Source organism: Lactuca saligna, chromosome 9, assembly GCF_052625555.1.
Source record: "Lactuca saligna cultivar CGN05327 chromosome 9, ASM5262555v1, whole genome shotgun sequence".
Lineage (NCBI taxonomy): Eukaryota > Viridiplantae > Streptophyta > Magnoliopsida > Asterales > Asteraceae > Lactuca > Lactuca saligna.
The window spans coordinates 32,734,252-32,806,340 of record NC_136425.1 but is presented as its reverse complement, the minus strand read 5'-3'; the positions used below and the strand labels follow the sequence as shown (position 1 = coordinate 32,806,340).

At 37.4% G+C, this 72,089-nt stretch overlaps 2 protein-coding genes across 2 annotated transcripts; one reads left to right on the top strand and one right to left on the bottom strand.

The window, feature by feature from the left end:
- Positions 1-53,534: 53,534 nt before the first annotated feature.
- Positions 53,535-55,211, top strand: MFL1 (Mitochondrial substrate carrier family protein). The gene is made up of 2 exons (XM_078975914.1): positions 53,535-54,858; positions 54,994-55,211. The coding sequence occupies exon 1, from the start codon at positions 53,662-53,664 to the stop codon at positions 54,841-54,843; it is 1,182 nt and encodes a 393-aa protein (XP_078832040.1). The 5' UTR covers positions 53,535-53,661; the 3' UTR covers positions 54,844-54,858; positions 54,994-55,211.
- A 102-nt stretch (positions 55,212-55,313) lies between these two features.
- LOC145018844 (S-adenosyl-L-methionine-dependent methyltransferases superfamily protein) lies at positions 55,314-56,725 on the bottom strand. Its single transcript, XM_078976704.1, has 2 exons — positions 56,322-56,725; positions 55,314-56,147 (listed from the first exon to the last, which is right to left on the bottom strand). The coding sequence occupies exons 1-2, from the start codon at positions 56,657-56,659 to the stop codon at positions 55,490-55,492; spliced, it is 996 nt and encodes a 331-aa protein (XP_078832830.1). The 5' UTR covers positions 56,660-56,725; the 3' UTR covers positions 55,314-55,489.
- Positions 56,726-72,089: the final 15,364 nt, after the last annotated feature.

The following is a 72,089-nucleotide window of genomic DNA, read 5'->3' as shown; positions in this document are numbered from 1 at the left end:
ACCCGATAAAAAAAAACATTAATATGAATTTTCTCTCAAAAGTTTTCTATCTATAAAATATTTAACTATAATATATCTTCTTATTAGTTGTTTATAATTTTCAAATCGCAACTAAATAATTTGTTTTTGTTTCTTGTGTAAAGTTGGGTAATATTATACTTATATGTCATTTTAAAATGTTTCGGTTTTTGAAAACCGAATAAAAAAACCGATCCAACCGAATTGTAATTGGATCGGATCGGATTTGAATTTAGTTTGGACTATTCGGATCCATGTTTTAAAAACCGAAATCAATTTGGATCCACCTGATTGGATCGGATCAAACTGATCCATCCAAACGAACACCCCTACACTCAATACATGAAAGTAGATCTAACATAATACATACAGAGTCTTCAACATGGTTGGACCGCCTCACCGGTCCTTCAGCCTATCTGGACCACTTTCAGAACCTTCAGCATGTCTAGACCACCTCTCCGGGCCTTCAGCCTATTTGGACCATTCTCTGGGCCTTTGGCTTGATTAGTACCCCCCCCCCCCCCGGTTGGGCTTCAGTCTATCCAGGCCGCCCTAAGTCTGTTGAGCCAAATCCTTGCACCCATCTTGGTGCCCTTTCCATAAATAACCAGCTCTCCTTCATTTGGGGTTCGAACTTCTTATCTAATTCGCAGACTATAATCCCGACCTCCACGTAAGTCGAACCAAACTCCAATGCTACCTTTTTCACCAATCCTGAAAGTACCACCCTTATCGAGACTGAACAGATTCCACCAATACGCACCTAACTCCCAATCCTGAAAGTACCACCCTTAGTGAAAGGGATGTGAAGTTTTTTTTTTTGAAAGAGTGGGTTGTGAAGTTTTATGAACAATTTGAATGTAAAACTAGAACAGAAACCCAAAAGACAACACAAGGTGTTATGAGGAAAGCCTTTGATCTTTGAATATCTCTAGTATGAAACATCGGGAGGTGACAATCGTCACTCTCATTTGAGCTTTTAAATATATCAAATGAGTACAACGGAGTTTAGTTGATGAAAATACATAAGTGTCGCTCTATGTATGTGTCATTTAGTGTCTAACTCACGAACTTTGCATAATGTCACTATGAGTTTTGCTTCGCAAACCCTACCACTATAAAGCTTTAGATTTTAATCAATTTATACGTTAAAGAGAATGTTTGATTTTTTTTTTCTTTTTGAAGGGACGATCACAGTTAGCATATGGACTACTTATGTCATCTAATATTAACTAGTGTAGGTGCCCATGCTTTGCATGGGTTGGATGTGAATTGCATAGCAAAAACATACAATGCAATTTTAATAAAAAAAAATGAAAACTATTATCAGCAGGGCAGTGTATCACCATCCATGACAACAGACACAAATCCAATAGGATCAACAGGAAAAAAAATATGGTCCCTTAAAAATGATATATTTTAATTTTAATCAACATTTGCATAAAAAACACTTGAGATTGTTGGAACAAATACATCACTTGAGAACATATGTAGAAGTCAATCATCATCTCATATTCTGATTCAATAAACTTTGACTTCCTGTCCATTGGCATTATTCCCTCCTGAAATTGACTATCAGTCAATAAATAATTCAAATTATATTAGCAAATTCAAACATCTTGATTGAGCCAAATAAATAGCAGCATCCTTATCAATATCAAGTTTAAGTAAAAAGAAAGTAAGATGTTGTGATTGTTAGATTTCCAAATTCCAGTGTTTTAAAAAAAATTAAATGAAAGTAGGCTGCTGTAATTGCTTGTTTTTTAAAGTACGTTTCTTTAAAAAGAACAATAATAAAGATAGATCTTGTAAGCGGTAGATTTTGAAATTATAGAGTTTTAAAATGGCATAAAGTCAAAGTGGGATGATGTGTGAATATATGTGAATTAGAGACAATATTCATTAAATGTGGATTTTGGACATAAAAGAGCATATCAAGTTGAGAAAATCGATAGTTATAATGTAAATTCGAGCGCAGACAACATAGTTACATTGTCAATCTGATATACCATTTTTTGCAGGTTCTCCTTATTTTCTATTTTTTATTTTATTTTTGTGCAATTTGCAGTTGTGATTCCATTTTCTATGGCTTTGGTCTAACCAAGTAAACTAACTATTTTTCCCTTTACCAGTATCTTTTTTCCTCTCAAGTATGTTTATACTGGCATTATATTGAGTGCTGAAATATACTCCAATGTCTCTCGAATGTACAACTGATATACTTGACTACAAAAAAGTTACTTATGTACCTTTCTAGAACTTCCATGTGCAATAGAGAATTGAGTTTGATCCTTGACTACAGACCTCAACAATATTTTTGAGAAAATTACGTATAAATGTGGTTTATAAGGTCAAAATAACCAAAAAGAGATTGTATCTTATTTGATATGTATGATATGTTACCTGTAGTTAAGGGTTCCATCTTTGTTGTAATGATGAGCACCAACTAACTTCTTCCCAACATTTGCTAAAAGTGAAGAAGGTGATTACTTTAGTGTAAACATTATGTATAAATCCATTTGAAATGGAGAATTTGGGGAAAGAAGTTAACATCTCCCAAGTTTAACCCAATTAGTAAATCATGCCTTTCTTTGGCTTTGGAACCAAATGCATGACAAGTAGGATTTGAGTTACCAAAGGTGATTGATTTATTGGATCCTGGGACATGTTATGCATGTTAATTTGATCCTTAACTTTGAAGAAACAAAAATAAAAAATCAAGATTACCTTTTCTTATTCGGCTGCCATTGCCACTGCTTCCTAAGAACTATGATGTCACATATCTAACTCCACTGCTTGCAACACTATATCTTGAGTTAGGCTGTAAAGCAATGTTTGTTGCTGCTTCAACTGGTTGGTCTTTGATGTGTGCTAAGGTTATCTAAACAAAGCGAAAAAAATATGTTTATCCACTTATCTAATTGATGTTCATGGTGATAGATTAGAAATCAAATTAAGGTAAGCTAGGGTTTGTGTTATTACTATCAATTATCAAACATTTATATCTAATTTTGATTTCAACATCAGCTTATATGAATGACAATTCACAGATAAGTAATAGTCTATATCATCTGAATTGAGAGAAGTCACAAGTGCATTTGAAGGAGAATTGATTACCTGAGTGATGGACTTGGCGAGGGCGTAGGGAAAGAGAGAAGAAGGATGAGTTTTGTCTTGATGAAGCTTGTAACGGCCTTTGGGGGGTTTTGAAGAAATTTTTGAGACCGAGAGATTGGGCGGCCGTGTTAGAAGAAGAAGAAGTAGATGGTTGAGAGGCGTCATTGGTGGTCGTGGCTAGGGCGATGGTGGTAGCCTTCAAGTTTCCCTAATTTAATGACCAACCAATTTGCCCAGTTGGGCCATGAGGTGGAGGAGCTGGAAAAGTTCATGAAGAGTTACTATAATGAAGAGTGCAAGATTCGACGAAAATTTTCAAACCATCCAACAATTGATTAACCATAAATCTTTAAACCATCGATTTCTCTCCGGTACCAGTATTCGAACCGACAAGTCAGCCGACCCCAAAGCAGTCTTCCTAAAAACCCTACCACCCACCAGTCGACCAGCACTCCAAAAATCATTATGTGAGCCAACGATGTTGACGAATCGACAGACGAGAGTGGAACCGGTGAAGCATGGGCGAGCGACATACGATTTTTAGGAATCCCTCAGCAAGATAGACGATGCCAAATAAAGGAAACCGGAGACGGTGATTTAGGACCGAACGTGCCGGTGCAGACGAGCGATTAAAGGTTTTGAGTGATCGTTGGAGTGATTAAGCGGTGGAGATCACCGACTATAAAGAATGAAGAAGAAGATGTATCTGAAGCGGATAAAAGAAGGAACGGTAGGTAGGAGGGGATTAAACTAATCATGGTTGACAAACTAATCCGATGAACAGTATCCAGGGTTTGGTACTGTTCATAAGAATGTTGTGATTTAATTATATATATAATTAATGACATAAATGGAGTTAATAGGTAAAAAAAACAATATTGCCCTCATGTAAGGTGCACACTTGATGTGATAACGTCCTTTATTATATGGAACATGAAAAAAGGACGATCCATGCCACTTTTTGAAACCACAAGGGCAATTACGAATCGTTTCTAAAACATAGCGTCATCTTGCCATTTTTCGTACCATATAGATTATTTTTGAAATTTTTTCTAAAAGTATAAATTTATAAAAGAGTGGATATAGGAATTTGAGAGGTTTAAATCTAGTCTAACATATAATTTTGCAAAAACCACGCGACATCCCACATGACTTTCTGGTCTACCTGCACCTCATGTTAGGATATGTGACATGGATTGACGATATGACGTCGGATGCAACAAAAACATGCATGCCATGTTATGTCAATTATCAAACAGGATCATCTTTATGGCTTAGTCGTGACTTGGACCGTGTGATATGTCCAATATGACATGTAAGTTGTGTGGACCTCTTAATTTTGAGGTTTTTATGTTGAAACTCATCCATTTTGGCCATTAGTGATATATATATATATATATATATATATATATATATATATATATATATATATATATATATATATATATATATATATATATATATATATATATATATATATATATATATATATATATATACACCTTAGGGCTTAGATGACGTCAGGACATTATTAGGAGACTTTTTAATATCACAATAAAAATAAGAGAAAGAGACAAATTTAAATAAATATATTAAGTTTGTATAAAAAAATTAGACAAAAACTAAGAATTTAAACAAAATAACCTATTTTTCGTAGCTTTTCCTGCATAATGGGTCGGATTGGTGACAAACTAGTTGGATTTGTTACGAAATGGGTCGAATGGTTCAAGTACTTAAACACCCCCATGGCCCCATATATATATATATTTGAGCTTCTAAATCTTAACTAAAATCCTCTAAAGAAATAGAGCAAATTTATCCATAAATCAAACTAAAAGTTACATCAAACTAAAAATGACACATGTTACCTTTTTTATTGAAAATTTTGGAAGATAAATAAAAGGATAGGTAGATTTTAGGACCTAACTAAGTATAAGGAAAATAGATTTTAGGACCTATCTAATCTTTTTATCTTTTTTTTTTTTTTAATTTTTTTTTTTAATTTCTATAGAAATTTTTTAAGGGCCTACCTTAAAAAAATAATTTAAGATCTACCTTAACTATAAAATATTTGAATTTATATAGAAAAATTATTGAATTAGGTGATTTTCTAGTCTAGACTCGCCGCTCATAATGACAAATGTTATTTTCTCGATATATTATAAGTTTTCCATAGTACTTTATCATATTTTGGTATTACTTTATCAGATTTTTAAGTACTTTATCATGTTTTCGTAGTATCTATTAGATTTTTCGTAATACTTTATCGGTTTTTCATATGATTTTATTTATCCTGCAAACAAAAATTTAATTTCTCATTATGATAACATTTCTCAATAAAACATAAAATTTATAAATGTGTATAATTCCCATGCATCCTTTCATTAAACAAAGAATATACAAAATAAGATGGTCGAATACATGAAGCCACATACAATATAACTATAGGGCATACAAATACAAATGGATACATAACTAAATAACCCGCTAACAGCCTCCCCCCCCCCCCCCCCCCCCATCTGCAGTTCGATCGGGAGTGGATGCACGAACGTTCAAACTGGATCGAAAATCTAGAAAAAACGTTGAAGGCAGGCTTTTGGTGAATATATCAACATATTGAGAGGCTAAATTCACAAAAAGAACTCGAACTTGCCCGACAACAACTTTGTCACGAACAAAGTGAAGATCGATTTCAACATGTTTGATCTGTTGATGTTGAACATGATTAGAAGACATATAGACCGCACTAATATTATCACAATAAAGCAGCATTGCACGATACAGAGAGTAGTGTAGTTCGCGAAGTAGGTTACGCCACCAAGCGGTCTCAGCGACGGCATCGGCTACGCCATGGTATTTAGCCTCGACACTTGATTTGGAAACAATATGTTGTCTTTTGGAAGACCAAGACAGAAGATTATGCCCCAAAAAACACGGTATCCTAACGTGGAACGTTGTGTAACAGGACAACCAACTCAATTTGCATCGCAATACGCTATTAGATCGTAATTAGGGGAGACAAAAATCTGAATTCCATGATCCAATGTACCATGAATATATCGTAGAACCCACTTAAGAGTCGTGAAGGGTAGCTCCCGCGGATCATGCATGTACAAGCATATCTGTTGTACAACATATGTGATGTTCGTATGGGTAAATGTAAGGTAATGTAGAACCCTAGCAAGACTACGATATAATGTAGGATCAACAACAGGATGACCAGAACCGTCCAACTTTGCAGACAGATTAGCTATGGTCGTGGTTGGATTGCAATTGAGCATAGACGCACACTCAAGAATCTCATGAGAATACTTTTATTGAGATAATAACATGTCGTTGGAAGATCTGTTGATAGAGATGCCCAAAAAATAGTGAAATTCGCCAAGTTCTGACATAGAAAACTCTAAATTGAGAACTGATTTGATATGAGATAGAAGCTAAGGTGATGGCCCTGTAAGAATTATATCATCCACATATAGGATCAAGTATGATATGTGACAGCCTTTCCTATATATAAATAATGATGAATCACACCTTCTATTCACAAAACCATTCCACGAAATAAACACAGTAAAACACTGGAACCAGGCACGAGGTGCTTGTTTAAGACTATATACTGAACGATGTAAGAGATACACATGACCGTGGCTTATATGGATCACGCAAACCAAGAGGTTGTTGCACATAAACCTTATTGTGTAGGTGATCATGAAGAAAAACATTCTTCACGTCAAGACGTCTAATGGCCCACTTATGTGTGACAGCTATGTTGAGGACCGTGTGTATAGTAGCAGGCTTGACGATTGGACTAAAAGTTTTGTCACAATCGATTCCAGGTCTCTGATTGCGCTCATTTACAACAAAACGAGCTTTATAACGAGATAAGGTATCATCGGCATTGAGCTTTTTTTGAAGAGCCAAATGCAATTTACCACATTAGCTCCATAAGTGCATGGTACAAGAACCCAAGTCTGGTTGGAGATAAGTGTCGAATATTCTTCTTGCATTGATTTAAGCCGGTTAGGATCTTGAAATTCCTGTAAATAATTACAGGGAATCAGAGAGGAAGACTTAATACGAAGATTAAGTTTTTAAATAGGTTTCGAGATACCATGTTTAGCACGAGTAATCATAGGATGATGAGAAGAAAGATGAGACGGAGTTTCAGGAAGATGAGAGTTTGTTTTGGAGGATGCGGGATTTAAGCATTAGCTTTGGTGGATGGTTGGTCAACAACTGAGGGTGGTGGAGTTGAGGCCAAGAGAGGTTGGTCAACAACGGGGAGAAAGGAAGTGTCATGAGAATCTGAGGTGTGAGAGGTGACATTTCCGATAATAATATTATCATGTGAAAGATAGGCAATAGAATTTTGGAGTGTAATAGGAGTGATATTATCAAGAAAGGAATAACCAAGAAACACACATGGTGTAGATCTTGGAGAAAGTTTATGAGGAGTAACTATGTGAGGATAATGTAAGCGCCTAAAGACCCTACAGTAAGTATAGGTGGGTTGTTGTTGGTAAAGTTTGTGAAAGGGAATACCATTGATTATAGTGGAGGAATAAAGGATATTTAACAGGAGAACAACCATATGAAGAGCTTCAACCTAATAGTCAGGTGGAATGCGAGCATGAAATAAAAGAGTACCAACAACATCGTTGTAACATTCGTAGTTTAGGGGTATCTTCCTTTTATACCCTATTTGTAAAATTCTTTTCATTTTAGTCCTTAGCCAAGTATGATGGGCATACTCTATGACTACGGTGAGCGTACTGGCTCGAACATTGGATGTGGAGGCACCTACGTACGTGGGAGTACGTTGGGCGTACACTATGCAAGGGTAAACCCTAATTTAAATTTACAAATTGTGCCATATTTAAGCAAATTATGTTGCCTTGGGTGCATCTTATGTTCAATCTCCACTCCTCAAAACCCTAAGATTGAAACCCTAATTGCCATTTGTGAAATTTGAGTTTGGAAGTGAGTTTTTGTGGTGTTTTTAGTGATTTGAAGGAAGAAGAACACTTAGAGGTTGCTTTAGTGTGGCTTGATCTTGTAGATCTAGATTTCTCTCATCATTTCCAACTTCATTGAGGTATAAAGATTTGAAATTGCTCCTTGTTTGCATAGATTTAGTCTTTGTGAAGCTTTGGTCATATGTTGAGATCTAGTGGATTCCTTCCACTCCAAAAGTTAGGAGTTGCTTCTCTTTATGTTTCTGAGGTCCTTAGTCCATAAAGTTATCATCTTGATGGTTGTGGATCAACGATGCATGTGTTTAGATCATTATGGTGAAAGTAGAGTGCTAAAAGTGAGATTTGAGTCCTTTTAAGACATGCAAAGGCTCCAAGTTCACGACTTTATAGATTAAGACGTTCTTTTGGATTTCGATATGAAATTCGGATGTTGGAAGGCAAGTATTAATCACATAACGAAAAAGTTCTTAATAGGCGCATATGATGGGCGTACTCAAGAGTACGTTGAGCGTACGTGCCCGTTCCCAAGACATGCATGCAACCTAGTACGTTGGGTGTACATATGGTACACGCAACGAATCAGGACTGGATTGGGCTTTTGTGACTTTGGGTTATTTTTAGACCAGGGGAGTTTGTGCCCTGATGGGCCATCAGCCCTTCTGATATTAAGCCATTGATGGGCTTTGGGACCTCTTGTGTTTGGGCCCATAAATGGTTTTGGTAAACTTTTAGAGCTTTGGGCCATATTAGGCTTTTTGGTTCTATTGGATTGGGCCTCATATTTTAAGCTAAGGAAGCGGTAAATGGTCTTTTACCCTGAGTTTTGGACAATTGGACTAGGATCCCAATTATGGGTTGTAACCCACTTATTGATTTGATATTATTTAATGGTGTTAGCACGGGGATTTTTTTTGGATTAACAGTCCGAGTATTTATCTAAAATATTCAACAGTTTGATGTGAGTTTCCTCACTGTGCTTTGCGGGTCGAAGGCACCAATGTCGGACCATTGTTTATTATGATTAGGATGCTAGTTGTCTGTGTGACTTTTACATGTATGATATTTGATATGTATAGTGGGTAGGGCCCGATGTCAGGTGGGGCCTGATGAGTATATTGTATGTTATTTATCTTTATGATTCTTGCATGTGTTTATGTGTTTATATTTATACAAGACGGGGCCCGATGTCAGGCGTGGCATGATGAATTTGATGAGGTGGGGCCCATATCATATTCTGACATATTTGTTCCGAGCGGGGCCCGTTATATGTTTGATATGTTTGGTTGTGGTATTTTGGGGAACTCACTAAGCTTCATGCTTATGGTTTTCAGTTTATGTTTTAGGTACTTATGGATCCAAGGGAAGAGCCTGGGTGATCGCATTGCACACAACACATTGTTCTGCATTTTATTTGACTCTGATGTATTTGGATGTTTTGGATATACTTTGATTATATTATGGTTTTATGAACATATTTTGAAATATGGTTTTATTATTCTAAAATTTAAAATTTTTGGCCTTGATTTTTGGGGCGTTACGAGTTGGTATCAGAGCCTTGGTTTGAGGGATTCGGGCATATTCTCGAGTGTGTCTGAACTCAAACTAAGGGTTTGGTATATTTTATTCAAAAGGAAATGTTTTATAAAATACTTTTTTGTAAAAAAAAGGCATGCAGTGCATGCAATCGAATGAGATCAAGTAAGTTTTCCCAAAATACCCATACATGTTTTATGATATTCTTTGATTTGTGAATTTGTGAACTGCATGCTAGTATAGGGCTAAGGATCTTCTCGGGATTTGCATGATAGAATTCTAGGAGAGTGTAACATCCCAATCTCCAGGTATGAATTTAAAAGCCTATATATGTGTTTTCAGGGAAACTCGACGAGTTGGAAGGCTCCAACTCGTCGTGTAGAGTTTAATGGTTGCGCATTTTTCAGGGTTTACTCGATGAGCGGGAAGGCCCCAAATCGATGAGTTGGCAGTTGTTTCTGAAACCCTAATTTTCAGGGTTTTGCACCCTATATAAAGGACTTATGACTCATTTGTTTCCTCCCTCATCGTCTCCTCAATCCAAAGAAAACCCTAATCACGCCTCTCTCCCCATTTTGGTGCATTTCTTGAATAGGCTTGAAGTGATAAGTGCATAACTGAAGGAAGAGGCTGTAGATCCGACATTTTCACTGTAGAAGCAACCATTTAGAGGTAAAAAGTCTTTACCTTGATCTCGTGTTTCTTAGATCTCCTCTTATGGAATTTTAGTGCCTTTTTAGCCCATTTTGGAACTATTTTTGGAGTTGGGCATGATTTTATGTTGTGGCTTCAGATCTAGACACCTCTAGGCCTCCTTGGGCCTAAAGATTTAAGCTTTATCCATCCTCCATGCCCTAAACCCCCTTATTAAGCTTCATATGAGTGTTTTAACCCCTTTGATGTCATGCATGGACGTAAATTTAGCAACTTTACGTGGTATCTTAACCCTAGGACACTATCTCTGTAGTTTGGGGCTTTGGGTTCGACTAGAAAGGGCTGAATACAAAAAAGTTGAAGGAACTTGATGATTTGCTTAGCCAACTCAACGAGTTGAGTCAGGCCAATTTCTGGATCCTGAATAAACTTGGCAAATTGATGAGATGACTCGACGAGTTAGTTGGAGTTTTTCCCGGTTTATCTGGGTTCTGAAGGAACTCGACGAGTTACTAGCTACACTCGACGAGTTGGGTCTACATGGACTGTTGACCTTGATTGTTGACTTTGACTTTGACCAAGTTTGACTTCTAGGGGTATTTTAGTAAATTGGGTCTTGATGGAATTGGTCATGTGGTGGTTGTAGGTGTTTGAGTTTGGAGCCGTGATTCGAGAGCTTGATCTTTTTAGTTCAGTTTGACATTGTGAGGTGAGTTCTCCTCACTATGTTAACAGGGTCGAAGGCACCAATGTCGGCCCTTTTTGGATTGTTATCCTGGTTATCGCATGATGCTATGTTTAGTGATCTTCTAGATCTGTATCCTAATATAGGATGATACTATGATTAGTGATGTGTTAGATATGTATGACTGTTTATACATACTAGCTAGTTTGATATCTATATGTTGATTATGTGTGTGCGGGTGGGTTTAGGAGGTCTTGATTTGTGCTCTAGGCCAAGAGACCCCAGGGCGGCCTGGATAGAGTGAAGGCCCAATGGGGTGTACCAGTCATGCCGAAGGCCCAGAGAACAGTCCAGATAGGCTAAAGCTGAAGGTTCTGAGAGTAGTCCAGATAGACTAAAGGCCCGGTGATGGCGGTGCAGGTATACTGAAGACTCTGTATGCATACTTTTTATTATGATATTGTTTTGGTTTGTATGGTGTGGTATTTTTGGGGAACTCACTAAGCTTCGGGATTATAGTTTTGGATTTTGTTTCAGGTACTCCGGATGATCTCGAGAAGGCGAAGGCTTGATCGTGCACCTCCTCGCACTTTATGATTTTGATTTATGGGATTCTCTGATATGAAACTATTTTGAAAACATTTTGTAATAAGTAATGGATTTTGGATGTTTGAAAAGTTTTAAATTTTTATGAATTTTATGGGTGTTACAGAGATATGCCTTTGTATACCTATGATATGATCTTTTAAACTTGCATGCTAGTAATGATCGGTCGGTGATAGGATGGTCTGTTTAGGTTATGCTTGTTTTGATTACTCAATGCTTGAATGTTGCTTACTTTGTGCTCTTAGGAGCTCCTATTAAGTAGACCCCAAATTACCATGTTATTATTTAATATTGTGAGTTCTTAGAATAGTTTGCTAGTAATAGGCTAGGGATCTTTAGGAATTACATGATAGAATTGCCTGATTAGATGATGCCTGATAGCCTAGAACCTTTACTTTTATGAAATTGTCATCATTACTGTAGTTTCTTGGATTATGTATCATAGTTGTACATAATTAAGATCTTATAGCCTGAGAATGTTTGGTTTAGCCTTATTTCCTGTTCTTGTTTGATGAATGGCTTAGGATAGGATCATATATTTGAATGTCTATAACGTCCAGCGTTATGTATGGCTAGCATACAAGAGTGTTGCAGGGTTGGTGGAAGTTTCATAGATGGGTGATGCGGGGTCAGTCGGTTAGTTGCGAGATATTTAGCCTTCCTCTATGAGTGAGGATTGAGTACCCGCCTATGTTTATGTATGTTGCTAGGGTGTTGTGATGATCCTTGAGAAAAATATGGGTAGGTGTGGAAGGTAGTATACACTCGTACTACTAAAAGCACAAGACCTATACGCGTAGCAAGGAAGTCACAACCCCTTGGGTTTTGTTGGGAGTTGGTGTTGGAATAGTGTCTAAGGCTATAACTATATTCGGTGGTGCATGGTCCTTTTGGGTTGCCTTCACCATAGCAACTTGAAGGATGATTTGTTAAGAGAGAGAGTAAATATTATAAGGAATAATATTTAGCTATTTGATTAATATAAGTCATAGATTAATTGGTATTAATTTGGTGACTTAAAGAGATTAATTAAATAAGAGGGTATAAACTGTCAATTGTTTGATAGTTAGACTTTAGACTATAAATCCATTAGGATGGACTTTGGACGGTTTCTAAGAGCTTTAGGATAGCTCAAAATAGTCCATAAGGATATCTATGGAATGGATTTGGATAGCCTTAAGTGAAGATTATCCAATTAGGGTTTAGGGTGAAACCCTTAAGGAGTCTAAAGGTATAAATAGGCCCTTGGGGTGTGGAATTCGGGGACAAGCTTTTAGAACCTAAAGAAAGGAACCTCTGGCCGAATTTCATCCCCTCTCCTCTCTCCTAAATCATCTTGCTTGCTATTGGTGTTTGTGAACCATCAGAGGAGTGACAATTGTGACTCTAGAAGCTCCAAGACAAGAAGATCAACAAGGAACTCAAAGGTATGATTCTAGATCTGTATTAATGTTATTGTTTAACCTAATTAGCCATTAGAAGTCTTGGATTCAAAAGCATGTTTGATAGAAAGCCTAGATCCAAGCAATAGGGTTTTGCATGCGCACATAGGAAAGTTCTTATGGCTAAAACCCAACAGTGGTATCAGAGCCTAGATTGGTTTTCTACAAATTGTTGCTTGTATAACTGAAACAAACCTGCAAAATTCGATTTTTTGGTTTTTGAGTCACTGACTCGTCGAGTTCCAAAGTGGACTCGGCGAGTAGGCCTGACTCGGCGAGTCCATTTGTGTACTCGGCGAGTCCAAGCGTCAGGAAAGGCCAGATTCGGGATTTCTTTGTGTTTATCTTATCCAAACTTACCATAAACTAATTAGATCAATATGAATCCGTTTTTTTGATAAATATAAGTGTTATATTGATCTAGTTAAAGGTAATTGTCAACTAATTAAATATTTAGTTTCTTTATATGATAATTAATTAATTGTTTTAATTATTTTTTGGTAATTATCTTCAAAGAAATCAAAGATAAATCAAATAAAGATAATTAAGATATTAATTGTTAATTAAAATTATTTGTTATTTGATCCTCCATGTTTTTAAATGTTTAAAACCTACCCTATAGTTTTGAAATTTAAATTTGTGATTAAAAGCTTTAATTTAGACAACTTAAATTTCAAACCCTAGATTTTGAAAAGTTTAAAATACAACCCTATACTTATATGACATTATTAGAATACTATATATATATATGTATAACTAAATGCTAGTCTTACCGCTAGTAGGCCTCATTCACGAAGCCGATCTATAAGGTGGGTATAAGGTTGCGGCCTATAAAATGGCGCTTAATGGGTGTACACTCACACCCACCGCTTGCTTGATTGGTGGAGGGTCGTTAGCCGAACGGGTAGGATAGGGCAACCTCATCCTCTCATTAAAAGTATAATAAGAAATACGAAGTAACTAATTTTTTAAAATTTCCCAATCTTAGTTACTTTAGGAAAAGTGAATTGATGCAATTCCATGAAATTACACTTTGCACCTTGTTAAGATGTTAGTGGAGCGTGTGTGGTTTACCGACACACTAATTGGTTCTAAGCGAAGGTGGCGGAGGGTGATTCCTTGTTTATCATAGTTCGGTGGAGCGTGTGTGGTTTACCGGCACATCGAATAGGTGATCGTAACAATGAAGGCACCATGTAAATTTGCATGGTAATTCACACCCGCTTTGTGATCCTCGGTATCCCAGTCACAAACAAGAGGGGCATATCGAGATTTAAACATGCCATTGAATAGTTCAATGAATCTCATCCGAACCTAGGAATTCTCAAAAACACTTAGGACTAAAAGTTTAAGTTTTGTGATGGAGAATTAGTGAATCGTCATTCACTTACCTTCAATTTATTTGCATGTTGGATTACGGCATCCCTTTTCTAGTATGTAAATGTTATTGTTGGATCCTAGCCCTAATTTTTCTTATTGGGTGATAATTAGGGATTCTTGTTCTAATCTATCTTTGTCCTTTCTATAGATGTCAAATGCAAACAACGCTGCTGCTAGTTCTTTCACGTTGATGAGCCTTTGCCAAAAGGTCACCTTCGGCGAATGGATAAGATACATTCGCACCATTGCTCGCTATGAGGATAAAGAGTATGTCCTCGACGAGAAGCTCGAGAAAATCAACCCCGAAATTGCTACTCCCGCTGAAATCACCGCCTTTGAAACCCATGAGCGAGATGCGACGAAAGTACATTGCATCATGATCGCCACCATGAACTCCGAGTTCCAAAAGTCCTACGAGGACATGTATCCATACGAGATGCATCAAGACTTGCTGGAGAGGTACCACCAAAACGCGAGACAAGAGCGTTACGAGATCTTCACCAACATGATTTCCGCCAAGATGGGTCATGGAGAATCTCTTACCGTGCACTTGCAAAAGATGCAAAGTTATGTCGACCGCCTTCGCAAGTTAAATGTTGACTTCGGCGAAGACTTGGCGATCGACATGGTGCTTCACTCTTTGCCTCCGATGTACAATCAATTTAGGATGACCTACCACATGAACAAAGAGGAGGTCACTCTAAGTAAGCTCCAAGGTCTCTTGAGAGTTGCTGAGAGCAATTTCAAGGACAAGTCTGTTGCACCAACTCCCAATCCGTCTGCTGCTCCTGTCTTGGCAATTGGTCAAGGGAAGGGAAAGAAGAGGAAAGCTTCTTCAAATAACTATCGAAAGGTGAAAGCCCGAGATGGTTCCTCTTCTAGTGGGACAAAAGTTGATCCCTCTAAGCCCTGCTCTAACCCGAAGGAGGCAGAGTGCCACCACTGCCACAAGATAGGACATTGGAAGCGAAGCTGCCCGGACTACCTGCAAGCCATCAAGGAAGGAAAGATCAAGCCATCTTTCGCAGGTATATATGCAATAAAATCTAACGATTCTAATCATGCTATTTCTTGGGTTCTTGACACCGGTTGTGGTTATCACATTTGTTCTAATGTGCAGGGACTAAAAGGAAGTAGAGATGTGGAGCAAGGAAGGATCAATCTAATCATGGGAAACAGAAGATCGTCGCCTGTGACCAAGATTGGAGTGTATTCTTTGGTGCTTAAGAATAGTTTAGTTTTAAATTTGAACAATTGTTGCTATTCGCCAGAAATGGCTAGAAACATCATTTCATTTCATGGTTTGTATAGACAAGGTTTTAGATTTTCTTTTAATAATGAGAATGGTTCTATTTTGGCTTATCTAAATGGTGTCTTTTACTTTGAAGCTATACCATGTAATGGAATATATGAAACTGTTATGATTGTTGATAACTTAGGAAATGATGTTTTGAATATTGATTCTTCCACTAGTATGGATAAAGCATCCTTGTGGCATTGTCGTCTTGGACATGTCAACAAGAAACGCATAGCCCAACTCCAAAAGGATGGAGTGTTGGAGTCATTCGACCTTAGGGAAGATGACACTTGCGAGTCTTGTTTACTTGGAAAGATGACTAAGTCACCCTTCACGAGCACTTGTGAAAGGGGTGAGGGACTATTAGACCTAATACATACCGATGTATGTGGACCTTTTAGATCAACCACGAAGGATGGGAACCGCTTCTATGTGACCTTTACCGATGATTATAGTAGATATGGGTATATCTACTTAATCAAGCAAAAGTCAGAAACCTTTGAAAAGTTCAAAGAGTTCAAAAATGAAGTGGAGAATCAATTGGGCAGGAAAATCAAGATGCTTCGATCCGATCGAGGAGGAGAGTACCTGAGTCTTGAATTCCACGATTATCTCAAGGAGTGTGGAATAGTTTCGCAATTGACGCTTCCTAGGACACCGCAATTGAATGGTGTGGCAGAAAGGCGTAATCGAACCTTATTGGATATGGTTCGCTCTATGATGAGTCGTGCTTCACTACCTATCTTCTTTTGGGGGTATGCCTTAGAGACTGCCGCCCATATCCTTAACCGAGTCCCTACCAAGAAGGTTGCCAAAACACCTCATGAGATGTGGACGGGGAAAGTTCCCTCGTTGGCACATATCAAGGTTTGGGGTTGCGAGGCTTTCGTAAGACGAGATACTCACGACAAGCTTGAACCTCGAAGTGAGCGATGTATTTTCATCGGCTACCCGCAAACTTCCTTTGGATATCTCTTCTATAGACCGAAAGATAATGTTATCTTTGTTGCGAGGAGAGGAGTTTTCCGAGAGCGAGAACTCATAAGCCAAGGAGACAGTGGGAGGCGAATCGAACTTGAAGAGATTCAAGAATCGATAGATGAAGGAACCTCTACCGCTGGCGTTCAACCCGAGGAGGAAACTCCGGTCGAACCGATTGACGAATCCTTACCTCTTAGACGTTCCGATAGATTTAGAGTTCAACCCCAGTTTTATGGTTTTCATATTACTACCGAAGGGGACACGTATATTAGTGATGGTACACTAATAAATCTTGATGAACCTAATAGCTATAAGGAAGCCATGGCAGGCCCGGAGTCTGCGAAATGGAAAGAGGCGATGGATAGCGAGATCCAATCCATGTACGATAACCAAGTTTGGAATTTGGTTGATTACGTGCCCGAACGTAAGACCGTAGGGTGCAAGTGGATCTTCAAGAAGAAGACCGACGTGGATGGGAATGTACACACATACAAAGCGCGATTGGTTGCGAAGGGCTTTACTCAAACTCCCGGAGTTGACTATGATGAGACCTTCTCGCCAGTTGTGAAGATTAAATCTATTAGAGTGATGCTAGCGATTGCCGCATTTCATGATTATGAGATTTGGCAAATGGATGTCAAGACCGCTTTCCTTAACGGAAAGTTGGCTGAGGATGTTTACATGGCTCAGCCAGAGGGGTTTGTGGATCCGAAGCATCCGAATAGAGTGTGTAAGCTTGAGAAGTCCATTTATGGACTTAAGCAAGCGTCTCGCAGATGGAATCTTTGCTTCGATGAGAAAGTCAAAGAGTTTGGATTTGTACGAAGCGAAGACGAATCTTGTGTGTATGTCAAAGCCAGTGGGAGTGTAGTAAGCTTCCTCGTTCTATATGTCGATGACATATTACTCATAGGAAACGACATCCCGACTCTGCAGGAGGTTAAGTCCTGGCTCGGGAAGTGCTTCGCTATGAAGGACCTCGGAGAGGCTTCTTACATATTGGGAATAAGGATAGTAAGAGAAAGAAGTAAGAGACTAATTGGACTTAGTCAGAATACTTACTTGGAGAAGGTACTAAAACGTTTTAGTATGGAAAACTCAAAGAAGGGAGAACTACCGATACAAGGAAATGCCAAGTTGAGTAAGACTCAAAGTCCGAGTACCGAAGCCGAGATAGCGGAAATGAGCCGAGTACCATACGCTTCCGCAGTTGGCTCAATCATGTACGCTATGACTTGTACTCGCCCTGATGTAGCCTTCGCTTTGAGCATGGTTAGCAGATATCAAGGGAACCCTGGCAAAGCACATTGGATTGCGGTGAAGAACATCCTTAAGTACCTTCGGAGAACGAAAGAATGGTTCTTAGTCCTTGGAGGGAGTGATGACTTGAAGGTGCGAGGGTATAGTGACGCCAGCTTTCAAACCGACAGGGACAACTACCGTTCGCAGTCGGGCTGGGTCTTTACCCTAAATGGAGGAGCAGTGACATGGAAAAGTTCCAAGCAGGAAACCGTAGCTGATTCAACGTGCGAATCAGAGTACATCGCAGCGAGCGAAGCGTCGAAGGAGGCTATGGCTGAAGAACTTCATCGGTGATCTTGGAGTTGTACCGGCCATAAAGGAGCCCATGGAGATTTTCTGTGATAACGAAGGTGCGGTTGCCTTGACCAAGGAACCAAGGGATCATGGTAGATCTCGACATATCGACAGAAAATATCACTTCATTAGACATCGTGTAGAAGAAGGACAACTCGTAGTGAAGAGGATATCATCAGAAGATAACCCAGCAGATCCGCTTACGAAGGGACTGAGTAGGGTTAAGCACTTACAGCATGCTAGGAGTATTGGGCTGAAGGATGATATTAGCATAGATTAGATTGTATTAGAAACGTATAATAGATAAATGTAATTAACATTTGATGATTAAATAAAGAAGTTTTATTTATGAGTAAAGTTACTATCACATGTTAGTTGTTTAACTATTGTTTCACTTTGCATGTTTTGACTTCCAGAATAATTGAGTTTATTAGGAATAATCGAATTATTCAAATGGTCCACAATCGTTCATATGTTGGGAGTAGATATGAATGAAGATTGTCGTGAATTGGTGTGTAGAGTGTCTAAATGGTGTTAGACATAGCAAGAGTTGCTGCAACGTTCATGAGTGCTTACGAACTGGTTTTGAGCATTGGAATAAACCCGCGCTTGCTGGAATCACTTTATGGAATACGATATAAAAGGTGATCGCAAGACGATAATATCATATGGTCTTAAAACCTAGATATATGGTTTATTATTTGCTGATTGATTGTGCATTGATAATGCGAAAACGCATCAGTAACTTGATGTTATAAAACGCATTGTTGTGTATAGTTGGTTAATGAATAAGTAAATGCATATAAGTCGAAGTTTATCTGTAAATTTTATCCTAAGAGGGTAGAAGAGATATCTTGGCCACTCGATGATTTGATTTGACTTATGTGCCGGGCCCGATCAGAACTGAATTGATGTGTTCGATTAAGTTCTATGTCAAATAAATCGAAGATCGAGAAATCTAAATGCTAGACTAACCATTCCATAGGATTGTCAGCATGATATCTAACAGAGGACTGTACGATCCCTTATCTAAAGGACAAGATTGATTAGATCAGAGTTGACAGCGTCTTTGAGAGCTACGATTGCAAACCGTATTATACTTGTATAGTTACTAGACTTATCCAAGTGGGAGACTGTTGGAATAGTGTCTAAGGCTATAACTATATTCGGTGGTGCATGGTCCTTTTGGGTTGCCTTCACCATAGCAACTTGAAGGATGATTTGTTAAGAGAGAGAGTAAATATTATAAGGAATAATATTTAGCTATTTGATTAATATAAGTCATAGATTAATTGGTATTAATTTGGTGACTTAAAGAGATTAATTAAATAAGAGGGTATAAACTGTCAATTGTTTGATAGTTAGACTTTAGACTATAAATCCATTAGGATGGACTTTGGACGGTTTCTAAGAACTTTAGGATAGCTCAAAATAGTCCATAAGGATATCTATGGAATGGATTTGGATAGCCTTAAGTGAAGATTATCCAATTAGGGTTTAGGGTGAAACCCTTAAGGAGTCTAAAGGTATAAATAGGCCCTTGGGGTGTGGAATTCGGGGACAAGCTTTTAGAACCTAAAGAAAGGAACCTCTGGCCGAATTCCATCCCCTCTCCTCTCTCCTAAATCATCTTGCTTGCTATTGGTATTTGTGAACCACAGAGGAGTGACAATTGTGACTCTAGAAGCTCCAAGACAAGAAGATCAACAAGGAACTCAAAGGTATGATTCTAGATCTGTATTAATGTTATTGTTTAACCTAATTAGCCATTAGAAGTCTTGGATTCAAAAGCATGTTTGATAGAAAGCCTAGATCCAAGCAATAGGGTTTTGCATGCGCACATAGGAAAGTTCTTATGGCTAAAACCCAACAGTTGGTTCCCCGATTGTTTATGCAGATTATATGATATCTCCCTGATGTATTTTTTTTAGGATGGTGGTTATGAGGCATTTTGAGATCAGATCCGGGTCAGGATCAAGAGTTGGCGGTCAGGGCGGGCCAAGAGTGTCGGGGACCATTGGTCAGATGAGACTAGATGAGTTGGATGCCCGGATTCGGGAGATCCTGCACGATGAGGTTTCTGCTCCTTTCCCGGCAGAGTTGTTGTAGATGTTCGGGTCTATTAAGACCACTATAATGGAGTATTTTGATGAGCGGTATGCAACCATTGCTGAGATGGTTGCCGTTGTAGCTACCATAGCCATACCAGTTGCAGGCGATAGGGCTGGTCGGGCCTTTCAGTATCTGGACTTCGATAACACGAAGCCCCCAACTTTTGATGGGATTCAGGACCCGATCATGGCCATGAGGTGGATATCTGAAGTTGAGGGATCCTTTTCACATGCTCATGTCCTACTGAACAGAAGGTCAGGTGTTCTCTGAACCTGCTGAGGTCTGGAGCAAAGGACTGGTGAAGATTGATGACGGGGTCGTATTCTGATGAGCAAAGAGTTGCGGTTACTTTGGATCAGTTCATGGAGATGTTCTGCACTCAATACAGTTCACGAGTTTAGTGAGTCGGCTGGCACAAGATTTTTTGGATTTGAGACAGGGATTAGAGTCAGTGACGTAGATCACTTGTATGTTAACTGAGAGGGTGATGTTTTGCTCAGAGTTTGCTACCGAGTAGGCTCAAATGACTCATTATCTAAGCATGCTCAAGACTGACATCAAACAGTTTTTTGCAACCCAGCACTGTGATACGTTGCTGGAGTTGCAGGAGGCTGCTAGGCGGCATGAGCTTAAGATTAAGCTATAGTTGAGAGAGCAGAGGCAGACCCCGGTGCACTCTTAGCCTGTGCCGAAGCGATCAAAGACCGCTGATTCTAGGTCTGGAGGCCAGCGCAACAGCACTTGTGGGAAGTACAGGAAGGGTCATTCTAGAGTTTGTCAATCTAGTGGTGTGTGGTACAAGTGCGGCAAGGAGGGGAACTTTGAGAGGGATTGCCACCAGTTAGCCCCAGTTCAGGATATGAGGATTTGTTACCACTGCAATTAGGTTGGTCACGTAAAGACCTACTGTCCATTACTCGCTGTTAGGTTGGCCTAGGATCCAACATCGGCTACACCAAGGATTATTGTTGTGAGTCAGGGTAGAGTAGAGCCCCCGAGGGCTCAGGGACACGCCTTCCAGCTCACAGCCGAGGAGGCCAGGGGAGCACCAGACGTGGTGGTTGGTATGTTTCTATTCTTTACCTTGTAGATTATATTTATTTTATGCTCATATATGTTGTACCTATGTTCGGTATGTTCTTAGTAAACTCTTTACACGCTCTGGTATTGTTTTACTCGAGGGCGAGTCGGTCCTTTGTCTCGCGGACTTTTTGCAGGGAGCTCGGTTTACCCTTATGAGAGCTAGAGTGTCCATTGCGAGTCTCCATCACCAACGAGGACGAGATTTCAACTTCATCAGTGTATTAGAGGTCGCGTTCTAGAGCTATTCAAGGTGCCTTTCCTGATTGAATTGATTCCGATTCCCATGGGGGATGTTTGCGTTATATTAGGTATGGACTGGTTGATTCGTTTTGGTGTCATGATCGATTGTGAGGGTCAGTGTGTAGTAGTTCAAACCCCAAGAGGGAGAGAGCTAGTTATCTATGGTAAGGGCACAAGGTTGGGTTCAGGGTTTTGCTTAGCTGCCAGGGCTCGGTAGTATATTCATCATGTGCGTGCGGGTTATTTGGATTATGTGGTAGATACTCGGGAAAGGGATCAGGTCTCGGTTTCTGATGTTCCCATAGTTAAAGATTTCCCTGATGTGTTCCCGGAGAAGTTACCCAGAGTGCCTCCTGAGAGGCAGGTCGAGTTCAAGATCAACCTTGTTCCAGGTGCGACCCCTATTTCCAAGGCACCGTACTGATTGGCACCACTAGAGATACATGAGCCGTCATCTCAGCTGCAGGAACTGCTAAGCAAGCAGTTCATTCGTCCGACCAGTTCTCCGGGGGAGCGTTGATTCTCTTTGTCAAGAATAAGGATGGTTCACACCGGATGTGCATTGATTACCGGGAGTTGAACAAATTAATGGTGAAGAACCGTTATCCACTTCCACATATTGATGATCTCTTTAATCAGCTACATAGAGCATGATGGTTCCCCAAGATAGACTTGCGGTCCGGGTACCATCAAGTCAGGATGAGGGAGGCGGACGTAGAGAAGACCGCGTTCCGAACTCGTTACCGATATTACAAGTTCGTGGTGATGCCGTTTGGACTCACCCACGTGGCGGCAGTATTCATGGATCTGATGAATCGGGTATGCAGGTCGATGGTGCATCGCTCAGTCATCATTTTCATAGATGAAATCTTGTATATTCCAAGACTAGAGAGCAGCATGAGGAGCATCTCCATGAGCTATTGGGGGTCTTGAGGCGAGAACGGTTGTATGCTAAGTTCTTGAAATGCATGCTTTAGCTGCGAGAGGTTCAATTCCTTGGGCATCTCATTAACTAGGTGGGTATTTTGGCCGATCTAGCCAAGATCAAGGCGGTCATGTAGCGAGAGTTTCTGAAATCTCCCTCGGATATCAGGAGCTTCTTGGGATTGGCAGGGTACTATTGGAGATTCATACAAGATTTCTCCAAGATTGCAGTACCCCTCACTCATCTGATGAGCAAGGGGGTGGATTTACAGTGGGGACCCTAAGTAGCAGACTGCATTCGAGACTCTGCAACAGCTACTCTGCGAGGCGCCATTTTTGACACTCCCTGAGGGAGTTGAGGATTTTGTGGTGTTTTGTGATGCATCGATCACTGGATTAGGGGCAATCCTCATGCAGATAGGACGAGTGATAACCTACACTTCACAGCAGCTGAAACCACATGAGACAAGATATCCCACACACGATCTTGAGTTGGGAACGGTGGTTTTCGCCCTCAAGATCTAGAGAAATTACCTATATAGGGTCTGATGTACCATTTACAAGAACCACAAGAGCTTGAGACACATTATTGATCAGTCGAACCTGAACATGAGGTCACACAGGTAGATGGCGTAGTTAAGGATAATGACTGCATGATTATTTACCATCAGGGTAAAGCAAACATTGTGGCAGACGTGTTGAGTCGCAAGTCGGCTATATCTTCAGTTCCAGTGACATGTATGAGGACATCGGTGGATTCTCCACTATTGACTTTGATCAAGGAAGCTCAAGCTGAGGGTATACGCCATGAGAACCAGAAGCTTGAGAGGATTATAGGAGAGATCACCCGTTTTGTATAGGAAATTCATGGGTTATTGACCCGTTGCGGTCGGGTGTGGGTTCCGATGTCTGGTGGACTCAGACAGTTTGTATTGGAGGAGGCTCATATGTCTGACTTCTCTATTCACCCGGGGGCCACCAAGATGTACCGAGATCTGAGATGAGTTACGGGTGGACGTCTATGAAGAGGGAGATCCCATGGTACGTCGATAGATGCTTGACCTGCAGGATGGTCAAGGCCGATCATCAGAGGTCGCATGGAAAAATGCAGTCTCTAGAGGTTCCCATGTGGAAATGGGAACAGATTACAATGGACTTCATCGCCAAATTACCGAGAATGGAAAAGGTTTTCGATGCTATTTGGGTCATCGTGGATCGACTGACCAAGACTACCCATTTTCTGCCCATTCGGGAGAGCTCATCGGCTGAGAAGCTAGACGATGTGTATATTCGCGAGATTGTTGCTCTGCATGGGGTTCCGGTCTCTATCATTTCAGACTGTGATGTTCGGTTCACCTCCCGTTTCTAGCAAAAGTTCCACGAAGAACTGGGCACACGGCTGCATTTCAGTACAACTTATCATCCGCAGACTGACAGCCAGAGTGAGCGGACCATACAGACCCTAGAGGATATGTTACGGGATTGAGTTATTGACTTTGGTGGGAGCTGGGACTCCTACATACCCCTTGTAGAGTTCTGCTACAACAACAACTTTCATTCCAGTATTAGTGCTCCACCATTTGAGTTGTTGTATGGACAGAGATGTCGTACCCCAGTCTATTGAGGCGAGGTTGGTCATAGGGTGATGGGATGGAGCGAGGTGGTCTTGCAGACTACCAAGAAGATTCAACAGATCAGGTAGCGATTACAGACTGCTCAAAGTTGGCAGAAGAGTTACGCCGACCGGCGCCGATCCGAGTTGAAGTTTCAACTTGGCGACATGGTGTTACTAAAGGTCTCACCTTGTAAGGGTGTGATCCGCTTCAGGAAGAGGGGAAAGTTTGGTCCCCGATACATTAGGTTGTTTTGGATTATTTCCAAGGTTAGAAAGGTGGTGTACACATTGGATCTACTGGAGGAGCTTAGTCAGATCCATAGCACATTCCACGTTTTGCAGTTACGAAAGTGCATTTTGTATAAGGGAGCGGTTGTGTCACTAGATGACATTCTGATGGATGAGTGCCTTCATTACGTTTAGAAGTCGGTGGTTGTCGTAGAGAGGAAGATAAAAGTCATGTACAACAAGGAGATACCTTTGGTAAAGGTATAGTGGCAACATCGTAGAGGATCCGAGTGGATTTGGGAGCTGGAGGCAGAGATGTGGGAGCATTATTCGGAGTTGTTCACCGCAGTAGGCTTCGAGGATGAAGCCTAGTTCAAGTGGGGGAGAGTTGTAACATCCCAATCTCTAGGTGTGAGTTTAAAAGCTTATATATGTGTTTTTAGGGCAACTCGATGAGTTGGAAGGCCCCAACTCGTCGTGTAGAGTTTAATGGTTGTGCATTTTTCAGTGTCTACTCAACGAGATGGAAGGCCCCAAATCGACGAGTTGACAGTTGTTTATGAAACCCTAATTTTCAGGGTTTTACACCCTAAATAAAGGACTTGTGACTTATTTGTAGCCTCCTTCATCGTCTCCTTAGTCCAGAGAAAACTCTAAGCATGCCTCTCTCCCCATTTTGAGTGTTTGTGAGCTCAAAGAGTGTTATTTGGTGCATTTCTTAAAGAGGATTGAAGTGATTAGTGCATAGCTGAAGGAAGAGGTTGTAGATCTGACATTTTCACTGTAGAAGCAACCATTTAGAGGTAAAAAGTCTTTACCTTGATCTCGTGTTTCTTAGATCTCCTCCTATGGAAGTTTAATGCCTTTTTAGCCCATTTTAGAACTATTTTTGGAGTTGGGCATGATTTCAAGTTGTGACTTCAGATCTAGACACCTCTAGTCCTCCTTGGGCCCAAAGATTCAAGCTTTGGTCATCCTCCATGCCCTAAACCCCCTTATTAAGCTTCATATGAGTGTTTTAACCCCTTTGATGCCATGAATGGACGTAAAGCTAGCAACTTTATGTGGTATCTTAACCCTAGGAGACTATATCTGTAGTTTGGGGATTTGGATTCGACTTGAAAGGACTGGATATGAAAAAGTTGAAGGAACTCGACGATTTGTTTAACCAACTCGATGAGTTGAGTCAAGTTTTCCCTCTTTTCTGGATCCTGAATAAACTTGGCAAGTTGATGAGATGACTCGACGAGTTAATTGGAGTTTTTCTCGGTTTATCTGGGTTCTGAATGAACTCGACGAGTTACTAGCTGCACTCGACGAGTTGGGTCAACATGGACTTTTGACCTTTATTGCTGACTTTGACTTTTACTAAGTTTGACTTATGTGGGTATTTTGGTAAATTGGGTCTTGATGGAATTAGTCCTGTGGTGGTTGTAGGTGTTTGAGTTTGGAGTCATGATTCAAGAGCTTGATCTTTTCAGTTCAGTTCGACATTGTGAGGTGAGTTCTCCTCACTATGCTAACAGGGTCAAAGGCACCAATGCCGACCCTTTTTGGATTGTTATCCTGGTTATCGGATGATGCTATGTTTACTAATCTACTAGATCTGTATCCTAGTATATAGGATGATACTATGATTAGTGATGTGTTAGATCTGTATGACTGTTTGTACATACTAGCTAGTGTTTGATATCTAAATGTTGATTATGTGTGTGCGGGTGGGTTTAGGCGGTCCTGATTTGTGCTCTAGGCCTACAGACCCAGGGCGGCCCAGATAGACTAAAGGCCCAATCGGGTGTACCAGTCAAGCCAAAGTCCCAAAGAACGGTCCAGACAGGCTAAAGGCATGGTAGGGCGGACCAGACATGCTGAAGGTTCTGAGAGTAGTCCAGATAGACTGAAGGCCCGGTGAGGGCGGTGCAGTCATACTGAAGACTCTGTATGCATACTGTTTATTATGATATTGTTTTAGTTTGTATGGTGTGGTATTTTTGGGGAACTCACTAAGCTTCGGGCTTACAGTTTTGGATTTTGTTTCAGGTACTTCGGATGATCGCCGGAAGGCAAAGGCTTGATCGTGCACCTCCTCGCACTTTATGATTTTGCTTTTTGGGATTCTCTGATATGAAACTATGTTGAAAGTGTAATAACTAATGGCTTTTGGATGTTTGAAAAAGTTTTAAATTTTTATGAATTTTATGGAAGTTACAGAGATATACCTTTGTATACCTACGGTATGATCTTGTAGACTTGCATGCTAGCAATGATCAGTCAGTGATAGGATAGTGTGTTGGGGTTATGCTTGTTCCGATTACTCAATGCTCGAATGTTGCTTTCTTTGTACTCTTAGGAGCTCCTGTTAACTTCAACTAACTAGTAAGAGAATATGCTAAGTTACGTATTGTTGAGGCTAAATAATTTTAGAAGGTGAGGTTTTAACTTTATTTCACAACTCTCGTTTGAGTCCAACCGTTGTATTCTGAGACCTTTCATTCAAAGAATTATCTTTTGTAGGTGATATGTAATTGTATTCATGAGATAGTTAGAGGATGTTATGGTGAGTTCCGTCTGCAGTGGAAGGCGGCGAGTAGCATGGTGGTTGCCCTAAGAAAACCTAGGAATAGATTTAGTGTTGGGAGGCTTGTCTTGTTGAGGATTGTATGTATGGATAAGGAAGTGACTTGGAGGATTCAAAGCGATCCTTAAGGAAAGTATGGCTAGATTTGGAAGGTAGTATGGTCCCGTACTACTAAAAGTAGAGGACCTATACTCGAGTCAAGGAAAGTTGCGATGATACTGAGAAGCTTGTAGAGTATGGGATCTCTCAATGTTTATATATGTGTTCTGATGGTTTGAATGGTCTATTTTCAGTATGGTGGTCACTCGTGGAAGACCTAGTAGTGGTTCTGGTGCTGGTGAGGGTTCGGGTTCAGGTTCTGGATCCAGACAGTTGGATAATCAGATACGAGAAATCATATTGTCAAAGATTACCCGCAACATAATCGAGCCAACTCCTATAATCTTTGGTACGATCAAAGAGGGTATCATGGAGGTTTTTGAGGAGCATTTGCGCTCATTCCGTTCTGAGATGGTGGCGATGATGGGAGCTCACACTTTGACTTTCCTTGGGTTCCAAGCATTTTGGTCCCCTGATTTATTTGAGAAGAAGGACCCAATTGTGAGCTAAAGTTGGTTAGCAGATGTCGCTAATGCCTTCCTCACTAGCAGTTTTCCTGATGCGGAAAAGGTCAGACATGATTCTTGTCTTATAAAAGACATAGCTCAAAACAGGTGGGAGGAGGTAGGATATGCCGTGGGAGGCAAGGCGATTGATTCCATGACTTGGGAGGATTTCGTGACGAGATTTTAGGATGAGTTCACACCTGTGATTGAGGTCCAGCCGTTAGCGAGGGAGTTCCATGATCTTCACCACACTATTGAAACGGTGGCTGAGATCACCACTATGTTCCAAGGGAGGGCGTTGTTGGTTCCGTAGTATGTAGCGGATGAGGAGATGAAGAAGGCAAGTTACCATGAGATGTTGAGGAGTGATATCTGGCAGTTTGTGAGCCGATCCAGTTACATGACACTAAATGATATGATAGCGATGACCAATGAGAGAGAGAGAGAGAGAGAGAGAGAGCGAGAGATAAAGATAGATTAACTTGGAGATGAAGAAGTAGAGCAAACCAGATCACGTTCAAGGTTAAGAGGTTTGGGAAAGAGGCCCAAGGTTTTTGACTCGATATCGAGAGGCTATCAAGGTCAGTGCCACCATCTAGACGATGGGGCGTGCAAAGTGGGTGGTTTTTGTTGCTTTAGGTGTGGTACGATGGGTCATATTAGTAGGGATTGCAGTGCTACTACCACCACCACCTAGATATCTGACCTAATTAGCTTCCATTGCAATCATATGGACCATAAGAAGGCCAATTTCCTGATTTGGGAGCAACGAGACTAGTGGTAGCACCCGCTCCACTGACTCTACGGATTACTAATGGCCGCCTGGGCAAGGCAGATACGCCTATTGTGAGGAGCAGGGCTTTTAAGCTAATAGACGAGGAGGCTCGTGCATCACCTGATTTGGTGATTGGTATGTATCTTCTCCTTATCTCTTTATTTAACTTGATTTTCTGCTTATATTTGTGTGTTTTTTAGGATCGTTCCTTGTGAACGATATCTCTGCCTTGATATTATTTGATTTCGAGGCTACCCGATCTTTCGTATCTCTTGTGCTCGGCAAGAGGTTTGTTGATGATTCGAGGAGTTGTATTGCCCATTAGAGGTTAAGATTGCAGGCGGTCGATATGTCTGGGTATCGAGGGTTTATCAGGGTTGTGCTCTAGAGATGTTCAGCAAGCAGTATCTCATTGATATGGTCCATATTCCTTTAAGCTTGTACAAGGTTATTGTAGGGATGGACTTGTTGAGCCCCAATGGGGAAGTGATCGATTGCGAGCATCAGATGGTACATATTTGGACCCCAAGCGGGGGAGAGTTAGTGGCTCAGGGAGAGGGTGCTCAGCGTGGGTTGATTCTATGTACAACAGCTAGAGCCAGATGTTATCTTCAGTAGGGTTATTCTGGATATGTTGCCTATGTTATGGATTCCCGGGAAAGGAGGTAAGGCGATTGTGGACGACGTGTCAGATGTTCGAGAATACCCGAATGTGTTCCTGGAGGACTTTCTTGGAGTTCCTACGGAGAGGCAGATGGAGTTCAGGATTGACCTGGTTCCTGGTGTAGCTCCAATACCCAAAGCACGGTATCGGTTAGCTCCTCCAGAGATGCAACAATTGTCTACACAGCTGCAACAACTATTAGACAATAGGTTCATTCGACCGAGCAGTTCACCATGGGGAGCGTTGATATTGTTTGTGAAGAAGAAGGATTTGATGGACTAGCTGAATATGAACATGAGGCAGCATTGGTGGTTGGATGTGGTGAAGGACTATGATTGTGAGATCCTTTACCATTCGGGGAAGGCCAATGTGGTGGATGATGCTCTCAGCCACAAGGTGCTCGTGACTTCTATCAGGGATATCTATATGAGGATGACAGCGATTACTCCACTCTTGGAGCATATTCGAGAGGCTCGGATTGAGGATATGAAGGAAGAGCACCAGAAGAGTGAGCGCATAGTGGTTCAGATGGCTACCATTAATTATGATAGTTGGGGACTATTATCTCTCCATTAGAGGGTGTGGGTTCCTTATTGGGGTGGTGTGTGTCAAGTTCTGATGATGGAGGCACACAATTCGGGGTTCTCTATCCATCCCAGAGCAACAAAGATGTATAGGGATATTTGTCATGATTATTGGTGGCCCTATATGAAGCGGGTGTAGCTTGGTATGTAGAGAGGTGCTTGACTTGCAGTAATGTCAAGGACAAACATGAGCAGCCTCACAAAAAGATGCAACCGTTAGACATTCCCTTTTGGAAATGGGAAGAGATTACCATTGATTTCATTACAAAGTTGCCACAGAAAGCGCATGGAGTGTATTCGATTTGGGTCATCGTGGATCAATTAACCAAGAGCGCTCATTTTATTCCGATTCAGGAGAGTATCTCTGTGGATAATTTGGCCGACATATACATTAAGGAGGTTGTGACACGTCATAGGGTGCTGATTTTAGTGCTTTCAGATAGGGATGTCCGATTTACTTCCAGGTTTTGGAAGAGGTTTCACGTGCAGTTAGGTACTCATCAACACTATAGCATAAATTTCCACATGCAGACTGACGGACAGAGTGAGCGGACTATCTAGACCTTACAGGATATGCTTTGAGCATGCGTATTGGATTTCGGTGGGAGCTGGGATACGTATCTCCCTTTGGTGGAGTTTTCATATAACAACATTTATCACGCTATAATTGATCGACCTCCTTTTGAGACGCTCTATGGGAGGAAATACAGGACCCAAAAGTGGTACTCAAGACTACCGAGTTGATTCAACAAGTCGGAGTAGCCTTCAGACAACACAAAGTCGGCAGAAGAGCTATGCCGATAAGCACCGATCAGACCTAGAGTTCTAGGTTAGGGGTATGGTTATCCTAAAGGTGTCTCCTTGGAAAGGTGTCTTCAATTCAGGAAGAGGAGCAAGTTGGGCCCTAGGTACATCGTTTCGTTCGGGGTTTTGTCCTGGTGGCTCGGGTTGCTTATCACTTGGATCTTCCCGAGGAACTTAATCTGATCCATAACACATTTCATGTCTCTCAGTTGCGGATATGTTTGTTTGATGATTCCGCAGTGGTTCCACTGGAGGAGATTCAAGTGGATGATCACTTGAATTATATCGAGAGACCGATGGAGATTCTTGATAGGAAGATGAAAACCTTGAGTAAGAAGGTTGTGGAGTTGGTGAAAATATAATGGCAGTACCACAAGGGTTCAGAATGGATGTGGGAGCCGAAGGACGAGATGATGGGACACTACCCTGAGTTATTTACGGCAGCAGACTTCGAGGATGAAGTCTGATTCAAGTGGGGGAAATTGTAACATTTTCGATTTAGGGGTATGTTCCTTTTATACACTATTTGTTAAATTTTTTTTCTTTTTGGTCCCTATCCGATTATGATGGGCGTATTCTACGAGTATGTTGCACGTACTGGCTCGAATATTGGACGAGGAGGCAGCCACGTACGTTAGGCGTACGCTAAGCAGGGGCGAACCCCAATTTTTTTGGTTTGTGCCCTATTTAAGCAACTTATGTTGCCTTGGGTGCTATACATGTTCAACCTCCACTCCTCAAAACCCAAAGATCGAAACCCTAATTTCCATTTGTGAAATTTAAGCTTTGAAGTGGCTTTTGGTGATTTGAAGGAAGAAGAACACTTGGAGGCTGCTTTGGTGTGGCTTGAGCTTGTAGATCCAGAGTTCTCTCATCATTCTAGCTTCATTTGAGGTATAAATCTTTGAACTTGTTTCTTGTTTTCTTAGATCTAGGCTTTATGAATTTTATGTCCCATTTTGGTCATATGTTGAGATCTAGTGGATTCCTTCCACTCTAGAAGTTAGGAGTTGCTTCTCTTGATGTATCTGACAAATCTGTTTCGAACAGGGCTCGATGTCGGGCGGGGTCTGTTATATGTTTGATATGTATGGTATGTGGTATTTAGGGAAACTCACTAAGCTTTGTGCTTACGGTTTTCAGTTTATGTTTCAGGTACTTCCGAATCCAAGGGGAAGAACTCGAGGTGATCGCATCGCACACACCACATTGTTTTGTATTTTGTTTGACTCTGATGGATTTTGATGTTTTGGATATACTTTGATTCAATTATGGTTTTATGAACATGTTTTGAAAGATGGTTTTATTATTCTAAAATTTAAAATTTTTGGTCTTGATTTTTGGGGACGTTACGGTTGTTGATCGTACGAAACATGTTTTGATTAGTTTAAAACAAGCCCCACGAAAGTGGAATAAAAAATTGAGTAATTCTTTGATTAGTTTTGGGTTTAAACAGAGTTTTAATGATTATTATATGTTTGTTAAGTTTCTTGAAAAATTGTTACAATTTTTTGGTCTTCGTAGATGATATCATTTTAACTGGAAATTGTGAATCTGAAATTAGCAAAGTAAAAGATTTTCTTAAGTTTTGGTTTCTTATAAAAGATTTAGGAAAATTAAAGTCTTTAAGTGGTTTAAATCGAGCTCCATGAAAGCGAAATGAATAATTCAGTATTCTTTTATTAGTTTTGGATCTAAACAAAGTTTTAATGATTATTCTATGTTTGTTAAGTTTGTTGGAAAATTTGTTATAATTTTGTTGGACTATGTAGATGATATCATTATAATTGGAAATTGTGAATCTGAAATAATCAAAGTAAAATATTTTCTTAAGTTTCAGCTTCTTATAAAAGATTTAGGAAATTTAAAATATTTTTTGTGTATTAAAAATGTGGAAGTTCCAAATGGTGTTTGTTTGTCACAGAGAAAGTATTGCTTGGAATTACTGCATGACTTTGGTATGCTTTCTTGTAAGCCTGTTAAGACTCCACTTGAGTCAAATATGTTTTTGATAGTAATAAGAATATTTTGTTGGAAAATATAATAGATTTTCAAAAACTTGTGGGAAAGTTGATTTATCTTAAGATTACTAAGCTTGATATTGCATATTTTGTTCAAGTATTGAGTCAATACATGCAGAAACCCACTAAGACTCATTTACAGGTTGCCATGAGATTATTGAGGTATTTGAAACATAGTCCTGGTAAGGAGGTCAACTATTTGAAGTCTGAATCCAATTCTTTCTTGTTAAAAGGTTATTCAGATATTGATTGGGCTAAAAGACTTTTCTCTAGCAAGTATGTTACTGGTTATGTGGTGTATTTTGGTAATTCTCCTATATCTTGGAGAAGTAAAAAGCACTCTGCTTTCATGTTCTTCCACAAATTCTGAGTATCAGGCTTTGGGTTCTTTTTTTTTGTGAATTAATTTGGATTCTAAAACTTTTATATGATATGGGATTTAAAAATATTGTCCGCTAAATATTTTTGTAACAATGATTCTGCAATTAAGTTGGAAATGAATCTTGTATTTCATGATAAAAGTAAATATTTCAAAATTCATGTTCATTTTATAAGAGAAAATATTGCAAAACGAATTGTTAAAATATGTAATGTATGGTTCTTGGTATGCATTTAATTATAATTTATTTACTTTTGAAGAGCTACTTGACGAGTTGGGAGCCCCAAACTCGTCCATTAGGAACTAGAAGTGTCGCGGTATTTTAAGCAATCTACTCGACGATATAAGAGCCCTCAACTTGGCGAGTAGGTCTACCAGAATGAAACCCTAATTTCGGGGTTTTGCACCCTATTTAAGCATCCTAATCCCCGCTTGATGGCATCATTTCCAGCCAAGTCCCAAACCCTAATCCACGAAACCGTAGTACCTTTTATGCGCTTGTGAGTTGTTTTTGAGTGAATATTGTGTGTTTTGAAGATTTTTGAAGGAGGAGCTTGGGGATTCAAAAGAAAGCCAGTAGATCCAGAAACAACATCTCATCCTCTTTATTTTCTGGTATGCAAGTCTCAACCTTGCTTAGTATCTTGATAGATCTCCTTCTTTTCACTTTATGGGGTTATTGGTCCAAGAGGCTTAGTCCTTGAGAAATGGATGTCCCAAGTGATTTACCTTTCAGATATGGGGTCTAAAAGGGGTTTCATGGCATAAAGGTGCAAGCTTTATGACCATGGAAGCCCCATGCAAGCTTTAAGGTGTTATTTTGGCCTTTTAAGCCCCAAAAGGCCATGCATGGAAGGAAGGTCTGAGACTTTACGTGTTCATTTGGTGTCTAGGACCTAGATCTCATTTTTTTTTCATGCTTTAGGTTGGAGTATTATGCCTTTTGGACCAAGGTCTATGTCCTAGACAACTAGGGTTTGAGCTAAACCCATTAAGAGGGATTATTAACAGGTAAAGTTGGAAACTTTACCCTTAAAAAGGCACTTTCAGTATGTAGAAGAAGTATGGAGTTTGGATTTTGAGAGTAGAGGCTTAATCTGTTAAGATGGCCTAAACAGACTGGGGAAATCGGCAAGTGTAGAGAAGGACTCACTGAGTTTAGTCGATTTGTCCCGATTCTGTACAAGGTAGAACTCGACGAGTATGTGATGGGACTCGACGAGTTGGCTCGTGTTGTCACGATTAGTAGTAACAAGAGAACTCGGCGAGTCATGGGGATGACTCGATGATTTAAGTCAACTTGGATACTTGAATTTGACTGAGCGTTAGCTTTGACTTGGACATTGAATTTGACCAAGGTTGGTCCGTGAAGGGGTCTTGGAGTAAGGAATGATATCTAAGTGGTTGTTTTGTATAGGGCGTGAGTAGAGCCGGTTGCAGGAGCAGAGACATTCGACTATTTCACCCAACATTTCAGGTGAGTTTTCCTCCAGTAGGAACTGGTCAAAGGTACCAAGGCCAGCCCGTTTATGTATGCTAAATGTTCCGGATTAAGGTCTGATGTCAGGCCGGGCCCGATGTAGGTTTATATTTTTCTGGATTTCGATCCGATGTTGGGGCGGTACCCGAAGATTGTTAGTATTCTTGATTTCTTTGTGATTCTGCATGTATTTGTATTTGTATGTTTTCGGATTACGGTCCGATGTCGGGGTGGTCCGAAGAAATGCATCTATGCTTTTGGATATCATTCTAATGTCGGGGTGGTCCCGTGGAATGCATGTATGCTTCCGGATATTTGTCCAATGCCAGGGTGGTCCCAAGGAATGCTTGTATGGTTCTGGATTTTGGTCCGATGTCGGGCGAGGCGCACAGTATGTTTATGTGTCTATGATTAGGCAGTATGCTCATGCTATGTGTATTAGTAGTTATGTTCATATGTATGTCGAGTGTTGCACGATGTCGGACGAGGCTCGATATTAGGCGGCCCCGGATGTCGGACAAGGCCAATGTCAGGCAGTGCATGATGTAGTGGGGCGGGGCCCCATGTATGTTATATGTGATTATGTGATTATGTGTATGGTATGTGGTAGTTTGGGGAGACTCACTAAGCTTCATGCTTATAGTTTTTAGTTTTGGTTTCAGGTACTTTCGCTAGTAAGAGGAAGAGCTCGGGATGACTGCATGGCACACACTACAACTTTTAGCATGGGAGGATTCACTCTGATGTTTTGACATATGTTTTTGATATATTGACAGATTTTATGACATTTTTGAGACACATGATTTATACTTTTATATGATGAAATATATTTATGGTTTTTATTAATGACTTAAAATGAAATTTTTGGATCGTATTTTTGGGATGTTTCAAGTTGGTATCAGAACCTCGGTTTGTGGGACTCAGACACACTCTCGGGTGTGTCTGAACTCAAACTGAGGACTTGGTATGAAAATTTTCAAAAGAAAGTCATTTCCTTTATAAAGAATTTTGAAAAGAGGAAAGAACTTTGAAAAAAGAAAAGGATGTGGTGCATGCAATCAGTCGATCTCAAGTAAGTACTCCCAAATTACCCATAAAAGTGTATGTTATGATATGTTTATGAGAACTGCATGCTAGATTAGGACTAAGGATCTAGGAAGGATGCCTTATGTGCCAATTATATGTGTATCAGCTTTATGAACCACATGCTAGCACAGATTAGTCAGTGATATGATGGGCTGATTAGGACATGCTTGATTATGTGTACTCAATGCTCGAATGTTGCTTGCTTTGTGCTTTTAGGAGTTCTGGTTATCTTTAACTAACTAGTAAACAAATATGTTAAGTTACATATTACGAGGACTATTTTAAAAGGTTAGGTTTAGCAATATTTCGCAGCTCTTGTTTGAGTCCAACCGTTATAGGGTAGGACCTTTCATTTGAAAAATTATATAGTCTTAGTGATATGTAATGGTATTCGCGAGCTAGTTAGGGGGAGATAGCAGGGACTTCTTATGCAGCTGATGGTGGTGAGTGGGATGGTGATTACCCTAGGGCAAGCCTAGGATGAGATTAGCGTGTGAAGTAGTAGTAGTAGAAGGGACCTGGTGAAGTCAAGGCAGTTCATGAGGAAAGTACGGATAGATGTGGAAGGTAGTTTGGGCCCGTACTACTGAAAGCAAATAATTTGTACTCGAATTAAGGAAGGATGAGATGAATCCAAGGAACTTGTAGTATATGTGATCCCTCGAGATTGATGAGTATTTTGATGTTTGTTATGATGTGTTTTTCAGTATGGTGGTAATATGCACTAGACCAGTTGGCACTTCAGGCGCTGGTGAGGGATCAGGCTCGGGGTCTGGAGTCAGGTAGCTAGACGATCAGACGAGAGAGTTCATTTCGTCTAAGATCATGCACAATATTTTAGACCAGACTCCTGTGATTTTCGGCACGATCAAGGAGGGTATCATGGATATTTTGGATGAGAGACTGAGTGCATTTCGCACTGAGGTGGTGGCCATGATGGGGTCACAGACATTGATATTTAGGGAGTTCAGAGCATGTGCAGCTCCCTACTATCATGGGGCTCGGGACCCCATTGCTAGCGGCAGATGGTTGGCTGATGTCGCCAACACCTTTCGCACCAGAAGATGTCCCGAGGGGGACAAGGTTCGACTTACTTCCTGCCTCCTGAAGTACATGGCACGAGATTGGTGGGAGGAAGTCGTGAGAGCTATTGGAGATGATGTTGCTATTGATGCAATGACTTGGAGTTATTTCTCGTCCAGGTTCAGGGCTGATTTTGCACCTATGATTGAGGTGCAACCGCTTGCGAGGGAGTTCCAGGACCTCCAACAGACTACGGAGACGGTAGCCAAGATCACCACTATGTTCAGGGATAGGACCCTTCTCGTCCCGCAGTACGTGGCGGACAAGGAAATGAATAAGGCCCGATATCATGAGATGTTGCGGAGTGATATTCTCCAGTTTGTGAGTCGATCCAGCTGCAAGACGTTGGAGGATATGATTGCTAGGGCTCAGGAGAGGGAGCTGGATTTGGAGATGGAGAGGAAATGGCGAGAAATATTATTTCCGTTCAAAGTTTTTATAAACAAGGTTTTACCTTTTCTTTCAATAATGAAATTGGTAGTATAAATGCTTATTATAATGGTACTTTTTATTTTGAAGCATTACCTTGTAATGGTATATATGAAACGGTGATGGTTGTAGATAACCTACGAAATAATGCGTTGAATATTGATTCATCCTATGTTATGGACAATGCATGCTTGTGGCATTTTCGTCTTGGACATGTCAACAAGAAGCACATAGCCCAACTCAAAAATAGTGGAGTCTTGGAGTCATTCAACTTGAAGTCGAATGACACTTATGAATCTTGTTTACTTGAAAAGATGACCAAGTTACCCATCACTGGTACTTGTGAAAGGGGTGAAGGTCTGTTGGACCTTATACACACTGATGTGTGTGGATTCTTCACGACCACCACAAGGGATGCAAATTGCTTCCATGTGACTTTTATTGATGATCCAACATATATGGCTATATCTACTTAATCAAGTATACGTCAGAAACCTTTGAAAGGTTCAAAGAGTTTAAGTAGGAAGTGGATAATAATTGGGAAGGAAGATAAAGATGTTGCAATCTGATCGAGGAGGAGCGTATCTTAGTAATGATCTCCTAGAAAATCTTGAGGAATGTAGAATTGTTTCACAGTTGACGCCACATAGGACACCGCAGTTGAATGGTGTGGCTAAGAGGCACAATCGAACCTTGTTGGACATGGTTCGTTCCATGATGAGTCGAGCTTCGTTACCTATTTCATTCCGGGGTTATGCCTTAAAGACTACCACCCATATCCTTAATTTAGTCCCTACTAAGAAGGTTGCCAAAACACATCACGAGATATGGACAGGGAAGGTTCCCTCGTTGGATCACATCAAATTTCGGGGTCGCGAGGCTTTCGTGAGATGAAAGACCCATGACAAGCTCGAACCTCGTAGTGAGCGATGTATTTTCATCGGTTACCCATAGAAGTCCTTTGGATATCTCTTCCATAGACCGAATGACAATGTTGTCTTCGTTGCGAGGAAAAGAGTTTTTCGAGAGAGATCTCATATGATAAGAGGGCATTAGGAGGAAAATTGACCTTGAAGAGGTTCAAGAGTTAAGTGATGAAGGAACCTCATACACTAGCACTCAACCTAAGTAGGAAACTCCAGTTGAACTATTTGTCGAGTCTATACCTCTAAGGTGTTCCAGTAGAGTTAGTGTTCCACCTCTGTTATATGGTTTTCATATAACAGCTGAAGGTGATACGTTTATCAGTGATAGTACAATGATAAATTTGGATGAACCTAACAACTACAAGGAAGCCATGATAGGTCCCGAGTCTGGTAAATGGAAAGAGGCAACGGACAACAAGATTTAGTCCATGTATGACAATCAAGTTTGGAACTTGGTTGACAATGTACCGGGTCGTAAGACAGTCGGGTGCAAATGGATCTTCAAGAAGAAAACCGACATGGATGGGAAAGTACACACATATAAGGCGCATCAGGTTGTGAATGGCTTTAGTCAAACTCAGGGAGTTGACTATGATGAAACCTTCTCACTAGTAGCGAAGATTAAATCTATAAGGGTAATGTTTGACATAGTTGCATTCCATGACTATGAAATATGGAAAATGGATGTTAAAACCGCTTTCCTTAATGGAAAGTTGGCTGAAGATGTTTACATGTGTCATCTAGAGGGTTTTGTCAATGCATAGTACCCTAATAGAGTGTGTAAGCTTGAGATATCCATTTATGAATTGAAACAAGCATCTCGTAGATGGAATCTTTGTTTCGATGAGAAAGTCGAGGAGTTTGGATTTTCGAGAAGCGAGGATGAGTCCTTTCTGTATGTCAAAGTTAGTGAGAGTATAGTTAGCTTTTTGGTGTTGTATGTGGATGACATACTTCTTATAGGAAACGACATCCCAACCTTGCAGTAACTTAAGTCCTGCCTTGGGAAGTGTTTTGTTATGAAGGACCTTGGAGAAGCTACCTATATTTTAGGGATAAGGATATTGAGAAACAGGAGTAAAATACTAATATGACATAGTCAAAGTACCTACTTGGACAAGGTGTTGAAGCGTTTCAGCATGGAGAACTCCAAGAAATGTGACTTACCTATCTGAAGCTATACCAAACTGAGTAAAACTCAGAGTCCGAGTACAGATGTTGAGATAGTAGAAATGAGTTGAGTACCATATGCTTCCGCGGTTCGCTCGATCATGTATGCTATGAATTGTAGTCGCCCTAATGTGGCATTTGCTTTGAGCACGGTCAGTAGATATCAAGGGAATCCTCGTAAAGCTCACTGGACTGGAGTGAAGAACATTCTCAAGTATCTGCAGAGGACTAAGGAATGGGTTCTTACCCTATGTGGGAGTGATGAATTGAGAGTGATAGGGTATTATGACACCGATTTTCAGAACGAAAAAGATAATTTGCGCTCTCAGTCGGGTTGGGTATTTACCCTAAATGGAGGACCAATAACATGGAAGAGTTCTAAGCAAGAAACTGTAGCTGATTCAACATGTGAATCAAATTACATAGCAGCGAGCGAAGTATCGAAAGAGGCGATATGGTTGAAAAAATTCATCGGAGACCTTGGAGTTGTTCCATCCATAAAGGAGCCTATGGAAGTTTTTTGTGATTGTGGACGGGTCGTTTCCTTAACCAAGGAACCCAGAGATCATGGTAGATCCAGGCATATCGACAGAAAGTACCACTTCATAAGACATCAAGTAGAAAAAGGAAACCGTGTGGTGAAGAGGATATCGTCAGAGGACAACCCAATAGATCCCCTTACGAAGGGACTGAGTAGGGTTAGGAACTTGCAGCATGTAAGGGGCATTGGGCTAACGTATGATATTAGTTTTAGTGTTTAGATAAATATTTAGAAACTTGTAATAGCTAAATTGTAATTAACATTTGATGATTAAATAAAAGGAGTTTTATTTATAAGTAAAGTTATTGTCTTGTGTCAATTTTATATACATATATATATATATATATATATATATATATATATATATATATATATATAATCTTCAAACCAATATATATATATATATATATATATATATATATATATATATATATATATATATATGAGTTGTTGACTATGAATTGGTTGTGCACTGATGATACGAAAACGCATCAGTAACTTGATGTTATAAAACGTATCTTTGTGCATGATTTAATGAGTAGTTAGTACAAGCATAATGTCAAAATCTATCTATTCCTTTTATCCTAAGAGGATTAAAAGCGATATCTTGGGCCCCTCGATGATTTTTTTTGACTTATGTGTCAGGCCCGGTCAGAACTAAATTGATGTGTTCAGTTATGTTTCATGTCAGGCAAATCAGAAATCGGGAAACAAACTGCAAGACAATAAGTATGACTATGTTCCATGTATTTGTCCGCATGATATCTTAAACAATAGAGGAATTTATGATCCCTTACCTAAAGGACACATCACTGACTAGCTCAGAGTTTGTCAGCAGATTTTGAAAGCTATGATTGCTAAGTCGGATTTTGAAGTTGCATTGGCAGTTATAGTTATTAGACTTATCAAAGTGGGAGACTGATGGATTAGGTGTCTAAGCCCATAAGTATAACTGGGATGTACTTGACCCGATAGTAGCATGGTCCTTTTGGGTTGCCTTCACCAGTGCAATTTGATAGGATGGACTTTTGAGAATAAGGCTATTTGTGATTTATTAATATGTTATAAGTATAATATATTAATTGAGAAATCATATTATTTAATTAGTATTGATCAAGAATTAATTTGGAATTTATTTAGTGATCAAAAGAGACTAATTAACATACAGGGACTGATTAAGTAAATCAATTATTCTTATAGTGTGGGCCAATGATCCATGGTTAATTAGGATGGGCTAAACCAATATGATAGTCCATGGAGGTTTAATCCATGGAGCCTAAGTAATATGAAAGGTCATGGTGCATTAGGGTTTGCATGGATGTAACCCTAGCCTATGTAACACTATGAAAGGAACCCCCTAGAGCCAAAATCGATTGCCCCATTCTTTCTAAGAGAGTGATAATTGATTTTGTGCTAACTAGCCTATTCTCTCAAGTCTTCTCTTGCATTTGGTGTTTGTGATACATTAAAGGCATCACACTTGAGGTGCTAAAGCTTCCAAGGCCAAGAACTTCAAACTACATAAGCGGTATTCATCTAACTATGAGTTTTATATTGTATATCCCCTATTGTACGCTAGTTAGGATGTATGCTTTGGAAAAATAATATTGCATGTATAATTAGAGAAAAAAATATATCCAAAGCATCTAGGGTTGTATGTGCATCATAGGATTGTTATAGTGCTTAAAACCCAACATGGGTTCCATACTGGGGTGGAGTATGACAAATTCTGATGGATGAGGCCTATAAGTCGAGGTTCTCCATACATCCTGGGGCGACGAAGATGTATTGGGATCTTCGCCCTGATTACTGGTGGCCCTGCATGAAGCGGGTTGTAGCATGGTACGTAGAGCGATGCTTGACTTGCAGGAAATTCAAGACCGAACACCAGCGCCCACACGACAAGATGCAGTCATTAGACATTTCCGTGTGAAAATGAGAAGATATCACTATGGACTTCATCACAAAGCTTCCCAGGACTGCACGTGGATTAGATTCGATATGGGTCATCGTGGATCGGTTAACCAAGAGTGCTCACTTCATCCTGATCCAGGAAAGTATATCAGCCAAGAAGCTGGCCGAGATCTACGTAAGTGAGGTAATGACATGACATCAAGTGCCTGTTTCAGTTGCATCAGACAAGGATGTTCGTTTCACTTCCAGATTTTGGAAGCGGTTTCACAACGAGATGGGTACTCGTCTCCACTTCAGCATTGTTTTCCATCCTCAGACGGATGGACAGAGTGAGTGGACAATACAAACTCTTGAGGAAATCCTGCGTGCATGTGTTTTGGATTTCGGTGGCAGTTAGGATACGTATCTCCCGTTGGTGGAATTTTCGTATAACAACAGTTACCACGCTAGCATAGACCGACCTCCCTTTGAGATGCTCTACGGGAGGAAGTGTAGGACCCCAATCTGTTGAGGCGAGGTTGGTCAGAGAGTCATGAGGGGTACTACGGTAGTACTCAAGACCACTGAGAGGATCCAGCAGGTCCGAAGCAGGCTCCAGACTGCTCAGAGTCGGCTGAAAAGCTATGCCGACAAGCGTCGTTCAGATTTAGAGTTTCATGTAGGCGACATAGTCCTCTTGAAGGTGTTACCTTAGGAAGGTGTCATCCGGTTCCGGAAGAGGGGTAAGCTAGGCCCCAGATACATTGGTCCTTTTAAGGTTATAGCCCAGGTGAGCAAGGTGACATATCAGTTGGATCTTCCAGTAGAGCTCAGCCAGATCCACAACACTTTTCATGATTCTCAACCGCGGAAGTGCTTAGTGGATGACTCAATGGTGGTTCCACTAGAGGATATTCAGGTTGATGACAGCCTAAATTACATCGAGAGACTGGTAGCTATTCTTGATAAGAATACGAAGTTGTTGAGGAACAAGAGGGTTGAGCTAGTGAAGGTGCAATGGAAGCACTGCAAGGGCTCAGAGTGGACTTGGGAGCCTGAGGAGGAGATGAAGGAGCACTACCCGGAGTTGTTTCCCGATGTAACAGACTTTGAGAACAAAGTCTAAGACAAGTGGGGGAGAATTGTAACTCATAGTTCCTAGTACGCATTTAATTATAATTTATTCACTTTTAAAGAGCTACTCGATGAGTTAGGAGCCCCAAACTTGTCGACTAGAAACTAGAAGGGCCACAGGATTTTAAGCAATCTACTCGACAATTTGAGAGCCCTCAACTCGGCAAGTAGGTCTGCCAGAATGAAACCCTAATTTCGGGGTTTTGCACCCTATTTAAGCATCCTAATCCCCACTTGTTGGCCTCATTTTCAACCTCTAAGTCCCAAACCCTAATCCACGAAACCCTAGTGCCTTTTATGAGCTTGTGAGTTGTTTTTGAGTGAATATTGTGTGTTTTGAAGCTTTTTGAAGAAGGAGGAGCTTGGGGATTCAGAAGAAAGCTAGTAGATCCAGAAACAACATCTCATCCTCTTCATTTTCTGGTAAGCAAGTCTCAACCTTGCTTAGTAGCTTGATAGATCTCATTCTTTTCACTTTATGGGGTTTTTGGTCCAAGAAGCTTAGTCCTTAGGAAATGGACATCCCAAGTGATTTACCTTTCAGATATGGGGTCTATAAGGGCTTTCATGGCATAAAAGTGCAAACTTTATGACCATGGAAGCCCCATGCAAGCTTTAAGGTATTATTTTGGCCTTCTAAGCCCTAAAAGGCCATTCATGGAAGGAAAGTGTGAGACTTTACGTGTTCATTTGGTGTCTAGGACCTAGATCTTAGTTTTCATGCTTTGGGTTGGAGTATTATGGCTTTTGGACCAAGATCTATGTCCTAGAGAACTAGGGTTTGAGCTAAACCCATTAAAAGGGACTATTAACGGGTAAAGTTGGAAACTTTACCCTTAAAAGGAAACTTTAAGTATGTAGAAGAAGTATGGAGTTTGGATCTGGGGAGTAGAGGCTTAATCTGTTAAGATGGCCCAAACAGACTGGAGAACTCGGTGAGTCCAGAGAGGTACTCGACGAGTTGAGTCGATTTGTCCTGATTCTATACAAGGTAAAACTCGACGAGTCTGTGAAGGGACTCGACGAGTTGGCTCGTGTTATTACGGCTATGAGTAAAAAGAGAACTCGGCCAGTCCGGTGGATGACTCGACGAGTTGAGTCAACTCGGATAGTTGACTTTGACTTTGACTGAGCGTTGACTTTGACTTGGACATTGAATTTTACCAAGGTTGACTCGTGAAGGGGTATTGAAGTAAGTAATGATATCTAAGGGGTTGTTTTGTATAGGGCGTGAGTAGACCCGGTTGCAGGAGCAGAGATGTTCAACTATTTCACCCGACATTTGAGGTGAGTTTTCCTCTAGTAGGAACGGGTCGAAGGCACCAAGGTCGGTCTGTTTATGTATGTTAGTATGTTCCAGATTAAGATCTGATGTCGGACGGGACCCGATGCCGGACAAGGCCGATGTCGGGTAGTGCTCGATGTAGCGGGATGGGGCCCCATGTATGTTATATGCGATTATTTGATTTTGTGTATTGAAGGCTTAGCTCCTAACATGTGCCCATGTGCCCTTTTAGAGTGTGCACACCATATAGTTGTCAACTTGAACTTCATAAGATTCGTGAGTTTAATGAAATTAAAATGTATATGAGTATTTAATATTTTTCATAAAATGCCTTAGTTAAAAACCATTGTAGTGTATTAACATTTTTTTGTGTTATTGTCCACGGTTAGTCTCATAGGTGCACCATATATATATATATATATATATATATATATATATATATATATATATATATATATATATATATATATATATATATATATATATATATATATATTAGGAATATAACAATTTTCGAAAACTTTTGGCATAAGTTTTATATTCGAGCTCAAAATATAGGAAATTGTCATATGTAAATACACATTTACAATAATATCCAATGAAAGCAATATACACAATATTAATTTCGCACATATGCAACTAGTCATTGTAGGATGATATTATAGAAGGGCAATGAGTAAAAGAGGATAAACAATCGTTACAGCATAATAATTTGTAAGCATGAGGCTCCCGCTTGGGAAATGTATAATTACTAATTATTACTAAGGAAGTGGAGAAACTTTTTTCTATTTTTATTTATGATTGTCATATATATAATCTCATGATACCAATTATAAAGGTAAATTTGAGTGCATTCCATCCCCTTTCGCACCCGCAGACACATTCATTATAATCATTTGCTTCATATTTATTTAGGTTGTTTTGTAATTTTTCAAATAAGTCTGGATAAAAACATGTTCTTTGGTTAAATTACAAGGAATGAGAAATTTTATTATTTTAATATTTAATTATATATTTTCACCAATTAAACAAAAAATGTATAAGTCTGAAATTGAAAATGCGCATTATATGAACCAAACGAATGTAAAACTTTTATATGCTAAAACCCAAGCAATAGACTACACAACTCTATTATTATAAATAGATCATTTCACTGTTGGGATAAAACTAAATTTGGATTGGATAATTTGATTTGGATAATCGGATTTTTGGATTGGGTTTTAACAAAATCGAGTTATTATTTTGGATTGGTTTTAGTTTATAAAATAAATATCGAAATATCAAAAAAAAACCGAATAACTATTTATCATTTGTTTATATATATATATATATATATATATATATATATATATATATATATATATATATATATATATATATATATATATATATATATATTGTTTTTAATATACTTCTTTTAATGATTTATTAAGTGTAAATTGTTTTTTTTAATAGATTCAAATGTATTACCCAATAAAAAAACATTTATGTACTTCTCAAATGTTTTTATCTATAAAATATTAAATGATAACATACTTTTCTTATCGATTGTTCATAAATTTTAATTCACAACTAAGTAATTTTTTTTGTTTAGAGTTGTCTAACATTCAAGTTATATAAATTTTAAATGTTTCGCCTCTTGAAAACCGAATTGTAAAACGATCGAAGCGAATTGTAATTTGGTTGGTTCGAATCAGATTTGAATTTTGGCTTGAACTGTTTGGATCCATGTTTTAAAAACCGAAATCCATTTGTATTCATTTGATTAGATCGAATCGAACCGATCTATCCTAACGAACACCCTTAATGATAAAGAAACAACTCAAAAACAATTTGTCAGCACAATTGTCAGACATTATATAGAAACAAAAAAATAAAGGAATTTTAAACGTGCATGATAGGGAAATAGGGAAACAAGGAAGGCAAAAATACAATCAGTAGAGCCCCACATATCAAATGGAGATCAATTTGTGTGATCACTCGTCAGATTGCCAATACAAATGTCACATGATGTGATGTTCCAAAGAGAAATGAGGGTTAGGGTAAGGATGAGATTTTTAGAAAAAAGTATGGTTCGGGGATATGTTAGGCACCGATCACTTTAGAGCGCTATTAATCGTTGAGACTTGAGAGGTAATTTTTGATGTTACCAAACGCCATGATAAAAAAAAAAAATAATAAAAAAAAAAACGTCGAAGTTTTTATCCTTGTTGAACCCACTAGATAAAAAAAAAATCCATTTGAAATAAAGGAATTTTAAGTTTGGTTTTCAAAATGAAAATCACAACCATTCATGGGTACATATATTTTTATGAAGTTTTTCATGATTTACGATTTCTGATCAGAAACATATAATAAAATTTTGTAACCTAAACCCCATATCATATGTTCGAAACTTCACCTTCAAAATTCTCCAATTTGTTCTTGTTTTTGTGATCTCTTACATATTTGATATAAGTTGTGAGTGTATATATTTGTATGAAGGTTTCATGTTCTTCCATATTGAAGGCTTTGTGATCTCCTCTATAAAAAAATGAAGAACAAGTTAAAAAATGAAGAAGATAGTTGAAAAAAGAATATGAAGAACGAGTCCGGGTTGTTTAATAAGGTTTGTTGAAATATCTTACATTTTGCTTCAAAAATCTTCGTAATAACTTTTTGGAAAATTTGTCATGAGAACTATCATAAGAACTAGTTCAACTTTTTATTTATTTATAAAAGCTAGTTTGCAATATATTTGTTCAAAAATAGTTTTATGACATTTTGACCGAAGCTTCACAATAAATTAAGAGGGTATGAGGGCGTGATCTTCATGACAACCAACTTTTCGTTTATTAGCAGTGATCTAACAATTGTTACCTCATTGATCTCTTTCCATTGAGATATGTTGATAAAATGATGCACGTCTCCTCATAAACAATTTGTGATAACATTTTTTGGAGAACCATAATGCAGTTTAAGAGCAACAATGTGATTTTCCTAAGAAAATACAAGTTATGATAACATGACCACAAGGTAAACTAATGTATTGTTACTCATCTTATACTAAAAAGTCACTTTTACACTATAAATTATACTATAATACTCCAATCCTACATTATATCTAACATTATATATAGAGTTGGATTTTAATGTATTTAATATCGAATAAATCAACAAACATCGTTGACAGTTTTCGTTCAACTGTACGTAATGTATTTATTGACTCCGAGTTATTGGAAGTCATAAAATCACATCGCATGGTTAGAAAGCGTCATCGTTTGTAGTTTTTTCAATGGGCCTCAATCTTGGGTTATCTACATGTTTTGAAGGCATATAGGGCTTATTTTATTTATTTTCAGGTTGGTTTTATTTATTAGTTTATTGTTTCCTTAAGCACCTGGGAGTTTTGTAAGAGTTTTCCATTATTATACATAGGAAAATTTGTTATTAGGGTTAAGTGGATAATCTGTTCTAATAGTGATTCGATAAGAATTTGTGAAAAAATCTTGAAAACAATGATTGTTCTATCATTTCCTATTTATATTAAGTCTAATTATTTCATTTCTTTGTTTTGAAAACAATGATCTGTTATTCATTAATGAGTTCTCATTTTAAAGGTTAGCTGTTTTCAGATTATTAAAATAAGCAACCAAAAAATTTACACATGCATAAATTGTTAGATGACAAAATTAATCAAATGGACAAAGATTTTGTTGTAAGACCACATTCACACAGATCTTTAATCTGTTCCCAATTTATGGAGAGAAAAAAAAAAACAACAAAAGGATAATTGGGCTTCAAGACCCATGTACGTAATGTGGCCCTATAGACATGATTTTATTCTTTTGCGCAATGGACAGATCTCTATAAATAACAGACATGTTTTTATTTCCACAATAAGTTAGCAGGAATTTGAACATTTTCAAGCCATGCTTTTGCTTCATATTTTAAGAAGATTATCATGTTTTTTTAAGCATTTTAACACTCATGCTTGAGTCTATATGAACCATTTGAGTTCGCCTCATACATCCCTTTTTTTTGTGTGTGTGTACTCATTTAGTCAATTCACCCGAGTGATATAATATCAAAATTCTCACATAACACAAATGCACAATTAGTTCCATAATTATATACTTGCATATAATAGCAATGGTTCGAGCCTGAACAACTAGAGTTTCAATTTTAATATAAATTGAGTTATTTCTTGACCATAGGCTCTTGGGTCAACTGTCTAATGGAAAGTGTGTAATCATACACTAAAAAATCATTTTTACACTATAAATGTTGGAATTTTAGTATAATTTTTTTATATTTTTACTAACGTTGGACATATATAAATATATACATATGTTGTATATATAATTAACTCTATGTGGGTTTGTGTTCACCTCCGTGAGAACTACGCAATGATATATTATATGTCCAAAATGAGTATATGTGAATGAGATATCGATACTCAAATATGAGTATTTGAGAATAAATTTAGCAAAAGAGATGAATGTGGGAATGAGTCTCACATTGGTAGAAACATCAAACTCAACAAGATTTATAAGCTTGAATGCATTAAATGCTTACAAGCTTATGTCTAATGTTTTGCTACAATTCTTACCTGTACACAGGGGGTGCAAATCTAGGATTTCGTAGACCAAAAACACCGAAATGCTGCTCTAAAAACTAACTCGGGCTCACGCTACCCTCGTTTTTGCTAAATTTGACAGTTTTGGTCCTTATTTTGAATTTTGTAACGGATGCATTAATTACGTAATTAATGACATTTATTGGCATTCAATGCTCAATCAATTCCTTAATATCAAATTGATTTGTTTCCATTACGTATTCAACTAAAAAAGCAGACCTCTACCATCTCATTTGATACACGAATGAAAATACTCTTCTTCGTCCTCCTTCTCTGTACACCTGATTCCGACGACTCTTTCAGGAAAATGGAAATACCCGACAGTACACACACTGTTAAGATTGTTGTACCATGCTACTAATCTTTTTTTTTTTTGTAGGAATATTTCTAAAAAAGAAAACGAAGAACTTATACTAACAATAAATTACACTATAATGCTCCAACTCTACACTATACCTAACACGATATATAGTGTTGGATTTTATTGTAACACTATATATAGTGTTGGATTTTAGTGTAACACTAAATATAGTGTGGAATAAAGAACAATATATCTAGAATATTCTTTTTAGTGTTAAATATAATGTAATGCGATGGAAGAATTTAGTGTATACAATATCTTTTACTCTATAATAATAGGTTAAGGGTTGGAGATGGTCTTATATGTTGCAACATGTTTTAGGATGATATGAATATGCTTAAAGATGACTTGAAAAATAAACATTTTAACAAAGAATATACAAAATATTCCAAAAAGTTCATATAAAATCACAAATGAGGCCACCTAATCAACTTGGTGTCATTTATAAAAAATGTATCGTTGAGACGACATGTCTACAATCACCGCCTTTAGAAGATGTGTAAAAGATATCGCATCAAATAACTATGTAAAACAGGTGATATCAAGGATCGTCGCCTACTTTGACCTAGTTAGCTACATTACAAGATAAATAAGGGTTCCAGACAAAGGTGGAAGTAACATTCCATGCTTCAGGTTTTCTGATTAATCTTCCCCTAGAAAGCTCGACGTTTATCTGAAGACCTAAGATGTTGGATTTTATATGTCAATTTTTAACTTTGATTAAATTGCTCTGATATTATTAGATTCATATCAATAAGTTGGTTCTTAAATCCTTATGCAAGATTTTCGCCTCTGAGATGTTATGTTGCTATTTAGAGCATGTTCCTGACATGTATGTTCTTCAACACTTCATCCACGCTTCAACAACATACAATTATTACATATTTTATCCTTGGTCGTGAAGGTGGGCTCTTTTTCATGAAGTAAATAGTTCCATAAAATACTAGAAAGAATTATGGTTATTGGTGAATAATGTCAATTTTCATACATAAAACATCTTACATAAATGACAAATCATCTCATAGACACGACGTTTATGATATTATCGACAAACAAAGCAATAGTTTGTGAGTTGAACAACTACACTGACATACGTAAAGACCTTCCTAAATGTATCCTTGTTGGTATTATGATGAGCAATAGATGGCATATGCATGCAAAAATGCATGAATTTTGTAAAGAGAAAAGATGGCGGGTATCTATTTTATGTCTTATGTGTGTGTTATTCCTTTTACCTAACCCGTTTTCTTCAGGCTATCCAATCCTATTCATTTTACTAATGTTTTGGCTAAAACATTTAAGAGTGCCTTATAACATCAAGTGGGTTCCTTTAGTGGATAGGGTTCCTGTATCCATCGCCTTTAGGAATCATGCCTTGGTGGAGAATAATGTTGTTCGGACTTTGGATGTAGAGGGGGCGATGAGGGGGTATTTGTGGGTGATACTTGTGGTAATATGTTGTTAGAGTTTAAAGTGGGAGGAGATTCTAAAGTGTCGGTTGGTAGTTCTTCTATTAGTGGGCTAAGACTAAAGGGTCGTAGGTAGACTTGTTTATTGACATAAAAGAGGATATCATCTCTCGTTATGCCTAGGACGATGCAACAAGAAAATTGATGTGGATAGTGGTAAATGAGGACCCATTAACTCCTAAGACTGTAGATATGTTTGATTCTTTGAGAGTTGATCGTAGGATCTGACTACATGGTGAGTAAACTTGGTGATGGTTTGGTTTCTTGTGATCCCTAACTAGTGATTAAGATTTCTGACCACCTAGTGCCTTGGGATGGAAGAATTTCTAATGTTATGGATGAGATTGAGGGACTTATACAAATTTAGAAAGTACATTTATTAAGAAAAATGGTTTATCTTGAACCACACAAAGTTTTATAGCCTATTTTAAGAGATAGTATGTGAATGTTTGTGCATCTCGCAAGTTAAAATTTTGACAAATATGTGTGGTGAAAAAGATATGTCATTGTTATTAACTATGCAGTAATAATTTTTACAGTTAGTTGATACATAAAAATGTAACTATTTTGAAAATGTAACTATTTTGAAAAATGTGATAAGATAGACATATATTACAATCACATTATTCAGTAGCATCTACATACATACTTACATATAAATAAAATTAAATATAATTCTTGATACTATTGATTTTTAACTATTGTTAGGAATAATTAATTTAAAAACTATTTATTTGAACATTTTTTAACTTCAATCATGATGACTATATAAAATATCAATCATTGTATTTAAGGTAATTTAATGTAATGTAATTTATAATTTTAAGTTATTATACATTATTATTATTATTGTTAATAAAATTTCAAAATAGCTTATTATTATTACAGAACTATATATGACTTATAAAACTAGGATATTATTATTAAAAAGTTGCACAAAACTAAAATCTTAGGTAGAAATTTTATTTTCGTTAAAACTATATTACATTAAAGAAACATGTATCGTTATGATTAGTTAATTTAATATATATATATATATATATATATATATATATATATATATATATATATATATATATATATATATATATATATATATATATATTGATATGTTTTAATTTCAATCATGATGGTTTTGTTTTTAAGATAATGTAATATAATTTATAACTTTATATTACTATATATTATTAAAATCGTTAATTAATTTTATAAATGACTTATTATCATTAAGAGTTATATATGTATTTTAAAACCACATATTATAATATTATAATGTCTCCCTTATATTAATAATATAATCATATAATGTCTAGCATTATATTACGTTGGAACATTCAACAAAAGTAATAATATGTTATTTCTATCTTTTTGAATTTTATTTTATAACTTATTTTTATATATTTGTTTCAAAGTAAAGTTTCGAACTATATAGTACATATTTCTTATAAAACCATTATATAATAATGAGTGATGAGTGTTGCGATATGAGCTTTGGACATAACATTATCATTTGATGATTCTGGTTTCAAACATGTAATCATAGCAATTAAGAGATATCTTCGGTCAACGTTTGGGAGGTGGTCCTGAGACGAAGCTCCAACGGTTAAGTTACTATGTGTTCGAAAATAAGGTGATTAGAGTTTTGGATAGAGAGAAGGTGATCCCTTCTTTTGGAGAAGAAGAGTCCTTTTATATTTGTTCTTCTCAACACATGATCTCAATGGTGTCCTTTGTTCCGTCTAGGCCAAAGGATGTGGAATCATTCACCACTAGTGGTTATATGCTATTGGTGTAGAAGAAACATAAAACAACGCCATGAGTGTTACACGTGTCGCTCTAAGAAACGACCAGCTGTGTTTTGTCTTATTATAGATCGTAGATTGTCGTCAGGGATTGTGTTTTGTCTTATTATAGATCGTATATTGTCGTCAAGGATTGGACCTGGGCACGAGGGCGCTGAGGACGAGGGTCCTAGCGCGAGGGCGATGGCCCTAAGACAGATTGCGATTGTTAGCTAGGTAGTCCTAAAGATAACACTTATGTTATCTTTAACGTATTCCTAATGGACATGTTAACAAGTCCCCTAGGCTAGTAGACATCAGCGTTGGTCTAACATAGCTGAGTTGTTCTAACTTAGATCAAGATACGTGTTCGCCGAAGACGGTTTCTGACGTCCGCTGATGTGTCGGAGCCGTCAGTGCAGGCGGTTTCATCATGGTAACTGTTCGATATTCCCGCTTCGCATTTAAAACTTCCCTTATCAAGGACAGTTTTACTCTTTACGTTTCCAATTCTTCAAATGCTTCTATCTTTTTTTTGCTTACCATCCCTTCCATCGTGTTCTTGCTTCAAGAGATAATGGCAATGAAATTATCCGGAATCGAGCCAACACAAGCGAGTTCGAGGCCTTGCAAACCCGGTTCGACTTCTTGCCTCAACACAGGGTGTAAAATCCCAGGAAAGGGGCAACCATCTCTCGTCTACCGGAGGGTAAGGTCGGAATCCCCATTCTGATCTTCGAGGCAGGTATGAGGTTGCTGACAACTGATTTTTTTGACGAGATTGTGGGCTTTGAATTGGAATGTCGATCCCTCAATGTGCTACCTCTGGACTTTCAAAGCCTATTTCAACTCTTCCACTCAATTTGATGTCCATACCTTCTCTCAAAGGCGAGACATCCATGCGTTCATTGTTAAATTGAAAGCACCCATGAAAAACTGGCAAGACTAGTGGCTTTGGGTAAATCACAACTTGGTTGGTTACGGCTATCCTCGGGTGACCGTCTTTTATGACCGGTCACCTCAATTGTTGGGTGCTAGTCTAATTGTGGCGCCAACGTTGTGGGGTATCTACTTCACCGGGGAAGACTGGGAGGCGTTGAGGAGTATCTACTTCACCATGGCATATGCGCTGAGGGGTATCTGCTTCACCGGGTATGCGTCATGTTGTCTTCAAACAAAGCAAGGCTACCGGAAGTGTAGAGGGTCAATTACTTTATTACATATAAATTTGTATATAAGATTAAACCGTCAAACTTTAACAAACTTAAATGCTTTTGTGTAAATATCACTGAGTAATTGAAGAATTTAAATGATCAATTTTTAACAAGCTTGAAGGCTTTTGTGTAAATATCCCTAAGTAATTGAAGAAAAACTATTTTGGAAAGTAACCACAAAATGTAAGCCCTGCGTTTGAGCACGTCCTCGGACTCGGTTGGTGGCGGTTCCTTCTGAAAACCTTGCAAATACACCAAAAACAAATCGGTAGAGCTCTTAACAACTCTTCTCCAATGGAAAATCCCAACTCTAGATCACTCTCCCTCATCCACTCAATATCCCCTTACCCAACTCATTCCAATTCCATCACCGATTTCAATTCGCTCTTCACCCATATCAACACCGTTATCCTGTCATCACCATCATCACGACAACCCTCAACCAATCTCAAATTCGCATCAACATCAATCTCATTAGAAACCTCACAATCTCAATTCGATAAACCCCAATCTCTAAACTGGCTCAAACCCACCACTCGAGGCTCACCGCAGTCTATCGCTCTGTTCAAGACCCTTTCAGTTTTCGAGCGCGCCCTCATCGGCGCCGGTGCCGGCGGAATCGCCGGCGCATTCACGTACGTGTGTCTCCACCCACTTGACACCATCAAAACAAAACTACAAACCAAAGGTGCATCTAAGATTTACGACAACACCCTCGATGCAGTCGTTAAGACGTTTCAAAGCAAGGGAATTCTAGGGTTTTATTCAGGCGTTTCCGCTGTTATTGTCGGGTCAACCGCCTCTTCCGCCATTTACTTTGGGACCTGTGAATTCGGTAAATCTGTGTTGTCGAAATTGCCGAATTTCCCAGCTGTTCTAATCCCTCCAACAGCTGGTGCAATGGGTAACATAATGTCTTCAGCTATTATGGTGCCAAAAGAACTAATCACTCAACGAATGCAAGCAGGAGCAAAAGGTAGATCTTGGGAGGTTTTGTTAAGGATTTTGGAGAAAGATGGCGTTTTGGGTTTGTACGCAGGCTACTCAGCGACATTGTTGAGGAACTTGCCTGCTGGGGTTTTGAGCTATTCATCCTTCGAGTACCTAAAAGCTGCAGTTTTGAGGAAGACGAAACAGCCCAATTTGGAGGCGTTTCAGAGTGTTTGTTGTGGGGCATTAGCTGGTGCCATTTCTGCTTCACTGACTACACCATTGGATGTAATGAAAACCAGGTTGATGACTCAGATTCATTCAGAAAAGATTTCTTATGGTGTTTCTGAAATGGTGAAGCAGATTTTGAAGGAAGAAGGGTGGGTAGGATTCACAAGAGGAATGGGTCCTAGAGTTGTTCATAGTGCTTGTTTTTCAGCTTTAGGCTATTTTGCATTTGAGACAGCTAGACTTACCATTTTGCATGAGTATCTTAGGAGAAAGGAGCTTGATCTTGCTTCTTCTGGAGTTGCCACTTCCACCTAAAGCCTTTCTTTAATGGTAATTTCTGTTTTCACTTTTTCATGAAGTTGCAAATTCATCCAAATGTTTTAATCATTTTATTTGATATGTTTATATAAAGTATTGTTTTCACTAGGCTCTAACACTTATTCACTTTTTTGATGTGTATTCAAGATAATCGAGGAACGTGTGGAAGATGTATGTTTGGAGGAATGATATAATAAAAGGAAGATAGCTTTTTGTATTAGATATATTTGAGATATCTAGATGTATTTATGATGATTATGTAACACACCCAATCATAACTGTTTATTTGCCGATTTGGCTAGTTACCATTTACTTTGTTGACACTTTTTTGAAATGAAATACTTTTTGCAAGTTATTTTTTGAAATTCGTGGTGTTACAAATTGAAATAAATGTTAACATGCAAAATAGTTGGTTGCTAAATCATGACATAAATCAACAATGTTAAATTGTTAAGTAATAACAAAAATAAACAAATGGATTGTTCATTTAAGCAATGTGTGTTACATTATACAACTGCACCTCTGTTTTCCTCCTTGAAAGAATTAAAAATGACATCAAAATCTGTATGAGAAGCCTAAGGAGGTTAAAACTTAAAAGTTTACATGGTTTCCACAAACAAAAGAAACCAAATTACAAAAATCTTTACATTGTAAATCTTCTAAACTCAAACCATATCTCATAATGATTGAACAATAAACTATCATGTGTATGTTTTCCCATATACTCAAGCCCTAAACTTTTCAATCTTTTGCTACATTCATCTCCACCCAATCTTGAACAAAACTTAACATTATGAGACACAAATAATCTTCCATCCAAAGGCTTCAATCGACCTACTAATCTCTCTAATCCAATCCACACAAGCTTATCAGGCATATGAAGAAACACAGCACTCGCATACACTAAATCATACATAAATCCAGACCCAAATCTCACAAACTCCATATCTTCACCTTTCAAGATCAAAGGACGTTTATAAAGCAACCCTTGTGCAGGAAGTTCATACCTAAATGCAGCCATGAGAGAGAGCTCATCTCTTTCTAAACAATGGAAGTGTTCTGGATTCAAGTATCGGATGAAATGTAAGCCAACTCGAAGTGTACCACATCCGATTTCAAGAACACGGGATTCTGGAATCAAGTGAGAGGATTCTGCAAGGAATTCAAATACATCTCTCCCACCAGCCCAGGGTTCTCCATAGTTACTGTGGTGTTGTTCTACTAGGAGTTCACCTGGACATGGAAAGGCTGTGTGGTTCTTTGCTTCTTCCTCTTGTTCGTAATGTGATATCCCTTTGTACCTATAATTGTGATGAAACGAGTCAAGAATAGATCTACTAATTCATATCATCGTGCCAAAAGATTAAGCATCACTGATTTCAATTTGTTGTAGTACACAACTGTTCAATTCGGTTTTAAAAGTGCAGCAATTGCAAAACGAGATGAAAAAGAAGACAGATAGTTGAGTAATTTACTGGATCAAATCCTGAAGCTGTTGGGCGCGAGTACGAGGATTGATACCCTTGCGGAGCACATTATCCTGCATATGCAGTCCATTCACTTCGATCTGGGTCTTCACCCAATCGATGTCATCTTCCGAAGCCGAGATCCGTTCTTGTGGTTGTTGTCTACTAGTTTGGACGACGGCAGTGGAAGCGGTCGTGGTGATGGTGGGGCAGGAACAGGAGGTCGGTGAAGAAGAGAGAGAGGAGAGGAGGAAGAAGAGGAAGATGGCGGCGCCCGCGGCGGAGAGCACCAACACCGGTACTGGTATTACAATTCCCTTTGGGGATGAAGACGATGAGAGAGCCATGTGAGAGTGGCGAGTATTCACTACCAGTCTGGTGAAGGAGTCGGTGTCTTAGATCTATCTCTCGTGGGGTTTATAGTTTATTTGCTTTTTCTTTTTCCAATCAACAACCAAAATATAAAAAATATAATTTAGATCGAACTTTGCTAATTTGATATTATTATTACCATTACAAAAGGAGAAATAAATTTTTTTATAGAAAAATTGCAGTCTAAAAAAAAGTATATATCTTAGATCAAATGTGAATGAGATGGAATCGCCATATACGATGAAAGAGGTGAGTTTGAGACTTTCTTAAACTTGGGTACATGCCAATTGTGATACAATGGTAACATAAGCTTCTTTTTCTTTTTAGGGGTGACAATAAGTTTGTTTTGGACTAAAACCAAACCTAAAACGTATATACTGGATAAACTAGATGGGTTCAATTTTATAGGTTTTCCGTTTGAAAATGTGGGTTTGTGAATTCACGTTTTTTGTTTTTTTAGGTTTTTGGGTTCAAACTCAACGAATCTTTATCCGGTTTAATATACTAAAATAACTATTAGCTAAGAAATGGTAAAAGTAAAAGTACAAATTCTACAATCATAAAAAAAATCAGACAGTAAAACTTTAACGTTACTAAAAGTTAGTTAATGATAAACACAAATCTAAACTGAAAGTTTAAATTTGAAATTACAAAACACTTTAACACAACTTCTACAATCATCTAAGACAATGACTTAAGGTGAAGACGACACGAGATTTACAGACTTATTTCAATTTGGGTTTTGGGATTCTATCGTTCGTGGTTTGACATTTTCCACTTTCCATTATTGGTGGGAAAGAAAAAGCAATAAAGAATATAGACAAAATGGTCATGTGGTTTCCGAAAATATCAAGTTTAGTCTATAAGTTCAAAAAACCTCATAGATGGTTCCTGTGGTTTCAAAACTTTTAACATTTGGTTATTTCAGCTCACTCCATTATCTTTTAGCCGTTAAGTGAAGGGTATTTATGTCTTTTCACTACCACAGAGAGCATTTATGAAGATTTGCCTTATTTTAAAAAAACATAATTATTTAATATTAAAGGGTCTCTCTCTCTCTCTCTCTCTCTCTCTCTCTCTCTCTCTTTCGTTTTCTTCTTCGTGTAGCACCACACAAACACCCCCAATACTTGCTATTGTTGTCCCCATTTCTTCTTCATTAGACTACCAACAGACCCCTTCTCGTCGAAGATCAACCCCCAAACACCATAAAACCCGAAGATTAGAGAGGGGAGGTTGTTACCTCCATCCCAACCTCCAACAGACCCCTTCTCGTCGAAGATCAACCCCCAAACACCCTGCTACTCACTGATGTAACCTACCGATGACCAAAACAGTCCCGTCGGGGACTTCTCTAGTCGAAGGTAACTGCCGGCGAGCCAAAGCACTACCTCCGCCATCTCAACCTCTATTTCCCCCTCCTGTTCTGATAATCAATCACCACCTCTGTTGTTGTTGTTGTTGTTGTTATTGTTGTTGTTGTTGTGACCACCGAACACTACCTTCCAGTCGTGACCCACCATCACCAAACTCCCCATCACCACCACTGCTGTGAAGTTCGATCACCACCAAGTTCTCCCTCTTCCACTTGAACAAGTCTCGATTTGAACAAGAGCAAGAACAATTGCTTCGGATGCAACTTTCTCATATGGGTGTTTGTTTTTTTTTCAACGATCTTTGTGGGTTTTTTCTAGGTTTTTACTTAATCTAAATGGGTTGCCGAAAAAATTGTTGAATTGTTTATGGGTGCCAATAATAGAGGTCAGTGAAACATTTTTAGGGAATAATCCACCATTGAAGAACCTTGGAGAACTAATAAAATATTGAATGGATCGGGCTAGTTATGGTGTGTAGGGGTGAAAGAGATGAAGGTTGGTGATTATTTTGTTACAGTTTTGGATCTATTCCTCAGCGTCACTATTATAATTTCATGTATAAATGTTTACTTGTTATTTATTCATGTATATGCTTGACTAAATTAATAAAATCAAGGTTTACAAAAAAGAGGGTTTGATTTTCAGTTGTGCATATTTTGCTTCATAATTTTTGTGAATCCGTTATTGGTGGTTTTTGGTTAGCTGTTTTCCTTCATTAATGGTAGTGGCAATAAGGGATTGAGGATGAAGATGGGCAACAACTTTATGGAAGGGGAACTAAGAGAGAGAGAGAGAGAGAGAGAGAGAGAGAGAGAGAGAGAGAGAGAGAGAGAGAGAGAGAGAGAGAGAGAGAGAGACCCTTTAATGTTAAATAATTATATATTTTTTTTTCTTTATTTCTTTAAAATAAGGCAAATCTTCATAAATAGTCCCTGTGGCAGTGAAAAGACATAAATACCCTTCACTTAACAGCTAAAAGCTAACGGAGTTAGCAAAAAGGACCAAATGTTAAAAGTTTTGAAACCGTAAAGATTATTTGTAAGGTTTTTTGAACTTAGGGACTAAACTTGATATTTTAAGAAACCATAGGGACCATTTTTGAAGTTTTATCAAGAATATATAATCAAATTATCAGAATAATACATGTAGATTAGTTTAATGGTTGCGTTAGTTTCTGCTAGATTGGTTTTGATCGATTTTTGTTCAACCGTAGTTTGAAAAAAAAAAAATGGTAAACCTTAGTTTCTTCTATTCTTGTATCAATGGTTGGGCTTTCAGAAAGTGATTCAAACATTTAGTTAATTAAACCTAAAAGTAGTCAATTAATTACTTCTAATTAAATAAGTGGCTCTTAAATTTTTTATTTATTTATCTTTTTTTTTTTCGAATAGCTTAATGTACTACCCAAAAAAAAAAAAAAAAAAAAAAAAAAAAAAAAAAAAAAAAAAAACTAGATGCTAGAGAAGCATTTGAAAAATCAGTTTATCAACAAGAATCCAATCCAAATAGATTATTTATTAATAGTGATATATAAACTTTTTTTTATTTATTTTCTTTATTTAATAAATAATAAACTACTATTTATTTCTTCATAATGGTTAGGAAATAATAAACTTATCATCTATAAATATATTATTTATTTCATATATTTTAATTCTCTTTGTGTTACCCCATAGGTTTACATATAAAGCAGTATAATAAATTTTTTATATCTTACCTCAAATCTAACAACAATTACATAAAATGGTTACTAAAGGACATCTATAAGATCGATGTATAATTTTATATATATGCAAGACAACAATTTGTAACATTCCAAAATTTACAATAAATTGAACTTTTTAAAATAACATAAACCATGTATTTTATTCAAAATAAATAAAATATCAAACCCCAAGATCAATTCAGCTTCCAAACAATATTTGTTATAATTCTAAAATTTATAAAAAAATATAACCAATTCCATATCAATTCGAAAAACCCGCATCGAACCAGTGTGTACAATTATGCATGACCATCCTCTGTACCTAAATAGTGTTTTTAAAGGAAAATGGGTAAGCACGAAGCTTAGTCAATTCCACACATACACAGTATCATATCATATAATCCTTACCCCTACTCACAGATACAAACGATATCACACACATAACTACGTACGATCCCCACTCGGATGCTCCGACTCCTATCATGCATAATCCCCATCACCAACACTTATAACCCTAACACCACCATGGAAATCAATTCTAGATTCTAGGGATGAGCAAAAACGAACCGAAAATCCGAAAAAAAAAAAAAAAAAAAAAAAAAAAAAAAAAAAAAAAAAACCGACATAACCAAAGCAATAACCGACGGTTTAGGTTTGAATTTACAAAAACCGTAAAATAACGGTTTGGTTTAGTTTTGACGTATAAAACTGCTCATAAAAACCGAACCGCCCAACATATATATTATTTATACTATGATTTAAACTTTTAATTTTTAGACTTTAGATTTTATCTCTTTAATACTTTACGTTTATTTTAAACAAATTGTTAATGGTGTTCAACTTTGATCTTTTGAACACTTTTATGTTTTTATAATACTAGAATTCGTAATCTTTATTTTAGTATATTTAAAGTAGATACGATACTATTTATCGCGATGTATTTTCACTAGGTTTGAACCCAAAAACTTGAAAAAAAAACAGGAGATCATAAACCCACGGTTTAAAACCGAAAACCCATAAACCCAACCCGGAAAACCGAAAAACCGAACCTATATGGTTTTAAAAATCGAAAAACCAACTTTCTACGGTTTGGTTTGGTTTTAGCCAAAAACCGACCCATGCTCATCCCTACTAGATTCTCATTTTTTCGGTGAACAACCATTAGCCACCACCATCTCCGTTGGAAAATCTATTCCCTTCTGCAAGACCAAAACTCCAAAGAGACTATAACACTGACAAACAATAGATCCCACTCCTATTTTTTCTTCATGTCCACTATTCAGTCTGATGATAGAACACCACACACCACCACCATCTCCGGTGAGACCAAAACCTTGAAGCCACCACCACAAGATTTAAATATGCTGCCATTGTCTCCCTCAAGACAACACCACCACAACGCCCTAAATCTACCACCATTGGATCTAGATCTATTGTCACTACTAGCACTCAAAAGCAACCATCACTGTTTCCATCGATCATCGCCAAGCAGATATGGTTAAGGTAGGCGATGAACAACCTGATATGGCCAAAAGGGTAGGAAGATAGAGTATATGGTGATGACAACAGTTTCTAGTGATAGAACGGAGAGGAGATAAGAGGCGAAGTGGCTTTCGTCGGAGATCCATGGTCTTTCAGTGGATTTCAGCGGCGATGTGGTGGTTCCGGTAGTGGAGTTCATAAGCATATTTTTAAGAAAACTTTGTAACATCTTTGTTTATAATAAGTTGTAAAACTCCAAAAAAATCCAATATTTTCTATAAAAGTAGTTTGTGAGTCTCGTTCCAAAATTGTGTATAATTGCATGCATGTTCTTGGTTTTCCTTTGTTTGTATTTGAAAAGAGTGTGATCTCAGAAAAATCTCATATTTTCTGTATATAAAAGAGTTGTGGTCTCAAACCCTAAGACCGGATTTGTGAACTTAGTTTACAAAAAAGACGAAACATAGTTGTGTATTTTATAAAGTTAGTAGAGTGTATATTCCACGTAAATCTAAATATAATATTGTTATTCTCTATATGAGTCGTTATAACCATATTAAATTTGACTAAAGTGCCAGTCTTGACGTTATTCAGGCGTCGACTCATAATGAGATACTTGTCACCCTAGACTAGCATGTCTACCTGTAGTGAACAGCTCGGGTGTGGAGTGTCAACCCTGTATAGATCTATACATAATTATCCGCTCTCTTTTCAGAGTTTCGGAGTATGCTAGATAGGTATGGTGAAGGAGAGTCTCACAAGAGCCTTAACAGCATTTATGCAAATTTTGAATCTCATTATTGAATATTATAAACAACATTTCTAGTGTATATTTTACGACTGCATATTTATGACACACTATTATTCATGTCGTAAATTTACACAGCTTACTATACTGACAACATATGACACGCAACTTTTTGTGTCATAATAGTTTGTTCAGTTCGCCATTTTAGTAGGTTTATTTATAAACTCTTTTTATAAGTATTCAACATTGAAATAATATAATCATAACATTTTATGTAAAAATAACATATTACTTTAGGTTTTAAACAATAATAACATTAACTTTTACATATATCTCGATTTTTCCACAACACACAAAAATACCTAAATTTTATCATATTTTAAGTAATTATATAAATTTTTGTGGTAAAGTGAGTTTGTCCAAAGGATATCCATTTTTGCTACAATTCTCATAAATGAACCATTTTATAAGTGTTAGTGGTAAATTTTGTATATCCAAGAATTTACCATTTTGAGTGTAAATTCCCATATTTACCATTTTCAAACTTTTACCACCAAAAAAACTTTATCATTTTTCATGAAATTATTTGTGATTTTAACACACATTACAAAGAAACCATTTTAGTTAACAACTTGTTTTATTTTCAACATAAAACCACAATGTATGAAAATTACACAAAAACAACCTTGTTCCAACCACTTGAGACTTTATGAAAATCTCGAGTTTAGAATGTAGAGGGAGATGTAGAAGGATTTTCGAGCCTAGCTTGCCTTCTTGAGGGGATTCTCGAAGTGGTGGTGCTCTAAGGACCACATATACAAAAGTGAGGTTGTAAGGAGGATGATCTTAGCATAAGTTTAAAATAAAACAATGGAGATTAACTTAGAACTTACCAAGTTTTGGAATCTTTAAAGAAGACACATTTTAGCTAACACATACATACACACGAAATTCTTGAGAAGAAAGAAGATGAGAGAAAGTTTTTGAGTGTTTGAGAGGTATAATGAGTTGAAAATGAATTTTGAATGAGGGTGAGAGGGAGATATCAGCCGATTAAGAGAGATGAGGGAGGAGAGTGGTGCTTGGAAACATGTTGGGCAATTAACCTCTACCTAAATGCATGGGAGGTAAATATGTTGTTATTTGTGATATAATATTGAGGTTTCATCTCTTATTACCCAATGTATTTTCCTTTTTTTTAGATGGGCCAACCGATTAAGGGTTTTCGGCCCAAGAGAATAACCCAAAAATATTATGTTCGATTTTTTACTCCGTCCAATAAGGTTTTCCGATCCACTAGTATTTAATGAAGGGCTTGCGGTTGATTTAAGGGGTTTTCGGCCCATATATGGCCCAAGTATGGGTTTTCGGCTCCATGGAAATCAATAAAGAACTTGTAGCCCAATAGTGGTTTTCAGCCTTACAAGGCCCATTAGAGAGTTTTCGGCCCAAAGAAATGTCAACTTGGTGTTTTCAGCCCAAAAGACCCATTAGAGGAGTTTTCAACCCAAAGAAAGGTCAACTAGGAGTTTTCAGCCCAAAAGGCCCATTAGAGGAGTTTTTGGCCCAAAGAAAGGATCAACTAGGTGTTTTCGGCCCAAAAGACCCATTAGAGGGTTTTCGGCCCAAAAAGACCAAAAGGAGAAGTTATTGGTTCAATAAGGATGTCTTGGTCCAATAAGGCATTTGGATCGAAAATTCTTGGGCTAAGGCCCAAAATGATTGGATTTGGCTTGTTGGATCAACTTTTTGGGCTTATACGCGGTTACTTCGACTTGAATGACAATGTATGAAAGTATGAACTTAATAGCATTGAAGTTTGAATTTCACTAAATGAACTGTTGCAAGATTACATAAGGATGTTATCTTGTACAAGGATCAACATTCATAACCCAAATTTGCTAGTTGTGACAATGTCGCCTGTCGGTGCTGGTTATCAGTGGTTGTATTGTCGCCGGAGTCGGAGGTGCTGCCAGACATATCTGTCGGAGTTGAGAGATGGAGAAGAAGATATTGAATTAGGTTTAAGGGTGAGGGTATGATGATGCGTAGGTGGGTAAGGATTGGGCATAATATATTTTATTTTTTATTTAAGTTATTTTTATAATTAATAGATAATAAAAAAAATTAAAAATAATAAATTACAAAGGGCAATATAGTCTTTTAAGGTCTATGAGGGATGAAAGACGTAATAAAATCAAAACCTAAGGATAGTCCGGAAAAAAAAACTTAGGTACCAAACTAGTAAATTTACCAAACCACAAGAACGATTTCAATAATTTGTTCGTTTGTTTAAAGAACTCATGTTCTCGTTTTCCTTTGTTTATTATTTAAAAATGTATTATCAAACTAGGTTAAAATTTACACAGGTAAGAAATAAAATTAATATTTTTATAATTATAAATAGTAATGAAAAATCAAAGATTTATAAATTCTCTTTATCATCATATTTATAGCAGTTAGATTACTATTATTTGCATTATAACAATGTTCTTCCATATAAAACAATAGTCACATATAAACTTATAGAAAGTAGATTACTATTATTTGCATTATATATACAAACATCAACATACAAAGTAGGATGCTATTAAATATAGTGGCGTACACACACAAACACATACATAGTCAAATACATAGTCAGATCAGTGAGAGGCATAGTGAGAGCACAATATTACTTCTTTGAAGTTTCCACATTGTTTACTTAGTTATCTTAAAAATAAACCTACAAGAGGAAATTAAAAAATAATACTTCCACATATTTTTTAGATCCTTCGACAATTATAACTTTGTCTTTAAAAATAAAATACATAAAACTCAATAGCAACAAACCATAAGGTTGCTATTTTCAGAAAATGTTAATAAGTATATTGCTATTTCTTTAGTATTAAATTTCGACAAAATATGTAGCCAGTTCCAGAAAATGTTATTGTTATTTGCTTGTATGAAGGCAAAATATGACATTATAAATGTGTTAAATAAAAATAATAAAGAAAAGAAAAAAGAACTTACACGACGAAGAGGGTATCTAAAAACTTAACATTTAGTGACTTCACGTTTGATTCCCTTTTCTAGGATAATGATACTTGCATCAAGCATCAAATTTGCACATCCCTGGTTATATCTTGCACTGAAAATATAGTCTAGCGCTATGGAGTGACCATCTTATATAAGAGGTCTGGGGTTCAAGTCTCGGTGGAGACATAAGTGATTATTTAGGAGTAGATTAATTAGTTTGCCGTTTCAAAAAAAAATCATGTTAAAAATAATGAAAAGGAAGTGTAGAATAGTGATTCCAACAAAAGAACCATCACCTATTTTCACATATTGTCGGTAACGGTTTAAATCTTTGAATAAGTAGTAACATATATAATTATAAATGGATTTTTTAATATATGTCATAAGAGCTTGTATAAGAAGTATTAATTATGAAAAATATTACCATAATTAAATGTGAAATACATTAATTATGGATATTATTAATGAATTTTACATTTAATTATGATAATATTTCTTATAATTAATGTATCTAACATTTAATTATAGTAATAATTATAATTAATTAATACTTCTTATATGTGCCATTAGGATACATATTAGAAAATCCAAATTTTAAATGTATAAAATATAATAAGGGGGATTATGTATCTAGGACCAGAAACAATATTCTAACAAACGACATGAATGTGCCTTCATTACCATGATCTCTCCCTCAGGGGTGTATATCATACAAAACAGATAAGCAAGTCATCTATTTGTTTGGGTCAACAATAATCTAAGAACCTCTCTCATATGTTCACAAAAGTGTGTTTGTAGACATCATAAACCATGATCAATTTTTTTGGTCATAGAACATCGTCCTGTTGAACATGCAAATAGCCATACAACCAATCATATATTATAAAATGTGAATTTTTAAGGTGTTTTTTCATCCCGATCATAAAAAATCAACAAACAATCTGTAGATGATTTTGTTAAATCCAAGAAAAAAAAGTATAATGTTTGGAGGTGTGTGAGAACCAATTGGATATTATGATAGAGACTTGATTTTAAAGTGATGACGATTCATCAGTCGCCTAATTCGTTTAAGCTTTTCAAATGCAAACACCAATTTAACCGCATGCTATTTTAACAAAATGTATGATTATCAATCATAAAAGTCAAAACCGCTCGATCTTACAATTTGAACATAAAATCAAAAACAAAAACAAAGAAAATATGATACTAATTCAAGAAATTGACTACACATGAGAGACACGGAAACAAAAAAACAATAATCGCACACCAAAATAAGATACAAGAAATGCACACCAACAACAAATACAGGGGAAAAAAATCAAAATTACAAAGAAAACCTAACCTTGTGTATTACATTGTGAAGCAAAACATTTGATGTGGACCAATCAAATGAAACTAAGGGCGTGTTCGGTACGGAGCGTTTGGGAGCGTTTGAGAACTTCTAGCTTCTAATGTTTGACAAAATGCTTCATTTTGAACAGAACGCATCGTTCGACATTACAAGATTCTAGCGTTTAGTTTAAAACAAACGCTTCAAATCCAAATGCTACTTCCTATAGCGTTTAACAAAACGTTACAAGCTACAAACTACCCGCTACAAGCTATCCACTACCTGCCTAGCTAATTTTGTCGAACACGCCCTAAATAAAGCTTCAATTGATTCAAATATACTAACGATTGTAGACCCTCGTTTATAGGACTTCATTTCGAGGCGATTGCATATAAGAACCCTAGCTTTAGTAAATATGTGTATAAGATTCAAAATGGAATAAGATATCTCTTTCCTGAAATTTTGAGATTAGGATAATCATATCTTGAAATAATTTTATTAATTTGGAATGGAAAGACAGAAAAATAAGGAAAAATAAATAAAGCGTAAGAAACTTGGGCTAAAATGTATAACAATAATTTAACTTAAAATCACACATGCCATATGGCATAAAATGATTCTTTTATTAAAAAAGGGATTTGTTAAATTTGTTTATTAGTTTAATATGCTTTTATTGTATGTTGTATCGTAAATGGTATTTGTTTTTAATTTCGTAAATTTGATTTATTAATGTTGATTGTTGTTTAATGTTACAGTTTATTTTAAAGATGGCAAAACAATTCTAAAATATTTACTAATATTTTAAAATTACCTTTGATATTTGGCGTACAATTTAATATTAGATTTGTTTTAAATAATATTACTGACAACTCGAGCCGATAAAAATCAAATTTGACATATACATTTTTATTCTTTTATTCAAGTACATGAGTTTGAATATTAGATTCGTCACTGCTATCTGTGACTATATCTAATGCAAATTATTCTCTAAGAAAATGTTTAGACCCACTTTGTTGTGGAAGCATGTTATAAACCCTTTAAAACCAAAATTAAACACAACAAATGCACAACACCCTCCCCACACACACACAAATCGAAGCAATCATGTGGAACATGGCGACAACATGTGACAATAGTCTATTCATCATCACATTAGAATCCGTTTCTACATTGCAAACCTTGCCATGGCCCCTTCTAAATGTACCTTGCCATGGCCCCTTCTAAATGTAGTCAAAGAGATCATTTAAACTTAGGCTTAAATTTTTTTGCGTTTGTTTATTTACAAATTTTTTTTTTTTGCCTCTTCAAGACTACATTAATAGCTTGTTTTTTTCTCAATAAAAATTCACACTTTTACCTTGTTTTGTTGTGCAAACTATTAACACTACCCACATAAGTCTAAAATGCATCTTTTTTATTCTAAGTATCAAAATCTTAGGAAACAAATATATATCTCCCTCCTCTTTGATTCATGAGGTCTCCACACACATAACAATATAAATAATATGTTTTATTCTTTTTCATACTATATTCCAACCAATCAAGATCATCAAACCATGAAGGAGCGAATCTTCTAAATCTATCACCTATTTTCTTTTTTGGAAACTTATGTAATCTTATTTGACAAGGTCCTTGAAGCAAATATGCTCTTCTTACATCATCTCTTACATTTGATTTGTAACTTGTAATCTTTGGTCTATCCGTCGTGTCCTTTGGAAGATCTTTCAAATCAACATTATCATTATGTTTATTAGAGCATGGTGTTTGTGGAATTACATTATAAAGCGAAGGGGTTGATTAAATGGTGATTTGTATTTGTGGAGTTGCATTAGAATTAAAAACGAAAGGGATTGATTGATTGGTGATTGGTGTTTGGGAACATCCTTTTACCACTTTCATTACGATTAGGCCTTGGTCCTTTAGTAAAAAAAAATCGTTTACTTTAACCTATAAAAACATAACCATTTAACCTAACCAAAAAGTAACTTCAATAAAACATAGAATTTTCACTTAATACCTAATAAACAATAACATGTAAACCTAAAGCATAGTAATTTTAAGAAATCAAAGAATCAATTCAATAAAAAGCATAGAAATTACAATTAATCAAACAATAATTTCTATAATAACATAGCAATTTTACCAAATCATCCAAATATCCAGTAACTTCAATAAACACATAGAAATTACAACTAATTGGAATTTTGAAAACCATAGCAATTTTGAGTTTTGCTAGCAATTACAACTATAAATTCGAAACCATAGAAAATTAGAAATACTTAGGTTGCGTTTAGTTACGGAAAAACAATTTTCATTTTCCGTTTTTTGTTTTCCTTTTTCGATTTTCATTTTCCGTTTTCATTTTTCATTGAAAATTTTTGAAAACGCGTTTAGTTAAACTTATTCATTTTTCATTTTCAGTTTTAGAAAATTAGAAAACATGTTTAGATGTGTATTTTTCTATCGGTTTTCATTTTTAGAAAACGGTAGCAGTGGTAGGGTGTGGGTGGGGGCGGTCACGGTAGCGGATCGGCGGTGGCGGTGGTGATGACAGGCGATGGTGGTGGCGGCGGCAATTGTGTCAGTGGTGGTGATGGTGGCGGCAGCGGTGGTGGTGGTGCTAGTGACGGGTTAGTGGTGGTGGTGGTGGTGATGGTAGGTCGGTGATTGTCGTGGTGGTGTTGGGTGGGTGGGGGTGCGAGTGTGTGTTTATGGGGGTAGGTGTAGGTTTATGTGTGTGTGTGGGGGGGGGTTGGTGGGGGTGTGTGTGTGTGTGTGTGTGTGTGTGGGTGGGTGGGTGGGTATGTATGTATGTGTGTATGTTTGTGGGTGGGTTTGTGTGTGGGTTGGTGTGTGTGTGTGTGGGTGGGTGGGTGGGTATGTATGTGTGTGTTTGTAGGTGGGTGGGTGTGTGTGTGGGGGGTGGGTATGTATGTGTATGTGTGTGGGTTGGTGTGTGTGTGTGTGTGCGGGTCGGTGTGTGTGTGGGTATGTATGTGTGTGTGTGGGGGGGGGGGGGTATGTATGTGTATGTGTGTGGGTTGGTGTGTGTGTGTGGGGGGGGGGGGTATGTATGTGTATGTGTGTGGGTTGGTGTGTGTGTGTGTGGGGGGGTCGGTGTGTGTGTGGGTATGTATGGGTATGTATGTATGTATGTGTGTGTGTTTGTGGGTGGGTGGGTATGTATGTGTGTGTGGGTGGGTTGGTGTGTGTGTGTGTGTGAGAGAGTGGGTATGTATGTGTGTGTGTTTGTGGGTTGGTGTGTGTGTGTACAGGTGGGTGTGTGTGTGGGGGTAGTTAGAGGTGGATGGGGTGGAGTGGGTGTGTGTTTATAAAAAAAAATTTGGAATTAGAAAAATGTGAAAAACAATGATTATCAGTTTTCCAAAATTTTACAACTTCTTTGTAATTTTAGAAAAAGGAAAATTTTCATTTTCCGTGAAAAATTTAGAAAAATAGACGAACTAAACGCGTTTTCAAAATTCTCATTTTTCTTTGAAAATTTTTCCGGAAAACGGCACATTTTTCCGCAACTAAACGCACCCTTACTTGCTTCATTAGGGCTTGGACCTTGGATTGGAGTTTTTTTGCACTTAGGAATCGAATTTTGCACCTCAAGCCTACAAGAAGCACCTTGTTTTTTTTGCATTTGGGAAGGGAAATTGTGGGTTATCGATCAAAACAGAAGAACAAGAGAAGAAGTCGTTGATGCAAGGCTAGGAGCGGACAGAAGGAAACGACGAGGTTTCCTTGTTTTTTTTTTCTTTTGTGATTCAACGATTTGAGACTTGGACTCTTGGAGTATTGGACCCAATTTGACAATTGGATAATTGTTTTATTTGAGATATTTTAAGTTTTTCTTTTTCCTTTAGGCTAATATTAGTTGGATTAAAATAGAAATATGTTTCGGCTACTAATTATTTGGGCTTAATTGATCCAATATATTTACATTTTTTCCCCTAGTTGTCATTTTTTTAATAGTTGCCAGTTTTGTTCAGTAGTGGCGAAAAAAAAGAAAAAAAAAAACAACACGAAGCAATCATGTGAATCATGGCGACAACATTTGGCAATAGTCTATTCATCATCACATTAGAATCCGTTTCTACATTGCAAACCTTGTCATGGCCCTTCTAAATGTAATCAAATAGATCACTTAAACTTAGGCTTAAATTTTGTTGGGTTTGTTTATTTACAAAATTGGGATTTTGATTTTAATTTCTTTATATAGTAATTGGGTTTTCAATTTAATTTGATTCCATAATTATTTTAGATATTACTTTTATTTTTTGGTTAAATTATGTTTGAATTTAGGGTTTATTGAAGATGAAGATGATAAAGAAGAAGAATTACGAAGTCATTGGCAAAATGGTCATTTAACATGTATTTAGCAGATGCATCATTAAGGGGTGTTTGAGATTGTTTATTTAACTTAATAATCACTTGTTGATAATTGCGTTTATAGCTTATGTAGTGACATTTTTTTTTCTAAATAAGTGTTTGAAATAGCTTATGTGGTAACAAGAAACTACAAGTTTACAAACACTTTTAAAAAAATTGATTAGATAAACTTATAATCATTTTAGGTAAATAAGTCGTAATGAATTTTCAAAAGTAATTTTTTAAAGGTAGTGAAAAGTTGTTTTCAATAGTAATTTTTTATTTTCCAAACATTTTTTTTAAGATTATTGGTTTTTTGTAGAGTTAATAACTAAATTAGCATTTTTCAAACTATATCCCAAACACCTCAAAAGTTATACGGTCCACACACCAAACATGCAACAAAATGATGCGTTAAAGACTATTTATGTAACAAGCCTAATATCTAAGACAAAAACTATAAGTTTTGACATACCACATAGGCGGAAGTTGTAATTTTCACTGATTTTAAATGTGACTATAAAGCCTGCAATCTCTCTTCCTAATAAAAGACTCTCTAAGGAACCACATGTCATACTTTCTATACCTTAATTTGCCACGTGGCATTATTCTATGCATCGGGTTTTCATTTTCCCGCTCATTCAAAAAGCCTTTGTTATTATTTTATTATTATGATATTATAGCATCATACTTTCATGATATTATAATATTTTTTACTATAGTTTAATTATTTATGTTTTTCCAATATAGGATTACATAGTCATAACATTTTTAAAGAGTCTAAGATAAGTGACATTTGTTGATATCTTTTACCTCGTGTTATAAATTTACTCAAAGGGCATAATTCTCCTTTTATGTTCTAAAAGTTATATATTGCACTTTTTTAAATACGATTTTAGCATTTTTAAATTAAATAAAGACCATATTACCCCTACTGTTAACTTACTTATACTTTTCGTATTTTTGTATTTCTACTTATTTCTTATTAACGACATATATCAATTTTTAATAATTGTTTAAACAATTCAAATTTCAGTTTTTCCTATTAGAGGCATATTTTTTATAGAATTATTTTCTATTATAACCCCATACTTTATATAATGATTTCTTAACTATAACAATGCCATAAAATGGAAAAAATACATCTTTGTAACACATACATACGAAACTATGATGTTATAAAATGTAAATAGATGTATGTAAGTTGCTGCATAATTGTAGTACTTCAACCGGTAAAAAGATACTCACATGTGGATGGTATTTGTTTCACAAACTAAAATTGATAACAACATTGAACATAAAATCGACTTCAAATTTCTTTGTTTGACAATAGTCTACAAATTTTATTTTAAAGGCATATTATTTTGTT

Coding starts and splice junctions, on each gene's coding strand:
- LOC145018844 (XM_078976704.1), bottom strand. CDS start 56,659: ATGGCTCTCTCATCGTCTTCATCCCCAAAGGGAATTGTAATACCAGTA. Junction 56,148..56,321: donor CAGCTTCAGGATTTGATCCA/GTAAATTACTCA, acceptor TCACAATTATAG/GTACAAAGGGATATCACATT.
- MFL1 (XM_078975914.1), top strand. CDS start 53,662: ATGGAAAATCCCAACTCTAGATCACTCTCCCTCATCCACTCAATATCC.